The sequence below is a fragment of the Tauraco erythrolophus genome, chromosome 2, assembly GCF_009769465.1.
Source record: "Tauraco erythrolophus isolate bTauEry1 chromosome 2, bTauEry1.pri, whole genome shotgun sequence".
In the NCBI taxonomy this organism is placed as follows: Eukaryota; Metazoa; Chordata; class Aves; order Musophagiformes; family Musophagidae; genus Tauraco; species Tauraco erythrolophus.
Genome location: NC_141466.1, coordinates 104,956,141 through 105,017,088, shown reverse-complemented (window position 1 = coordinate 105,017,088; position 60,948 = coordinate 104,956,141). Strand labels below are relative to the sequence as shown.

The following is a 60,948-nucleotide window of genomic DNA, read 5'->3' as shown; positions in this document are numbered from 1 at the left end:
CACTAGAACACAAAGTGCTCTTCTCTGAGTACTTGGTATATAAGCCTTTCTATGAATCTTCTCATGCTGGTTTGATCCTGATTCTTAGGCATACTTATGGGACTGGACACCTCTTATCTAGTTTTCAGATGACAGCAGCTCTTCAAAAGAAGTTAACTGATGAGCTGCTCAGTCCTGGTTTCTGAGCACAGGCAGTAGCAGAACTGTGGGTGATGAAGCTCTGGCTTAATGCTTCTGGTTTGATTCTTGCTCTGATTTGAGGCATCTAGCATGAGACTTGGGTAGAATTCAGGTGTTCAAGCACAAGTTGTCATAAAAGGACTCAGTCACAAATATACTTTGAGTGAAACCTTAATTTTAAATCCTGGGAGGTATCTAATCCAAAGGTGCCTTAATTTTTATTCTGAAATTTCCATGGCACTCAATGCCTCTGGATAGGTGAAGAGCTATTCATTATTCTGGACATTGTTCTTTGTGTTGCTGTGTTTTCTTCATTTACCATTCAGTATGAAATATAGAAATATTTCTGTGGTTACCCTCTAGCTGGTGAACTAAAAATATAACACTTTGGTACCCTAGATCCCTCAACCATACATGTTCACACAAGGAGCAGGAAATTCTGCAGACACACCAACACACCAATACCAAATGGTAATCAGATGACTCCCTTGTTCAAAGGGAGTGTTATAGCTCCTTTTCATGTGTGATAGCTTGCACCCATAATAGCCTTAAGGACTAGGCTTAATTTCTCAAAATAGGTCCTATGCTATTAGGAGGATGCAGCAAAATTCTGCTATATGCTTCAGTAGAAAAGCTAGTGAACTTATATTTAAGTTATAGATTAAAGCCAAGCCATCTGAGTCTTTCTCATCAGAAGAGTGAACTCTTGAATAAAACATGACATCTCAGTTTAATGAGCTTTGTAGGTGATAGATATCTTACAGAAATATTTTCCGAACTTAATTAGAATTACAAAAAAATCAAGAGATGGTAACTTTTTACTTTCTCAACGTGTAAAGCCCGAACAAATAAAAGCAACACCAAAACAAAACCTCCTCTGGAGGGCTCCTGGAATAAAAGCAGGAAAAGATAATTTGACACTTGTTATTTCTGCAAGAAACTTCTTTGTTCAAAAAGATGTAGCACTTAGTAGAAAGTTATTACGATAATTTTTCTGCTCCCTTGTCCCCCAACATGCTTCCTAGGCTACCTTGAGATTTCTGCTGCACAGGAACACCCGTGACCCGGATGCTCCGTTAGTCATGTGTTAGTCATGTTGCAGTGCTGTGTTCTTGATAGTGTGGTGTAAAGCCAGCATCCAGCATGGTGTGTGTGGCATGTTACTGATAACTGATTGCTACTGCACTGCTGGCTTTGGTCAACTGATAATAAGTTACTTGAAGCAAGTACAATGGTGATCTAAGCAATGCTTGATGTTGCTGCAGGTACTGCTTCCCCCTTTACTAATGCATCTTCCTCTTTTTCACAAAGCACTTTGATCCTTGAGCAGTGCAGCAGATTGTTTTGGTTTTTAAAGGGCATATTAGCTACTGCCAGTTAAAGCTCCCCTGCTGTGGGCTGGGTAACTAACATTATACCCGATTTATTAAAAACAGCAAAACTGAGACAAAGAAATGAAGACTGTTACCTAAGTAGGCATAACAGTAGCTGTTCTATCTCCTTATCTACATCTTGAAGCAGAGACTGGCATTTGAACTTAGCTTATTCTAGATAGTATCATATATATTATTATATAAGTAATCCTGCTACTTGATGTGTTTTCATTCCCTTTCAAGTAAGAACTATTGTTCTGTTTTGTTGGGGTTTTTTTGGCTTTTTTTTTTTTTAAATTACCGTTTGTAGATTTTACTGAAACTTCAACTACTTGGGGAAAAAAGTTTTAACTGGGCGCAGCACTTGACTCCCTTAATTCAGTGTATTCATTCTGTTAGACTATTCAAATTTTCAAGCATTCTGACTAGAAGATCACCAAGATAAGACAAGTAGGTTAAAACTTAGTTATCATCAAAGTCAACTGGCACAGGAGCTAGATATAAGGCTGCTTGCGTTTTGGATCCTGAGCAATGGAGAGAGCAATGCATTCTTCTGTTCTCTTCCAGCAGTACCTGGAAAAATAAAAAGAGAGATAATCCAATGTGTATGGGAGGAAACCACACACTCAAACCAACAACTAAAACATTCATGCTACTGAAAAGTAGAGGAAAACAAACAGGTTTTCTTCTCGTTACACTTGTTCTCCTTCCATATAGGTATATCTTGTGATATTTCAGAGAATTACTGATATAAGCCAAATGTTGTGACATGGCAGGGAAGAATGTATATCTGCTTATGGATGAACCAAAGGGGCAGGCGTCTATTCTGATCATGGTGACATGAGTATTGGAATAGAATCACCTCAGAACAGATGTTTTTTTAATGAAATAAGTATCTACAAATTCAATAGTATTTTTCTTGTGGTCATCACTTTTACATTAGCTGTTTCTGTGCCCGTAGCAGAGATGGCCAGAGATTAATCAGTGTGCAACAGTGATGCAGTCAATAAAAGATGCCTGCTGTACGGATCTGATAAACATCTTAATGCAATATGAACAGTGCTGGCAAGTCTCTGCATGTGCATCATGCCATGATTTTGAAAACACACGCTCCTTGATTGGACTGCAAGACTGGGAATTAATTTAAGATGTTCTTTCACAGAAGTGATGAAAGCAATGGTGAAGGGAGGAGGTGGCGGCTAGGTGTTGGAATCGCAGGTGCAGAGAACAGTTCTGTGCACAGCTGGATCATTTCAGCTCCTTCAGCAAATGTTTTCAGTGCTGTACAAGAGGCACAAATATCAGCACTACTACTGATTAGATTTTTCCTGTAGGAAAGAAGGCCATTTTTATCATCTGCCTGTAATCTGCTGCATTGTGTTACCAATGAGTATACATAATCCTTCATCTTCTTCATGGTGGGCGCTTTATCAGCTTATGCCACACTTTCCCTTTCTGTTCTCTTTGGAAGCTATTTTCACTGTTTTTTCCTTTACATATATCATGTGTCATGATTATGAAACAGCCATATGCATCCTACTCCAGCAAGAGAGCTGTGTTCTTAGTCTGAACCCCAAATCTTGCCACATTTATGTTGATTAAACCTGATCTGAAGCTTAGAGGATCTGCTGTGACTGCAGATTGGTGTAGTCGTGCCATCTACTTTTATACATGGTGTTTTGTGTGCTGTTTTTCTTGGTAGTGCTTATCTTTTCTATTTTCCCCAGCTTTAATTGTAAGAGGTGAACTACAATGAATGTCTGACTTTGTTTCCTCCTGAAGACACTTTTGCCCTGAGGAATAATAATGGAGGTTACAGCAAATCCTGCATTCAAACGCTGTGTTTCTGCACCAGCTGATGCCCAGCCTGGTGTGGACAAAACACAATTTATGTTGCTGGAAGCTGGGAAATCGTGCATTGAACCACTGTTCAGCTCTACTCACGTAGACTGGGCACGGACAAGCAGGCTGTCACTAACAGACAGAGTCAGGGTTTTACCATCCACGGTAACAGTCGATGTGCCCTCCTGAAGGGAAAGAACAGATAACCAGCTTTTAATTTTCCATGTCCTGTCAGTAGCAGAAAGAAAATGCTTCAGGTAAGTATGCAGATCTTTCCCACTTCAAACCTGCTCTGTTTCGTGAGGCCTAGCTAAATATTCTGCAGATCTTCCCTGTCCGACACTATTAGCATCAATCAAAACATGCTTCATGGTTCATTGTTCTCCATCATAAAGCACCAACCTGTTGCCTGGCTCTTGGGGTGCACTTCTGCCAATCTAACCTAGCAGCCTGCAAGTGGGTACAGCTCTGGAAATTACAGAGATAGCCTCCTGGAGTACTTCAAGCTCCTCTTCTACTTCTCTGATTCCTAATATCTTTCTAAGTCTTGAAAAGCAGTTCACAAGTCAGCAGGGAGCTGCCAGAAATCACTAATAGGAATCCATCCAGACTGGAACGGACTCATCATTATCTTGTCAAGCAAGGAGCCAGGTTCTTGCCAGCAACAAGGTCTTGATTGCATAGGCTGCTGGAAGCTGCAGTGTAAACAAATGTCTTTCAAGATTATTCTGTCTTTAATTAGTATTTGATACTGTATTTAGTATTTGATTCCTATTCAACAGAACAGGAACTAATAGAAATATCTGCCTCCCAAGCTAGCCTGACTTGTGTAAATGAAAACTAGCTTTTCTGTTTTTCCCCTTGGGCTGCAAATGTTTCCTAGACACCAGCTGAATGAAGGGCATCTGAATCACCTACCACTGTGCTTTAGTATAAACAAGCTCCCAGTTAGAATTTTATGAGCTCATTCTACCTGATTCCAGTTTGACTTCAGTTTGAGGACCAATGCTTCAAGGCAGAAGTAAAGGGTGATGCTTTTTTAACACTTGGAGGTATTTTGATATATTTACAGGATATACCTTACGTAGGGTATATTAAAATCCCCACCAAGACCTGATGGAGGATGCCAGTATCTATCCTCAACATGCAAGATAAGGAAAACCAGAGACTATTTTTATGGTGGCAGTAGTTTACAGTTCTTTTTCATGGTAGTTTGAAGCTGAAGGGTGGTGCCTGTTGATGATCTTTTCTATGAGAAGGAAGCTAATAATTTTAATTTCTGTTTCTGGTGCTAGAAGGCTTTACTGCTGTTCAGTCTAAACTGAAACATGAACTCATCGGTTAACGAGTGTGAATTGCCACGTACCAGCTGCCATATCCAGATATCTAAAGTCTTTTTACTTTTCTCAGTTGTTCCTGGTCCATGAACTATAACCTTTAAAAAAAAAAAAAGGAAGAAAAGTAACAGATTCATCCCAGTGACCAAAGCATACAAATTCATCTTCCTACAGCATTTGAAACATTCTATTTTTACAGAAAAATATTCATAGAAGATGACGTTATTTTTACAGACATTAAAATTCACATTACGTTTGGTATTCTCATATTGATTCCTACTGATAAAAAGGGAACTGATCACACCTGCCACTCCTTATGCTCCTCTGCATCCTCACTTATCTATTCCTTCTGCCTCCTCCCACTCTCAGTTTTGCATCTATATCCTTCCTGCTTCTGTTCTTGGAACAGGCACTTCCTCCTCATGAACTCTGGGCCCTGTCAAGAGCCTGTTGAAGTAGAAAAGACTCTTCCATTAACATTAAAAAAAAAAAAAAACTACATACCAGACCTTATTTTTCTCATTATCTGCCCTTTCCATGTTCTTCCTGACAGTCCCACACTCTCTGTCACTTTGCTGTCAAATGTATTGGATTCTTCAGAGTGTGACTCCAAGTAACCCAGGGAAAGAATATGTTTTGTAAACTGTCATGCATACAGCAGGGATACCAAATGGTAACAGCTTCGTTTACGCCCGAACTAGACTGTGTGTGACTAAACTGGGAAGTGCAACCCTTCAGCGCAGCCCAGGCTTGCTGGTGCTGTCCAGTTTTCTGTTTCTCCTTTATGTAGGTTGAGGTGAAAGGGGAAAAAAAAGCGTATTTACACACTCAGATTAGACGTGGCACCAAGAATGCTGTTGAAACATAGAGAGAAGCTGAACACACTTGTGAGTAGTAGTCGCATCACACTGGTGTTTCTAATTTGGGAAATATGGAGTAGGGTAGGGAGGTGGAGAGGGTGAGCTGGTTTAACCCCAAAGGAAATGAATGGAAATAAGGTTCAGGTTGATTATGTAAATGGAAGCGTCTGAGCTAGGAAGCCCCTACCCTAAGCTAGTCAAATCAATGGACAAAGACAGGTGCCTCTGAAGGGCAGGGCAGGTTAAGACTGAGTCGTTCTGTAGGGGTACATGACTGCTAACTATGTATTTTTCCTAGGCCTGGGTTCAGTAGGCACCTATTATCTGTACCTTTAAAAATATCCCTCTTTCTTTCAGAGAAATTACACCCTCCTACCTCTGTTTCAAAGTTATCACCAAACATACTCAAGGATTTCTTCTGTTTTATTTCACCACGATGATCATTTAACCAGCCTTGGAAGGAAAATGGTTCCATAACAGAAGTGGAATTTAGTGGGAAAGGTGTTTCTTTCAGGAGTTCATCTGTAGGCAACACAGAGGGCTATTAGCGACATTTGCTTCCTTTGATCTTTGCAAACATTTTACTGTTATCTACAGCTTGAAGGGCACAATTTGCAGATATTACCTAGTCAAAAGCCAGTTTTAACAGCAAACAGTGCTATGGTCGTTATCAGGACTTCTTTCTTGAGGTTGTAAGATGCATGTATTTTTATGTATCTTTATAGAGTTGCTTCTTTGAAGCTGTTCTTAGAACTGTTGTGCATCCATGCTTGTTAAAAATGCATTCAAACAGTATGCAATAGGCAATTCTTGCTGGAATATTCTTCATTCTTTTTCAGACCAGCTTTTGCACTGGTAAAATCTGATGTATCATCTCTGAGCCTTTGAGTCGATATTCCGATATAAGTGGAATTAGGACCATAAAACCAGCTTACTCTACATCTTTCACATAGTTAGTACGGGCTTTTATGTTTCTTCTCCCTTATGTGTTTTTAAATACACTGACCACAGTGGAGCAAGCTAGTTGTCACAACCCTAAATTTAATAAAATGCCTTTTTTTGTGGTGTTCCTGGAGTTGTAGCTGGATTTAATTTCCAGTAATTCTCCTTCGTGACTGATTTGATTTAAAATAGCTGGAGGACTGAATGCAGTTTCAGTGTGGCTGATGAAATTCAAGATTTGTGCTGTGTGCTGCTAGTATATGAAATTAGCTTTAGTTATTTACCAGCTCGCAGTGGAGTGTAGAGACAGCACAATTGCCTTGGCGATCCTAAGTAGTTTGTTCTGAGACGTCATGGGGGAACACCCATAGACTCATTTCAAGTAATAATGCCAACTAGATGCAGGGAAAAACTACTAGATGGCTGTCTCCCAAATGCAGCCAAATACTAGTCTCAGTACTAGTAATAGAGTAGGTATTTTTAAAGCATTAGTGTATTCATTATGCAGTGTTCTTTTTGGTTCCTTCCTAAAGCTGTATTTCACTGCTCTGCAGTGTTTTGAACGTATCATTTCAGTTGTTCGTGGAAGGCCATTTTGCGCACAGTCTTTGAACAAGATGTCAGAAGGTCAGTGCATCTGAGGGATAGCAGTGTACTGAGTATGCTACTGCTGTTTAACAAATCATAATAAGCACTGAGTATCTACATCCATCTCCAGACAATCTGGATGGGGTGCTACACCTTTTATTGTAGAAACAGTTTTTTGCCATTCAAATTTGCTCTTCATGATATTAAATTAAATGGAATAAGTCAACATGTTTCTGCAAGTGATTTGTCTCAGCCATGTCTCTTTCAGGAAATACTGAAAGCAAACTGAAGAAATCTGCAGCAAAAGAAGGAATTTTTTGTTTGAAAGCTTTTTGCCTTCAAGCTTTTTTTGAAAAAGCATCCTACTTTTACATTATTTAACTCAAATACTTAGCACCTTTTATTGAAAAGCAAACTCCTCCAGAGAAATTAAGAAGCAGAAAAAGGAAAAAGAAAATCTTTACTTTAGATTTATTCTAATCTGAGCCTGGAAGCATTAACTAAATCTAGTCTTAACATTCTATGTTTTATTGCTTGATAACACTAAAAAGTAGTTTAAGGTTATTGGTGATTTATTTTCACACTGCAATAGGTCTGATTTTTTTTTTTCTTTTCCTTAATTTTTACAGGTTCATCAAACTTGCTTTGGAGGTGATTAGGAATACTTATACACTTTGTCCTTAAATTATGGATACGCTCTACTATAGCTGTATAGGAAACTTGTTTTCTGGCTAGGGTGAGATACAAGATAAAGGTCTAAAATATGATATATATTCACACACAGCAGAGGAGAAGAAAGACATTTTGTCAGAAGGTACTCAGTGCAATTAGTATTCCAATTGATTTTAAAATATTTTGTTTCATTAACAGTAGCAATCTTTACCTTCTACAGTAATATGAAGATGACAGGTCTTTTATCAGAATAAAACAGGTCACTCTTGAATTTAGAAAAGCCTTTTGTAATACAAGAAAGTTACCCATTGGTAAAGCTTTCTACTAAAATACATGTCCTAATGGAGGTAGATTTAAAAACCCACCAAACTACAAAACAAAAATTCTCCCAAAACTGATATATAGTACCTGGTAGGGTAAGAGACACATACTGAGAAGCCATAGTCTTCCTGGTTAGCTCAACGGGAGCTCCACAGGTTAAGAATTCCAGCATCAAGCTAACAAGTTCAGACTTCACTGTGGTGTTTTAGGCAAGCAGTACTATGAATGCTCCCCATGAGTTGCAAGGAATTTGGGGTACAAAAAAAACAAAGTACTTGTTTGCGTTCTGACCAAGAAGCAACATAAATCTAATAGTGAAAAGTAACTATAAACATTTTTGTAGTAACTATAAACTTGTTTGTAACTTAACTTCTGTCACTTACTCGCCGTAAACATAGTTTTGCTAGTCTTCATCTTTCTAGTGTTCTCTAACTCCAGCCATCTTGATCAACAAGGACAACACGCACAGGACAAAAGCAAGCGGTGACCTATGTTACATAGGGTCAATGTAAAGTGTAATACATACTACACATACTATGGAGCACTGTACTTTCTTGCTTGTGATGTACAGGTACTTTCTGACATTTTCATTTACTTCCAAGTAAAGGTGGACTTTTTTTTATTTAGATTTAAAGTTCTTCAGGACAAGAGCTGTCTTTTGACACTTGTTTTTTCAGTGGGCCCTGGTCCGTAATGGAATTTTAGCTTATTATTAATTTTGATGTTAATGACACTTGCCCAGGCCTTTGAAAACTGCGTCTGCATGAAATGAACCTTTAGTGTGATCCAGTACAATGATTTGATTATCTGTTAGTGCAGAACAAATAAGAGAGCGCTGTAAAGTACATGACATATGTCTGACATTGTAATAGCTGACTAGACTGAGTCCTCATTTAACCCTGATTCTTATCCTTTGCATGATGCTGAAAGCTGCAGGTGCCCCAGTGCTTGTGAACTTGAGCTAACGAGGTACAATGAGGAATAACCAATATTTTGTCATCCCACACATATCCTAGTTGAAGCCTGATGCTTTCAAAGGAACTGAGCATTTCTAATCAGGCTAATGGCTTATATTTAGATATTGTTGCATGTATTTCTGCTTAGCCTATACATTAGCTTTCAACAATATCTCAGGAAGTGTGACTTGGTGTGTTTCCAGAGTTCTTACATGCTAATAATACTGTGAGACAAGGAGACAACGTGTTTAATGATGGTAAAGGTAAAAATATGCTGGCAAAATGCAAGATGGCGGCAATTCTAAGCTAGTCAGCTAAAAGTCTTGTGTGTATCTCCAAGTAATATATCACTAAGTGGAACATCAAATCTAATATTTTCTAACGTGTTCAGGAGATCCACTTGAATAGTTCAATAGCCATTTTTGTAGATCATTACCATTAAATATTGATATCACAGCCATGTGTTCTTTACAGGTTTTATAGCTCTTTTCAGCTTTAAATTAAAACGTGATGATACCATGTTAGGCTGAAGAATATATCATGTTTACCAAATGGCTTTGTAAATATTTTAAGAAGGAAATTACAGATTTTAGAGGAAGTTGATTTCATTTAAACAAGAGACTGTACTGAGACTGAGAATATGGAGCTGTGCAAAAATGGAGAGAACAGCTTGAGAAAATGGCCATTGAATGTACAGGTAGTTACAGCCTTAACAGAGATCATCTAAGGAAGAGTTTGAACTTGCTGAGGGTACTGTACTTCTTACAGCAATAAAGAGGACTGCCACTGGCCCACCAGGTATACGTGGGTGTATTTGCTTACCTCGAACTCACATGTTACGTGGAATCTCTCCCTTCCCTACCCCAGTGAAGTGCCTAAGCTTTCCTGGCAAGAAATCAGACCATCTCGTTCTCCTGGAGTGTTTCTTGTGCCCTACTATCCCCAAGCTCTTCCCATAGCTCTTTTGCAAACCTTGTTTCTTTGAGATTTGTTGCAAAGGAGAAGAGCAATAAAGCACATGAAACACAATATACTGAAATAGCGTCAACTATCAAACTGGTTACATTGTTGGATTATGAAAAACTATATTTTTCAGTGACATGCCATCCTGCACTTCTAGGTAGCAAGTTCTAGATGGAACAATCTTCAAATCTTTAAATCACCTTATATGTTCTTACTAATTACGAAAGCCCCTCCTCCATCCTAAGTCACTGTGCTGCCTCAGAAGTAATCTGTCCCTGCATGCTGTGGCCCCATCTCCATGCAAGGACACGAGGAAGTCCCTTACAAATGATGTCTCTCTCTGTAAAAGCAGAAGACATCCTTACCCAAAGTGGAGCAGTTAGATCCTCTTTGTTTTGTAATCCTGTAACTGCGCATAAAATAGCCCAGACTAGGGATAAGGAGCTCACGAGTTATTTTGGAATTATGTATTTGTTCATTTCTGTCCACTTTCTAATCATCTTTGCAGTAACTTAAAGAATAATATATTGTAATGAATAGTTCTGATGTGACAGTTTTGCAGCATTTCACATTTAATTGCCCATGCCAGAAATAATATATACCCTGAGATGTTTTTCCCATATGTGCCTACCTAATTTCTATGAAAAGTCTGCTTTATTCTCAATGTTAACAGAAATGTCATGGAGACTAGTAGGAGTTTAATACCTCTGCAAAGGAAACCTGTGGACTGAGGGACGTAATTTCAGGCATCTAGGTTTGAAAAAACAAGTAGTTAGCTCATTCCATGTAAGAATCGAGTGAAAGCACTGACGATGACTGATGACTTTTGGGTAGTTGGTTCATTTCACTGTTGTTGAGCATAGATGCAGAAACAGTTTGAAAATACAGCACTCACTTGGTGTAATCATACATTTCCCTTTGTAACTGTGTTTGTTTTTGTAGCATGCTCTGAGAATTGGCATGATGCTAATTTATGACTTATCCCTGTAATTATTTGTAGGCACATTTTTCTTTGTGTCATTAAATCTATGCTGGAAACTAGGTAACTTTTTTTTTTCCTAACTGAAACAAAGATGTTTGAAGAAAGCTTTGAAAAATAGTTTTGTAATAAAGAAATACAGCTTCTTCAAAAGGAGATATCACCAGCCAGAAGGAAGGGAATAAACTGGAACAACAAAATTGCAAGATTTAGGCCATAATTCTGTTTAAAGGCTCTTCATGATATAGCTAGGTCATTGTAATTAAGAATGACAAACTGTATTGAGAAATACTGACTGCTGGTCAAATCCTAAGATCAAGAATCTTAATTTTTGTTTCTGAATCTGCCTTCTATATGACTGTGGGCATTTCATTAATCATCTCCTTCCATAGAAGAGCAATAGGATATTTCATTATAACAAGTGTTGAGATCTCAATGTGTTTGAGACAAGGATTTGTACAGCATGTGTGAGCTATTACTACTAAATACCCTTATAAACAGTAGTGAAAATGTCAGACTGACTCCATTAGTGAGTTTTCTGTTTCATATGTTGCTATCTAGGGAGTATTTAAGAACTTAAGGAAGAAAGAAGCTACCTTATTAGAGAAGACACACCTGCTGGAAAACAGCTCTGAGCTTTAGAGCTCTTAAAAATACTAGATTTTTTTTTTTCACTAAAGTCTGAATAGAAAGGAACACAACTCTTCATAGGGCATTTCTTCCAATTTCCCTGATAGGTTTATTATATACGTTATGTTGTTATGTATTAAAGGGCAGTAGTGGCTTGGTTCCCATGGTGAAGCATTACAAGAGCTCCTGGAGATTACAGTTTATGTTCTGCTTCTCTTTCAGGAGGCTCAGCTGAGAATATTGTGGGAGAAGCAGACTTCTTCCTGGAAACTTTTTTGGTTTTTATTTGGTGACTTTTGTCATTAGCAGTTCTGGGCTCTGGGAGCCTCATGAACTTCTTGGAGCACTCCTGGCTGCAGAGAACACGCAGCCTGCAGTCCTGGCTTTTGGATGATACATTGTAGTTTGTGATTAAAAGTTTTAGTGGAAGTTTTCATATGGCAAATTATAGCATCCATTCTCCTGATGTAGTTTTACTTCATTCATGTATTAAATGTCGCTGACTTAGGTTGGTTCATCTGAGCTCTTCATCTCCGTTACTGGCTATATACTCAATGGGGACCAGTGTGGTGTAGAAAGTTGTTAAATATGAAGGGAGGGGAAATGGATGAAGCCAGTGAGAGGTTGCATGGTTATACAGGATTGGAGGTGTGTATTAGATGATTCTATTGCCTTCTTCCACCTATGTACCCTTTGCAGTTCAGGTGGACTCCAAGAGAGATATGAACTTGACTTGGAAGTTAGAGGATTTAGGTACGATGGGATAAAGACAAACAGTGTATTTATGTGGGCGTCTTTGCCAGAATAGGGACAATGAGGATGATATGAAAAAGGAGTTGATTCAAGTTGTTGGTAGAAGTTACAGAGACAGCATCTCAGGGAATTGTGCAATTATGGTGGGTCTAGACAGTTTAAAAGGATTGACTCTATCGGTTTGAACACTGTGCTGCCCTGGAGACCTCCTGGTGCCTGTTTGCAAAATAAAGTCCCTAGAGGAACATTCCTTAATAGCTAAAGGCTCATATGCTGTTTCTTTTAATACAAGTACACAAAGCAGAAAGAAGTAACATATGATAGAAGAGAAGGAGCATTCTATCTAGATATGCTGGAAGTCCTTAAAAAATGAGAGAACAGAGAATCAAATATCCAGTTTTCTACACAGCTTCATAGCAAATAAAACTTATTTCCAAAATCATCATTCTTATTTAAAAAACCCCACAGTGACAGTACCTTTAGAATTATTTCAATGCACCTAAAACAGAAAGGCACAAATATTTATACAGTTATTTTAAGTTCAGAAGCATGGTCCTATATTCGCTCTAGTGTAAATGAAGACAGATTTTCTTCCTCTCCCTGTTTTTATTTTTCTGAGGTAGCTTTAATCAAATTGCTGTTGCCCACCAGCTAGTTATCTTCATTCTTTAGCTTTTTCTTATTTTCAGTTATTAAGACTCTTCTCTTTTGATCTGCTTGGTTTTATACACCAGTATAACAAGGCCAAATGCAAGGTCCTGCACATGGGTCAGGGCAATCCCAAGCACAAGTACAGGCTGGGCTGAGAATGGATTGAGAGCAGCCCTGAAGAAAAGGACTTGGGAGTGCTGGTGGATGAGAAGCTCAACATGAGCCGGCAATGTGCACTGGCAGCCCAGAAAGCCAACTGTATTCTGGCCTGTATCAAAAGAAGTGTGGCCAGCAGGTCGAGGGAAGTGATTCTGCCCCTCTACTCAGCTCTCGTGAGACCCCACCTGGAATACTGTGTTCAGCTCTGGAGTCCCCAGCATAAGAAGGACATGGAACTACTGGAGTGAGTCCAGAGGAGGGCCATGAAGATGATCCGAGGGCTGGAGCACCTCTGCTATGAAGACAGGCTGAGAGAGTTGGGGCTGTTCAGCCTGGAGAAGAGAAGGCTCCGGTGTGATCTTATAGCAGCTTTCCAGTACCTAAAGTGGGTCTACAGGAAAGCTGGCGAGGGACTTTTTACAAGGGCGTGTAGTGATAGGACATGGGGCAATGGATTTAAACTGAAAGAGGAGAGATTTCAATTAGATATAAGGAAGAAATTTTTTACATTGAGGGTGGTGAGGCACTGGACCAGGTTTCCCAGAGAAGTTGTGGATGTCCCATCCCTGGAAGCGTTCAAGGCTAGGTTGGATGAGGCTTTGGGCAACCTGGTGTAGTGGAGGGTTTCCCTGCCCACGGCAGGGGGCTTGGAACTAGACGATCTTTGAGGTCCCTTCCAACCCTAACCATTCTATGATTCTATGAAACAAGACTGAACAGCAAATATTGTCTACAGAGGTTGCACTGGATTAGCTACAGTGGACAACAATACAGAAGCTGATTTTTACAGTGCTGAGGTTACCTTACAACTTGTTTAATAGCACTACTGAAACCAGAAAACGTTTGTTTGCAGACCATGCCCTGGGCTGTATGGTATTCCTACTCCAACTGACTGAAGAAAGCACCCAATTTTTCATACTTGTTCAGATCCTTGGGTTTTGTCTGCTCTGAATCACAAGCATAGAACTGTGCTGTAGTCTAACAATAGTAACCAGATTTTAAGTCCAGACTGTAAATTAATCTAGATACACCTAGAATCCATGAAAGTTTTGCTAGTGAAGTCACTACAGGACTTTCTTTTTGTGTTGTATATCTATAGGTCCATTGACAATAAAGCTTTTATGGGAATTAGAATTTCATTGATAATTAGAAGTAGATTCTTTAATTTGGATAAACAAAACCCTGACGTTCTACCCGCACCATTAATGTTCTTAAAGATAATTTTTAAACAAGCCTGATATAGGAACATCTTGTCTTGCGCTTTTCCCCATCAAATTTCACATAAAAGAAGCCTGGATTATTTTAGTGAGCATAGCAGGGTAAACTTTTGAACCTCTGGATACTTTTGCTAACAATATTCAGCCGTCACTGTTTGTTGGAGCTGGGTTGGTCTGTCTGAACTGTCTCTTGTCCTCTTGACTATAAAATCGGGATGAAATAGAAACCTTGAGAGAATCTTGCTTCCAGTGTGGTTCAAATGAAAGCAGAGTTGTTTTGATAACTGATTCCTCATGTCAAAAATTCTGTAAAGTAAACCTAAACCAACCTATCTTGAGTGTTTCCAGGTTTAGACTACATCCTAAATATATTCACCCTTATTGATAAAAGGAGGGGGGAGTTTTCTCAGGCTTTACTTCTACACATGGTAACAAAAAGGCTGGTTATTCAACACAAAACAGTTTCAGGGAAGATGCTTCAAGTAAGGATTGTATGCAATAAATATTTCTGATTGTATTTCACCTTCACCTTAAGTCCCTCTTTTACAATGTATCTTTTTAATAGCTACTGCTGTCTCTTCATATATTCTGAGTACTCTGCTTTCAGTGGGACTTGTCCTACTGTTGGCTGAGCAAGAAAACATAAATAAATCAAGAAAAAGTCTGGACTTAGGTTGTTGGGTTTTTTTGTGTGTGGTGTGTTTTTTTTTTTAAAGCCGTTGGAGCTTGATTGATTCCACTTATAGCTTTCCTCCATGAGTGACCTGCAATCAAGGGTTTCTTTCGAGATGTTTTTCTTCAATTTTATTCCATTTTGTTCTAAAAAGGGGAGGCACTGGTTCAGGCTTATGTAGTGATGAACCTGAGAGTGCTTCAGCTGCCACTTTTAAAGTGGGGGGATTCTGGATTTTCAGAAGAGAAACTCAAAGAAAAGGCTGAAACCCAAACCCAGCCTTCTGCACAGGCCCGCTTAAATCATGTTAAAATGTGTCTTGAGTGCAACATCATGAGAAACTGGTGGTAGCTTGTTACATGTTACAAGTGTCATGCTGGTTGTTGAATTCTGCTTCTTACGGAAAAAAGAGAAACTGAGGGAATAAATCCAAGGCATTATTTCTCTATCAGTTGGGTATGCCTCCAGAAGGAACATATTACCAGCTTACTCACATCGCAGTCAAACTTTGATTTTATTTTTTTTTCTTAACATGAGTCTCACTGACAGTTACAGGAGCTGCTAGTTAAAACTTCTGTAACTAAAAATCTGAGATATTTTCCTCATGTATAAGACATCACTGAGACTTTGAGCTTCTTATTGTTCATGAGAACTGAAAATTGGAAAAATCGAGCTGTCCCCCAGGCTGAAAGCCTGCCATGTAACCTTGTTGACTGTTTTTTGCTTAAAGCAAAAGCTAAGCCGAGAGCATTTCAAATTTTTGTTGTCTTGACTTTGTTGCTAATCCAAGAGGAGAATCCATTCAGGGGAAAAAGATTTATTAAGCTCTGAGCAAAATAACTATGTTTACTTGCTTTATTTTTTTTATCTTGAAAAAATTTTTTTTTCAGCTTTAATGGAAGTCTCTCATGACTTTTGGCCTTTTTACAGCTTTTGAATAAATTACAAGGAAAGAGCTTCTGTACTGGATTTATCAATAACAATTTCTCAGAGTTCTGTGTTTAAAAAAAATGTGTCAAGGTGTATCGTAGCTTCTAATTGATTGTCAGGTTTGTGCTTTAGCTCTAATCTTCTGCAAAAATATTAACAATACAAATATTTAATGTTGGTGTGTGGGTTTTTTTCCTGCACTGATGTAATTAATTTGTTACTGACATACAAGCTCTTAGCTCAGACGGGTGAGAGATGCTTACTGGAAATCACTGTATTGAACAAGGATGGTATGTGTGAGATTTTTTTTATTACAGCAGCATCTAGAGGCTTCATCTGAAACTATATTTCCTCTGCCAGACACTGTATAAACAGTGAGAGATAATACCTGCCCTAGCTATACCCCTTGGGGAAAACAAACAAACAAACAAACAAACACCAAAACCAAACCAAAACACACACACAAAAACCCCAAAACACAAAAACAAAACCACAAAAAAAACCCCAAACAAAACAACAATAACAAAAAAAAAACACCACACCAAAACCCAGCAACACCCAAACATTTCACACGGGTGACATGCTCGAGTTAAAATAAGCTCAAATTACAATAAACACATTTTGATGGTGCACATAAAGAAAAGTAAGATCTTGGAGATAACAATATTTTGTTTATAAGAAGCACAGAGCCTTTTTCAGAGCAGTACATTTCCCAGTCAGTCAAAGAACCAATGCCAAAAGCTGGGTCAGCTGCAAAGTCTTTGAGGCAGGGTTTCTGACTGGCTTACCATTTCCTAATTGCAAGGGCTTGTAAGGTTGCTATCCCACACATAGGACTCTTCTGTGAACTTTTCAGTTTGGGGACAATTTAGTCAACTATTTTTAAGAAAGGTGATGTTCATGCAAAAAACATATTTCCATGATTTTAGAATTTGAACAAGAACTTTTTTCCGTTATTGATTGAGATGGCAGGCAGTGACATTTTTATGGTGACTATCAAGCTGAGAAATGGGATAGATGTGGAAGTAATGTTTCTCTAGAACTTTTGTCTCTGTTAGAGTAATTCATAAAAATCATCTTACTTAAGACATTCGGGAATGAATGTGGAGATTAAGGACAACTGGTTCCAAAAACTTCTTAGAGAGGGGGACTAAAATTTATCTTTAACTTGTGGCAAGTGCTATGGAATTTAAGTGATGGGTGTGTCTGAAGGATGACATCCAAGTTTGTCATGTAGTTGAAGGAGTATTATGGCTGTGCATGTGTGCACATAATTATCATGATTGGTGCAGGACGTCCTCCTGTCATTCATCTGCATAGATGAGACAATAGACTGATGTGAAACAACAAACTTAGTTGAGCAACAACATTGAACTGGTGGCTTTGCAACACCATTTGTCTAATTGTTACAAGAACTCTCCAGGTGGGAATCTCACGCTGTCCTACAGATCCCACAGGCAGCTCCTGCTATGCTTATGCTGCTTTGTACTTTTCCATGTCTTGATTAAGAACCTGGAAACGTCATGGAAACTCTCCAGGTAGTTCCTGCAGCAGAACTGACCAGGTTGCACCTAACTAAACCACTTGCAAATAGTCGACAGAAACTGTTCCTGCAGGTGCAGAAATGGTCACATACTGTAGTCTTTTATATGTAGTTAAAAGACAGATCGGTGGTATTTTGCACATAGTTTACATTAATCAATAGCAATGGATCATGCTTGTGTAGAGCCGTGGGCCAACAGGATTGTAAGATTTTAGCAAAACAAGTTTCCCACTGACGGTTCTGTAGCAAGTATCCTTGCAATAGAGACTTCAGTTGCCTTAGAGAAAGCAACTGTCGTGTTAGTATCTTTAGGAATCAGCTCTAATAAATTAATTTTCTCTAACAGTCACTCTCTCTGCCCTATGTCTCTGTCCAATAGACTCAAGAGTGGAGTTACAACTGGAGTATCTGTTGTAACTCCATAAAATAAAAAATAGGTCAAAACAGCATGGAAATACAGTGTTAAACAGATCAGACCCTACATGAACTAGAAATATCTGTCTTTCTCTAGGTGTCTTTATTTCCCAAGAGGAGATCACAGTATATAATTATAGATAAAGGAGTACACGTAGATATAGAGCGTGTAGATTCAACTCACAAAAATCTCATTCTGCAGTCAGAAACGAAATTTTGTTAGTATAAGGCTTGAAAGGCACACCAGGATAGAGATACTGAGATTTCACACAACAGGTACCTCATAGGTCATAATAATGGCATCACATGAACAACCAAGATGCTGTCGGTGATCATGTGTATGGATTTTATTTGTGGTTGGGGTAATGAAAGGGATTACTTCCCAAAGTAACTTTAATTTACATAATCACAAAGAAAACCAGAAACTTAGTCATTTTTTCTAGATAGAATCATTGCTGTTCAATCAGCTACCATAATTATTCTAATTTTGAAATTAATTTGCATTACCTGGATTTGGTTTTCCAGTTTGATATTGTCTTGAACTGAAAAACCTGGAATAATAAACATTTAAACATCAGTAAAAAGTCACGTTCATGTTCTGTAGATTAACAAAGACTAATACTAGCCATTAAACTCTGTGCTGAGAATACATGTGCCAGATCCTCAGCTACTATCACATGTGTTCAACAGGGCTATACCTATTTTATTGATAAAGAGTTTATCTGGAGGTCCTCCAAAATTCATGTCACTAAACAATTTCCTTGTTCACCTTTAGCAACTGTTTAACAAATTGGTTAGCTAACTGATGACATTCACACATTTCCTAGAAAGCAGCTCTCTACCAAATTTGCCATAGTCTTTATCATTCACGAATGATATTGATTAAAACTACTTAGATTAAAGCAAGAGTGAAAGAAGCCCCAAGGCAATTTAGTGTTTCACCTAGTTAACCTAGCACCAATTCAGTGTTAATTTTTCATTCAATTTTTTTTTTTTGCACTTAGTAGCAATGTGTTTTTACTTATTCAAAAATTACGTTCCAGATAGATGTGAAGACAACTTGATTTTTTTTTTTTTTTTTACTTTTTAAAATCTCAATGAGTTTGGGGTGTACAAGATAAGATTAAAAATTTATAGAGCAGCAATTAACTTTTAACAAATCTATGTAAAACACAGCATAAACAGAAAATTAACTATGTAATTCACAGACTGATGACGATCTTTTAGATAATTTTAACTGTTTTTTTAAAATCAGAAAAAAAAGCTTACTCTTGAATTATTGGTTTAAGTTGAGTGCCAAGATCTTCACAATGAAACCATTTTTCAAAGAGGACATTAGTTGATTCTCCAACATAGTATCTGACAAAGCAAAAACATTAGTCAATCTTTTTATTAACTAATTGATCAGGCAGTTTCAGTCTTTTCAAGAAAATAGCTGCTTGATGTGTGTAAGAGCGTGTTATTCTCAAGCCTGGTGTACTTTATTCTGAAGAATGGTTATTTAGGGAAGCTTTCCCTGACTAGCTGACTGGTGGGTGGGATGTTCAAACTTCTGTTGAGGGCCTTATTGTTTTGCTGATCAACCACAGATAGCTCACCAAATTCCTTTAGCAAACTTTTCAGATTTAATCCTAGAAACTGATTGGTGCTGCACTCCCTTGAGACCAATAGCTCTCACTTTGGTTGTAGTTACTGCAAAAATATCTGGCCCCAAATACCATTTCTAGTAACTGCTTCCATGTAGCTGTAAGATAAATAGTCATATTTAAGAGAGTTGGCTTGCTGCCTGTGCATGGAGTGATAGGAGTAGAAGGTGGTTTATGGACTTGTTTGCAAAAACATACATGGCTGTCAGCTGTGTAAATCTGGGAAATGTTGTTTAGCTCACCCTTCTGAAGAGGAACTTAGTGCCTCCCTTGCGTTATTTTATGTCTTAACAAATAAATCATGCTGAGATCAATAGGTTAAGGTTGCTATCTATGCAATGGCAAATACAGAATTTACTGCAGATTTCAAAAAGACTACATGGACTGGCAAGGGAGTAATGCTCCACTACAGTCACTCATATTGTGACTGATTGTAAATAGGTCCTATGTGTCCGTGTCCTGCTTTCGACTGGGACAGTTAGGTTTTTCTGTTTAGCAGCTAGAAGAGCTCTGTGTTCTGGAATTAGTATGGGATTTGTTATGAGAAGAATGTTGACAGCACAGTGATATATATAGTTGGTCCTGAAACATCAAGGACCTTTCAGCTTCCAATGTTTTGCCAGCATGCAGGAGCACAATAGGTTGAGGGAGAACATGGCTGGGACAAAGGGCCCACAACTCCCCTTATGATTTAAACTTCAATTTATGATTGAGGACCAAATGGGCCAATGGAGTATTCCATATTATGCAACACCATGCCCAGTATATAGATCAGGGTTGACCAGGAAGTTGGGAATTCTCTTCTGAGGGCTCTCTTGGACTCTTGGGAGTTCTCTCTCTCTCTTTCCAGGATTGTGGTGTCAGGACTTATCTGTTTCGGGGTCACTTGCTGGGATGATACAGGTGTTGGTCACCGGGTGGTGAGCAATTACATTGTGCATCACTTGTTTGTATATATTATTATCATATCTTTTTATACATGATTATTATTTTATAATTATTGTTTATTTTATAATATTATTATTAGACGGTTCTTATCTCAACCGATGAGTCTCTCTCCCTTTCCCCTTTAATTCTTTTCCCCATTCCCTGCGGGTGGGGAGGGTGAGCAAGTGGTTTCGTGGCATTTAGTTACTGGCCAGGTTAAACCACGACAGTCATTTGGGTTAAAGTCACTGGAATGAGTGTTTGAAGATGGAAACAAGGCTTATATGATTATACTGTACATGTATGTGTATTTGTGTATTCATGTCCACCTTATTTATCTATATAAATGTTTCTCAGAAATTTTACAAGACCTCCCTAGTTCCTCAGAACTGCAAAAACAGGGCACTTGGAAGAGAGTAACGTTGTTAATGCTCCCAATACAGAAAACACTGCTACGAGTGCAAATTTTGAACACAGAGAATCTACAGAGAAGAGAGATGTTACAAACACCTTGGTTGGGAAAAGCCTTTGCACCTTACTAGATGTTAAAGAATCTAACCGCATAACAAACAGCAAAGTTAATTGGTTCTGTACTTGTTTGCCACAGGATTAAGATTAGCTATTGCATTTTTCTTATAGTGCAAAGTATGTAATCATTACTTAAGCTGAAATACTGGGACAGGCTACTTATTCCTCGCTTGTACAATAATTGGCATGCCGGGGGCTCTGATTTATGACTAAGGCTTGAAGGCATGATAAATAATGGAACAGTAACGTAACATTAGACCTTGAGTCAGCATACTTCAAAGTTTATTATAACTTCCTCTTGTACAAACTTCACTGCAGGTGGCTGGGAGTGAAAAAAGTTTGAGAAGATTACAGGTTTTGTTTGTAAATCCCCATCTCTCCCAGGAGCACACAGAGAGGCAATGTAGGTTCAAAAGTATGACACGATGGTTCACTTCCAAAACTGCATGTGTTTTTGTTCATCATATTAAGTGTGAAAATAAGGGCACTAAAAACCTCTAAGTGATTTATTTTCAGGCACCTGATTAGATATTTTCAATTAAGAGTGTGCTTTGTTAATCCAATTTTTTTTTCCACCTGCAAACCATATGGTAGCTTTTAGCTTAATTTCTCCATAAAAGCATGACTGTGTCGGAGACTAAATCTCTAGATATACTTGGATTCCCTAATAAGGCATCCAGCATCTCTCTAACTCATGCCTTTCACAGACTTCCTGCACAAGATAGGTTGTTTAACTTTAGTTACCTAAAGCTACATCTGTTCCTTTATTACAAATAAACATTATTATCTGAATCACTGGCCAATTGTTTCTAGTACAACTATCTGTTTAATAATGTAAGTGCTCACAATCCACAGACCTGCAATGAAAGGAAAAAAGGAACAAGTGCATAGATGAACAATGTTTTAAATGAACTGGATTTGTCTTTAGCTTGGAATTCAATCAGGGTTGTTTTTTTTTTTAATGGTCCCTTTTTTAGTTTCTTATTTCTTTCTTTAGCCTTTTTGGTTTGAATGAAAAAGTGTATCTTTCTAGCTCTGCATATTCACAATCTTCCTGCTGTGACATCGCCCATGCAACAATCATAACTGCAGGCAAAAGGACAAAAACAGTTCATTACTGTTATTAGCACAGTTTAAAATCTTTATAAATAACATGAATAGTGGTGAACTCTCTTTGGTCAGTTGTACGTGGTTAATATCAAAACAGATTTTCTAACTTGGTTAATGTTACTGCTGTGACTTGCCTTATCAGACTTACGAATTCTGTATGACCACAGGACAAGGCTTAGTCCTGCTCCCACTAGAATACAAGGTAAACCTCTCACTTCTTCGAAGGTGTTTTTTTCATAAGACAATAAAAGCTAGGCAGAGGTGTGTACAGTGTAGAGGGGTTAGTGTTAAAAAAACTGACTTTTGTTTCCAGCTTCCCCCACGCTTGCCAAGAAAGCTACTCCTCATCTTTTTGCTTTCAGTGCTTACAAAGCAATTAATGTTCTGCTTGCCAGAATTGATTTAAAAATGTATATTTTTTTATTTGTGTTGTTACAGAGCTCTGAGATTTTAAAACTTAAGGTGATAGTAGTAGGCAATACATAAGTAGATAGCTATAACCACAACATGCATTTAAGACATTTCAACATGTTCCTTGTTTAACTAAATCAAATGCTAAATGAAATCTCTGTTTACTGTGTGTGTAGATAAACAGATGTGTGGATAAAATTAGTACAAAATTGCCAGGGTGAATATGCTAAATTATCAGGAAAGTAAAATACAATATTGTATTGACATGAGAAATTAATTTATATTATGAATCTAAACAGATTAGCCAAAAGTTCATACTTCACCTGAGCCCATCAATTTCTGTCTTTAATCTTTGCCTCTCAATCACAAGACCCACAGTGTTTGTGTATCTCTGAGGAGAATGAGGTATCCTAGCAGGTAGGAGGAACATCTGTTCAAAGAAATGGGAAAACATCAGTGTCAGGAAGGCCTCATTCTTTGTGTTGTCCTTCCCTTGCCCCCCAACCTGCAAAATGCCCTGCTCCTTGCCCCGCTTCTCTTTCTGCTCCTTGCTGATCCTGCGCTGCTCCTTTGGAGCTGCACCCGCTTTGGTACCAACAGCCCAGCAGATGCTGTTTCTTGCTTTCTCAGTGAATGATGACCGTTAACTCTGCAATCAGCACTGCTTTTAAGGTGGTCAGGTTCTCTCCTCCTGGTTTGATCATCCGCGCTAGACCCAACTATGAAAATCTAACCAGTTACTCATTTACAAATTTACAAATTTACTGCAATTTCTGAGTAGCAGAAATGGAAATAAAAACCACGTTTGTTGTGAGCTTGAGAAAATGTTTAATCAACCACATGTATAACTCCAACACAGCGAGAACCTGTGATTGCATGATGAGGAGAGTTATTCTCTCCAGAAATTATTAACAAATATGAGGGGATACACACTCATGCAAGTGACAAAGTGAATAGGCAACCTTTGGTTGGGAGAAGACTATTAACTGAAGTTTGAAAATAAACCTTTTTCTAGCAGCTATCTGACTATGTAGGAAGATGATAAGCCTGTGCTGTTCTTCAGCGCTACAGGTTTCTTAGCCAAGTTTGGGCAAGTCATTACAATTTCTCTGTCTGCAAAGCAGAGCTAATGATAGTGTCTCACCAGGACTAGTGTCTGTCTTCCCACTAAGGATATTGTGTGCTCCTTTTCATTAATGCTTCTGGTACATGCCAAGATCTCAGCTGGATGTACTTCTCCAGTGTGAAGTGTATTACCAGAATCTCACTGTCTATAGGTTTGAAAACGTAGACCTGTTTCTTGGTTGAAAATGTCATAATGCTTTTAATGACATCAAGCTGTTGGGTCTAATGTATGTCTCCCATTTTTGAAGGCTGTCTCCACTAGATCGAATAATCCTTTCAAAGACTGAGTGCAGTTCAAGCTTGCGACAATAATGATGAGTGGCAGCTGTAGCATGTCTAATAGCTTGTGGCAATGCCACGTAAAATACCTAGTCATGCTCTCATTAAGAGCACTGCAATCTTTGCTTTAGCAAGTCCACTACTATAATGAAAAACAACTGAATGCAGCTAGATACGTTTTACCCGTAAATTGCTCTTTTAAAACTGTTCTCGTATTGTGATGGTTGAGAAGGCTAGTCGTGAGGACTAAAGAAGGTTGAAAATAGCTGAATCTCTTAACTTTCTACGTTCTAGGCAGTTTACTTAATGGTGTGTTTGAGTGGGTGGGCAGTATGCACCTGACAATGTGTAAATAAGACTGATCCACTTGAATTCACATGGCAGATTCCATTCCATGCAGGGGAATAAGAACTCCTCTAAGTATACTCCTGACTATCTGAATGGGTATCTCAAATGCCCAGAGAGATTTTCATCTGTTATTGAAATCATTAAATGTTGAACACCTTGTATTGTGGCTTGCTGTTAATTACATGGAATTTGCTATACTGCATTCAAGATTGATTTATTTTTCTATCTTGATGACATCTCTTGCATGGCAGGGATAAACTGGTTTTTAAATACTTCATAAAATATTCATTTAACATACCTATGTACAACAACAACAGAAAAACAACCCTGTTTTACCTCCCCTTCTCGGATGACAATGTCTTTTTGTTTCCCATTTTCAATTATCTTCAAACACATATTTCCTTTAACCTGGTAAAAAAGCTGAAGGAATAGGAAAATAACATTAAGCCAACTACTCTAAAACATTCTGTACTTTATATTCTGCATATAAAGGAGATATGTACAAATACATTCAATCTGTAATTGCAAATATTTATGGATTTTTTTCTAAAAATAAGTAACAGACTTCCAACCTTTGTTGCTTTTGAAAATATTACTAAATATGTATTATTTCCATCATCTTACATACATTTGACGATCTATCTAAGAGGTCAGTAACTGCTTATAGAGCTATTCTGTGAACCTAGTGCAATTCCATTGCGCTGTCTTTACTCCTGGGAATTACACTCTGTAGGGCTGGGACGTTACGGTTCAGGCATCTGTTAATGACACTATATATAAAGCTCCATTTCAGATGTAGCAAGGTCTTCACTGTTATCTTCAGTCAAATTAAATGTCATTTTTCCAAATAAGCTCCAAATATGCATGCATGGGTTTTTTCAGTGTCTTTTTTCATTTTTTAATGGAGATTTCTCATGTGGGAATAATTGCTCATTTGGAAGCTGTTCTGCTTTATTTCTGTGGACACCCTCAAAGCCCAGCAACAGCTGCTCCTCTTCCTACTGTGTATGTAAAAGGATTACATTCGAAGCATGTATAAGGATAGAACCACTGAACCCATAATTCTGTCTTCAGTGACCTTTCCACAGCTCTGTGGGGTGCTACCTTTCCATTAGCTTTGTGGGGTCTCTGAGGTACTGAGACCTAGCCTCGTGTTTTCTGGCAGAGCTGTTTTTCCTCATTTCATATAATGCGGAGCAATAATATTTTAAAAAGTCAACTTCAATTTTCTGCCACTCGCTGCCAAGCCTCTATATGCTTTCCATATTCTGTTTGCCATATCTAGAAACCAAACAGATTAATTCATATAATTGCTAGTGTAGCTGAAATTGTCTGAAACCTGATTAAAAGTTAGAACTATAATGAAAATAATTTTATTTATAGTAATTCACCACAATTTTAGCAAAATGGAAAATAAATAGGGGAAAGAAGAAAACACCAAAGTATATAAAAGCCCTGAACTAAAACTTTTCCAACATTATAAAAGCTTAATCAATTTTTTGAATCAGGATTATTTCCAAAACAGTTCTGAAATATTAATACATGCCCCTGAGAATTCAAGAAACACCTTTACGAACATAAGAAAGCATAAATATGCTGCCAAAGAAATGAAACAGTAGAGAGAACTGAGGATGTACTGGAGAAGAGCTCATGCTGAGAGCTCTTACATGAGTGATAAGTTCGCCATGTGCCAGGGGCATCACCGTGGATAAATTAGAACATCTTGTCTAGATGGCCACCATGCCAGGCTACTTATCCTCCTTGCGCTCCATTTCCCCATGTTCTTTTCCTGTCATTTTCTTTGGTGTTACTGAATGACCACAAAAAATGCTATAGCAGCCCTCACTAGAGAGCACATCGGGCACAGCTGACTGCTCGTTGTACAGAATAAAGCAATTTGAGTGGAAGGAGGAGAGTGATCTCTCCTTCATTTCAAAAAAGACTCATCTAAGACCATAAGATCCTGATGGATTATCACACAGGCCATTGGTAACATGGCACTAGTAATGCTGAAATTGAAAGGTCTTTTCTCAAACGCTGAGCTTTGGAGCGTTATCTTCCCTATAACTACTGAAGGAGCTGTTACTAAGCACATGCACAGGACATGGAGATGAGGGAAAGGACAACAGAGGCAGAGTTTTATTCTGCTTGTGACCGTGAATCATACAGCTAAGCATACTTTTTGATAATAAAAGACTGGAGAGGAGAAAGGGGCCATCCAGTTCAGTAGTTAAGCATCAGTCATAAGGAAAAATTGTGAACGTTAAATTTGAAATTAAAAGAATTGTTTTGCAATGGGAAAGGAGGAATGAGGTGGGCTACACATTGTCAATAAAAGTGTTTTTCTGACTGAATTTAAATAATACCTTTCACTGTAAATTATGGTCTATTCTTCAAAACGTGTTTTTTTTTAAAAAAAGTCTGACTGCTTCAGTCATCCATAAATCATCTGATGTAACTGTGATTAGTACAAGTGGCAGTAATCATTGATTCTGCTGCTGTGCTTATATTACACCCTGAACTTTTATCACAAAAACTGTCATCTGCTCACTATCTCAATGAGTTACAGCCCATGCCCATTTCACAGGGCAGTTTGGCAATACAGTATTGTACTGTCCTTTTGCTGGAATGTTATTTTTTCTAAATGCTGACGGAGCTTTGTCTTCTGGGCAAATCTAACCTTTTCCTAAGTATCTCCTGGAAAAATCAAGGCCTGAGTAAGGAAGTACTGGAGTGTGTGTGGATGCACGCACACGTGTATGTATATGTAGGTATATACACAAACATGTATGAATATATAGATAGACAGTAAGCCAGTTGAGTTCATGCCACCTGAAAACATAAACTTTTCTAATTGGTCTGTTTTTACTGGGATAATTTGGTATCGATTCTCCACAGCCGTACTGAAAATTGAGGAAATGTGCAACATTTTCACTCTATTAGAATCTCATTAATGACAACGTCTCTTGTTACATGTAATATATATCTATCTCCTTGCAGAAAAGCCTAGATTTGTACATTGTTACTTCATAATGGGTCAAAATTGGATGCGGGTTTGTCTCTCAGTGAAAAACATGGCTTAAGGAAGAAACAAAGGCTGTTCACCAGGCTTTTTATCCCTGTTCTTACTAACCGTGCTTATTTTTTTGTATTATTTCTTGTCCTGGTTTTGGCTGGGATAGAGTTAATTTTCTTCCTAGTTGCTGGTACAGTGCTGTGTTTTGGATCTAAGATGAGAATAACATTGATGACACACTGATGTTTTAGTTGTTGCTGAGCAGTGCTTACACTAAGTCAAGGACTTTTTAGATTCTCATACTGTCTGGCCAGCGAGGAGGCTGGGGCTGCATGAGAAGTTGGGAGGGAACGGAGTCAGGACAGCTCACCCAAACTGGCCAAAGGGATATTTCATACCATATGATGTCATGCTAACCAGTATCCCTGGTGGCAGAGTTGGCTGGGGAGCGGTGGCTGCTGCTCGGGGACTGGCTGGGCATCAGTCAGCAGCTGGTGAGCAATTGCACTGTACATCACTTGTTTTGTATATTCTTTTATCATTCTTACTATTTTTATTTTCCCTTCCTTTTCTGTTCTATTAACTGTCTTTATCTCAACCCATGAGTTTTATCTTTTTTCCGATTCTCTCCCCCATCTCTCTGAGTGGTGGGGAGTGAGTGAACAGCTGTGTGATGTTTAGCTGCCTGCAGGTTAAACCATAACATTTTTATATCTCCTTCTTTTCTTTCTTTCATTTTTTCAGACTTCTGCCTTTTGTTTAGCTTTCCTGCCTGCTATGTGGCATCTTCTCATTACGATTACACTAAAAACACCTCCTCTTATTAATTTTCACTTTACCTCTGGAAGTTACGAGCTGCCTAGAAGTCATTCTTTGCCCTAATTATGATACTTTTTCATAGCATTACTCAATATGATCATTAAAACTGCACTTATACCTATGAAAACTAAATTGAAAGCCCTTTAAGATTGAGTTTGTTTGTTTATTTATTTATTTATTTATTATTCCTTATTCTGCTTCAAGCCTGATAGTATTTTGTTAAACTGCAGTGAAAGGTGGCCTGACCAGTGTTGAATCATTGTCAAGTCTATAAGGGGGTATTTCACTCAATTATGCAAACTCATGAAATAAATTCTGCAGGCATTTCTGGAGGCAATAGATGGAGATGCAGAAAGGTGGGAGTGCACTATTCCCTTCAGTGGAAGCATCACTGAAGCTGCTTGTCTTGATAGGAATTAATTTCAACAGGGTAGTAGAAAGAGTGGATACTGCCTTAAAAAGAGCAGTATCATCCCCACCATATTAACATAATGAGAATTGTATTGCTCCTTCATCCAGGTACGTGTATCCTAGCAGAGTAAAAAAGGAAGCATGTAGTAGAAGAACACAATATTTCTAATTGGTTTGCCTAGGCAAATTAAAACACAGGTCTATTTCATTTTATGTACAGCAATGTATGTAATTTAATTTAGATCCACCTTTGATATCAAACTCTGCCTCCCTGTAGAAGCTCAGAGCTCTGTGAGGGCTTCTGCAGTTGAGAGCTTATTCACAGACCTCTAAAGATACCTGCCATTTGCAGTGTACTCTAAGTACTGTCTCCTGCAAGTGGAATTTGGGATCGCTCAGCCACTTTTGGGATTAGGCTCTGACTTGGCATATCCTGTCTTGTATTGCTTGTTAGATTGCTAAATGCTAAATCAACTTGCAGATCAAATCTAATTCCGATGTGGGAGTAGAGCCTGGGTGTTCTCCAGACTTCAGTGGTGACTGATTTCTTTGAGCACAGAAAAACAATTTTCTCTGTCTCTCATCCTAAGGTATTTCAGCCATCAGAAGTTTGGGAGGAAAACAGATGAGGAAGGTAGAGAAAACTGTGTTGTGTTTTTTTTCTTTTTTTTCCTCTGCTCATTTACATGTCATCTGTGAAACCTGAATATTAGCCAATACTCATCCCAACAACTGTAAACAGCAAACGTATTTCTGAAGATGCAGTCTCCTTCTAATGCAAAAAGATCATCACTTTTGTTTCTTATTAAAATATTCAAAGATTTTTCCCTAGCTAAATGTGGGAGTTTTTAAATGTAAAGTAGCAAAAAAGTTTCTCTTGCTTTGCTGCAACTCATGTTCTCAGTTTTATTTGGGTGATAAGCATGGCAATACCATCTCCTGGAATGCTCACCTGGCCACTCCTTCCCCTCCTTCTTAAGCATCCAGTATCCCCATACAACGCAAAGGGAGAATTGAGCTGCTAGGGAAGAGTTTCTCAAAAGCATCCTGCCTGGAGAGCAGCACCCTAGAAGAAGGGGTCAGGCTTCATCTAAGCAGCCAATTTGTTGGAATCTGGAGCCAAGTCTTACTTGAGGGGTGTGTGTGAGGGGGAGAAAAAGAGAAATCGAAAATCAGGTTAGAAAGCTCAGATGAGCTGTGGCAGATGTGACCTCAAATCTGTATCATGTTTCAGAGCAAGACATTACTATGTCTCAATCAGACTGTGTAAATATGCTAGAAGAAGTGGAAGAGATTGGCCAAGATGATCAAAGGAGAGGGAATTTCTGTTGAGAGTCCTCTTTAGGACTGCAGGGTAAGGTCCCTGATCCGTGGGGCTGCATCAGTTCTTGGGTGGCTGTATCCATAGGAAACAACCTAGACACTGCGTGCAGAAACTTAGGGTAAAACACGTACAGCACAATGAGAAGCAGGGCTTTTAAAACCAAGGAGAATATTGTGCCAATGCAAATGTGTTGCAGGTGGTAGATGAAAGGCTGATTTGAATTTCTCTGCATGGAACTGCACTGTTTTATGTAGACTGAACATCAAATTATAAATTGTTAAGAAATCAAAGTCAGCTAGTTGAGATTCATTGTGTGTAAGTGGTGGGCTGAAGTGGGTAAAGAGACAGGAGCCTGACTACTTTTGTGATCCTAGATTTAGCCGTTAGTATATCTCACTTTCCCCTAAAGCAGCCCACGCGATGCAGTAAATAAAATCTGAAACTGGTTTTACTATAGCTATCTTTGTTATCATCATGGTTTTTCTCTCTCGTTAACTTCATCCAAAATGTACAGTCCCCTTCAGTTTTCACTTACCTTATTTCTTGAAAGTTACATGGGGTATTTATAAGTTGAGACTAGAGGGTTTTCCTCCCATCCCCACTTCAGGCTTTGTAATGCCGAAACTCACAAGTTCTACTGTATGATGAAAAGTTCAAGAGACAAAGGTACGTCCAGGACTGTTCCCTGGTACCTAGAATGCACCTGCTACTTTGTAGCCATGAGAGGTTAAGCATCGTGTCAGGGCTACCATAGAAGCTTTCAGTGGTCCCATCAAGTTGACTACACAAGAATTGTAGTCACTAGTCCACGTAATCTAAAGCTCCCTTGACAAGTGTGAGGATACATTGGGATAATGATTTGTACGAAAACCTGTAAAACTAGCTATATAGCATAAATGCTTTCTTTTTAGTGCCTATTAAAGCTTTGTCTGTACAGCTATATAGGTGCATTCTCACAGCAGTTGTTTTGCCATGGTTCAACAGAAGATGTGTTTCTTAAAGCAACTAAGTTTCACTTTGAGAATGAGTCTCATTTAGAGGCAGAGAATGTCTGAGTTGATGTTTGTTGACTCACTATTCTGAGGGAGAGAAGCAAGGGGGAACTTAACATTTGCAAACAGGAAGAAAAGAATGAATATGACATAGTAGTAAAGTCAAGCTAAAGAGGAAGTGAAGTAGTACAGAGAAAACTAAGAATGAAGAAAATGTTGAGTTAGATATTTAGGAAAAACCTGCTTGTTGAGAGGAGGAAAAAATTGCGTGAGACTAGCTGTCATTTTAGCATAAATGACTGTTCAGGAGATAATCCTAAAAGGCGTTGAAAAGAGTCCAAATCAAGCCTCCATTTTTTCTCATAATTAGCCAGTCATAGAATCATAGAATGATTAGGGTTGGAAGGGATCTCAAAGATCATCTAGTTCCAACCCCCCTGCCATGGGCAGGGACACCCTCCACTACACCAGGTTGCCCAAAGCCTCATCCAACCTGGCCTTGAACACTTCCAGGGATGGAAGTCACAGGGATGAGTCACAACTCATCCTCCCAATACACCTGCACGTTAACGGTGCCAGCAGAGAACAGCTCGGCAGCAGGAGGATGCTCCTAAACCCTCATCTCTGCGTGTGAACCCCTTGCTGCTGCAGATCACAGGCTGATCAGCGCAAGCTGTGCCACAGGACACGCTATAAGCTGTGTGATAACAGGTGTAAAATAATAAGTGAACAGATATAAACAATCCTAAATTTCATTTTCTAAACCAATACTTCTTTGCTGTCAGGATACTACTAGTAGAATAGCATCAGCTGAATTTGTGGAAAGGATTGTGGGTTTTCACATTCATGATTTGGCCTGTTAACAGTATGCCTATATAGTTCGTCTTTTGAATTATCACTCAGAACTATTAATGACCTTTTGCCTGCCAAAATAATGAGCTGAACATGGTTTTGAATGTTTTTTTCAATCCCGAGTCTTAATTAGGAATATGCCTTTTTACTAGAATACTCCCTGCCTCACAGTTCTTCTCTAATGAAAAACATGGATCTAAAGGCTTAATTAGATCACAGGAAGGTGCAAATGTGTCTGATAAAAAGCTATGGTAAAATGCAACGTATGACTACAGTTTACTTCCATAAAAGTGGACAAAACTAGTCCCCATGTTAAACTGGTACATAACCAATAACACTTCTGATGTGTATATTGCCAAGTTTCCTATCTGATAGAAATTTTATGTTTCCATTTTTGGCTGCTGAGTAATTGTGGGAAATTTTCTATGTAGATGAGGACGTATTGATACCTAAAAAATCTTGTATCCAGTTGAATTAGCAATAATTTACCATACAGTTATATACTGATGTAAATTATGCCTTTATAGATATGGCTAACTTTTTATACTGTTGGAAAGTCATATAATGGGTTTAGACTTATTAAAAGTAGGCCAAATTCTTTTCAAACACAGGAACATCTTGGAAAATAACAATGAGGTAAATTATATTAATCTAACTTTCATTTTAAAGGCAAGGAGAGGAGGAGATAAATTTTTAAAAAATTAAACAGCAGAGGAATAGGTCAGGGATCAAGGATAATCCAGGATGAACTAGGAGATGCAGGGAGAGACAGGATAATACAGAAAAGAAAAAAAAAAATCTAATATTGTAGAGCAAACTATTGTACCAGTTAAACTTCAGCTTGTTTTTTGTGTTCCTTTCTCAGTGTATGGCTCGAATGTATTCTTCAGAGCAAGAAAATAAATTAATTGGATAAAAACCAAAAGGTTAAATTATAGAAAAAATTATTTGAATCATTAACTTCCATATGTACCTTCACGGACTTCCATTTTATGCTTTGCCAAACCTTGATGTCGTTGACCTTGATAACAAAACTCACTCTTTAATCTAACATATAATACTCAACAACAAGCTATAACAGCAGCCTACAGATTAAATATTCCTCTCAGTGCTTTCTGAGCAGTCATACTGCAGATGTGATTGCTCCTTTCCCACAGACATAATCATGTTGATGAAACCACGTTTTGTTTTCCCCAGCTAAGTGTCTCCAGAATTTCCTTGTAAACATATGATGGATGCTAAATTCTTCTAGTGAGCAGCAATCACTTCAGACGCACCACCTCAAGACCCAGCTTGGCACCGTCCCAGAGTGTTGCCAGAGCTCCCCCTGCACCACTGATGAGACGGGACATAATTGAGTGTGTTGGGTAACCTGGTATGTGACCGGAGGTGCCTGTGCCCACAGCCACGGATGGGCTGGGGGGCCGTGGTCACCATCCAAAACAGGCAGGAGTCTGACAGTGATAAGGTAGCGACCGCTCTTTCAGAGCGGTACGGTTATAATGACTACAAACACCTGCATGGCACAATTATAACAGAAAATTAGTGAAGGCTGTTGTGAAATGGTTGGGTTGGTTTTGTGAGAAGTGATTCAATGATAAGTAAACACAAATTTTTCTTTCTTTTTAAAAGTATTTCTTGAACTTGACTCACTTCTGCCTTGAATTACGTAGATGCTTAGGCTTGGGTTTCCAAAGGTACTTAAAATTAGGTGGCCAAATTTTATTGGAATTACGTGAAATTAAATTACTCTGGGAAGCAAGGCAAATTGTCTCCCATCCTGAAATCCTTGCTGCCAGGCCTCTAGTGTCCCCTTTCCCTTAGGGTTCCTACAGAGCCAGTTGTGATACCTTTGTACTTGTATAAGCAGAGGAGTCCTCAGGCTGAGTGGACAATGCCATGAAAAAGGCAGTAAACAGAGTAGATGTAAATTGTTACAATTTTGATAGGTTTCTATTCTTTCTTCCTGTGTTCTGCATTTGGCACAATGGCTACTCACAACTCAAAGCAGGGGGATAGCTTTCTTTTGATACAGAAGATGTGCAGAGAAGGGGACTGATTTGAAAAATACTTAAAGCCTCTATTCTTTAACCTTTCAAACATGAATGAAAGCTGAAAATGCTGATATTTTTCACAAAGTCCAGAACAATACAATTTCAAGGCCATCAAAATGTTTAGTTTTTATTTTTGAATTTTAAAAACCTTTTGAATTATAGATCCATCTACTGCAACAATACAGCACTTTAAAAATATTGTTGACTTTCCAAAGCTTTGTTCCAAAATGTTGAAATGAGACATTTTGATGTGTCAGAACACTTTCTCTAGTTTCCTGTTGGAAATGAATCACAGCAAAATAGATCTGATCTCATGTGTTTGTTTTAAAGGAAATGCACAGATGGCGTACGGTTCTGGTGAATTATTCTGTTTAAGTCTTTGAATCGATCTAATAAATACAACATCCCTGAGTCTGGCATTGCTAATCTGTAGCTGTAGCATCACAAGTAGCTGCATTTCAATGATTATAGATCAATTAAACTAGCAAAATATAAACAGCCTATAGGTTACCTCTTCTCCTTCTTCAATATGATAGTCCTTCCTTTCGTTTGGCCCTCCAACAAACATCACATTTAGTTGATGGTGATGCCTAGAAAAGAAAGTGACATTTTAAAGTTATCTCTGCTCATTATGTTCTTCATTTCATATAAGTTTGTTTGTTTGTTTTTTTTTTTTAATTCTTTGAGGACAACGAAACAATGCTGAAGTGACAAGCAACATCCAGAATGAGAACTCGAAGACCTCGGATGCATCTCTCTGCTTTGCCACTGTCCTGCCAGGTGAACTGAGGTCAGCTACCTCGCTCCTGGTGTTTGAGTGCCTCCAGCTATGAAAAGGGGACAATGATGGTTACCAACTGTGGAAGGAGCTTTGGACTGCAAAGATAAAGAATGCTACATAAGAGACAGGAAGGACAAGAAAATGTCTTTTCGACCTGAGCTGATTAGATCAGGCTTCTGTAAAGGCAAAACACTTTTAAAGGTTAATAAATGTAACAACCTATTTTTTTTTTTTCCCCCACTGGTAAAATTACCAGAGATACTGATGGCAGGAATTATCAGCTGATTTCTCTTCTATTTGTACTGGTTTTGCTAAGGTGGGATAACATTACAATGGTTTCATTGTGGTTGTGGCTAATTCAGAAAAGGAGATTCAGGCTCATTATCTTAACTCTGCTCCTTTTAAGAGCCCCCATGAGCACTTCTCTCAGCTGGGACAAAGAATAGACATCACCTCGGTCCACTTACACTAATAAAGAGGTAAGGTAGCAGGTTTTAATTTGCTAAAAACCCCCTATAAATCAGGCCTGTTATCTTTGATTCAAACTTTGTTCTTAAGCTCATGTGAACTGAGGTGTGCTACCTCTGCTTTTCAGTGAGGAGATTCTGGGCAACACTTGGGCTAATAGGAGATCCTGGGAACACAGAACCAGCAGACCCAGGCTCCCCCACAACACCAGGAAAAACAATGTCCCTCTGTGTCAGCACCTAAGTCTTAATCGAGAGAAGCTATTCTGAATGGCTGAACGTGTATGTTTTATCTGCTACCCTTATCATGTTTCTTTGAAGAGTATTTAAATGATAATGAACAACACAGTAGAGACTAGTAAAGCAGAAATAACAAGTAAGTGACAAATTAGTCGGTCAAATAAAAGTCTAAAGAATTAAATTAGATTACAATTCTTGAATTGACTACTATTGTCACCATAGGAAGCTGTATACGTTATATCACTTGGCTTCATGCCTGTATCCTAAAACAAGGAACAAAAATCAGAACTGTTTGTACCATGAAGATTTAATATTAGTTTTCAAGAACACACTGTGATACTTCTGCATTAATGAACACTTCTACTAAAGAAGGGCAGGAAGATGAAAACAGTAACAGCACAGCTAATAATTAATGAAATAAACTACAATCAACCCTGGAGAATAAAATAAGAGAAAGGCAATCCATGGGTATCTTGTAGCCTACTGCTAAGATGAGTTATATTTTTTTAATAGAAACTCATACAGTTTTGCTATTAGTTCAATAACTAAAAGTGAAAATACTGCTCTAAAACTCATTGTTGCTTAACTTTTTGTTCGGCAAATCTACCATTAATTCTGTTGCCCTATATTTAGCTGGGTTTTAAATAATAAACAAGCAACTATGGGTTAGTCGTTCCTATCATTAACAATTATATAATGACACCAACAAAAAATTACAGCTATGAAATACAAGTAGGAACTACAATAGATTTGTTTCTCCATATTGGTAAATAAAGTTGTCTTATTAATATAGTTGCATTAGGTTAAGAAGAAAAATTGTAAGGAAGGAATCAGTTAAGACTGCCAAAATGCAGCTAGAGTATCATAAAGGTTTCAGGAGTGTGAAAATTACTTGATTGCACTATTTTTAGAATTAGGTGCTAATCAATGGCCTGTTAAGTTTTATATACTCTTATATTTCTCTTTTTAATCACATACAGAAAATAGTACCAGCAGGCAACCTTTTAAAAGCATCTCAAGACCATGAAGAATCAGACAGTCCATTACCACCTTATGGTAAGTATCATATTCTGAACTCGAAGAGCTTTAAAAGTGCCATAGCTACCCTGTAAAAATCAGCTATGTCAAGGGTTCTGATTTTGCACCAATTGCTCATTGTTGAGATTAAAAAGCATTTAAACTTGGAAGAACATAACTGAATAAAAGCTTGAAAGCCACAATAAATTTAGACACCAAAAGTCCTACTGATTTGCTGTAAGACCTAGATTTTCATTGTTAATTGTCTCTTGAAACATAGGATCATAAGTTCCTTAAATGCTGTGAGGTGGTTGCCTTCCAGTGATGTGGAAGGCAGTGAGAAGATTGCCTTACGCATCTCTACACAGCGCATAAAGGATCAAGCCTTTGAAAAAAATGTTGGAAATCTATTAGTCACTTCTTGGAAAATTGCCTAAAACCTTTTTTGAAAAATTCTGAAAACATGTAGGTAGCACCAGGAGCAGATGGTGACAGACTCAGGATCCATATAGTCAATGGCATTCCTCTCCACAGGGTGAAGCTATGTTGGAAAAATTGATTACTTTTTTTCTAATCTATGCAATTTTTATTACAAAAAATGTTCCTTGTTTTGCTATGGCTTGCAATGTTTATGGGGAAGATCTTGGATAGATGTCACGTTCCAGAGTTACTTCCGGATTACATAGAACTGCTGGTAGGTGGTACAGAACGCTGCAGTAATAACAAAAAGGTTCATCTTACTGATGAGGAAAGAATATGTAAAATATTAAAATTTCACCACCATCATTGGTAAGCTTTAGAAATGGATATGCTTTACAAAATGCTTCCTAAATCCATTTTGAAAATGAAAGAAATGAAAGCACTTGTAAGGAGAAGACTCTTTCCTCATTTTCTCCCACTGCAAAACTATTGTAATGATTCAAGTTTCATAATTTCTCAGTTAAACATATAACTGCAGTTTCAACAGACATCTCGGTGAGGATGTGCCCTTTACCTTATCTTTGTCTTGCAACCATTACTTTGAAAAGTAACCCTTGCACCGGTGAATGGAAATTAGTATCCCTGCTACAGTACTGCCCATTCAGCTTTTGATTAGAGGTAGCACTTCAGGGTAGCGCAAGAGACATATTCTTTGATGTTCTTTTAATGATTACAACTGTAAAGCAAGACTGAAAAAAAAAAAAGCAAGAAAAATAGAAAAATGCTTTTTCTTTTCTTTATAAAACCTGGGTTTATATCACTCTTTAGAGAGAATCTTTTCTTATGAAAGCCTTCTGTATATAGAGTTTTGGAAAAAATATATTGTCTTCAACTTCACTGACAAAAGAAATCCTTGTTAACATGACTAGAAGGTGCAACATGTTGGACTATTTACACTAGAATTTGTTCACGAGCTTTGACACTGGGAATATGCATGCTGTACAGCTGCGTAACGCCCACGCGCTTTTCTTATATTAGCTGTCTCATTCAGCATACTATTCATGGCTTTAAGCTGCCAGTCAGTGCTCTGAAACGCTGCCTCTTCAGCCTCCCTACCCTGCCTTGACAGCTCTGGAAATGCCCTGGAAACCTGCTTCTCCAGTGCCCCTGCCCCTCCTTTCTCCTGATCTTTCAGCGATATATCCCACCGGTTTTGATTGCTCCTGCAGCTTTGGCCCTTCTGCAACGTTGGAATGACTCTCAGCAGCTCTAGTAGCTGTTTCAGGTTGTAATTTGGTAGCACTAATCTGTTAGCTAAGCCTTATCATTTGTGGATGTGATTCCATCTTGTCTGATTTCTATGAGTTTATTGTCACAGGGCCTGACACAGGTTCCTTGAACTCAGTCTTGCCTACAAGAGACTTTGAGTCAAATGCCTTATATTCAAGTTGATATTTACAGCTTCTGCTGAGTTACTGCAAAACAGATTTCAGTCACTTTCTGTGCTTTGAAACAGCGCTCTGACTGACTGCAGTCTGAGAGGAACTAGTTCCTTACTAGCCTTTACAGCGCATGCATTCTAGCAACTTCCTCTTATAGCTAGGAATATTTACATATCTAAAGAACTGGGTAAAAACAGAAAAATCTTCGTTTACTTACATAAGCTTATTGCACACAGGTGGCAAAAAGGCAGTTTTGTTTTCCTCTATCCATTTTCTTACGTTTACAAGAAGCTCCATGGTCCACCAGCTATGAAACTTTTGACGGAGCTATTGGAGTTTGCAGAGTGCTCTTTCCATGAGCAAACTGCGTGCGACTCCATCCCCACAGCTCAGGCGATTGGCTGGTAGAAGAGGTGTCTTCAGGCTTCAGTGTCAAAGGGGACAGGTCCATCAGCCAAAGGTTACTTTGTAAAGAGTACTACTAGTGCTCCAGCAGCTTAGCTAATATTTGACTGGTGGTTTTAAAATGTATTTTTTCATCAGAAACTGATTCTGCCCACAGGAGGTTTCTTAATTCTCTATTGCATCAACTGGTGTGTGTATGCTACCTCTCTATAGAAACTGCCTTGTTACACAGACAAACAGGAAAACAGGCAAGACTTGGGCATCCACACTCTTCAAGTCTAATATAAAAACAGGTGTCAAAGCTAAATACAAGTTGAGAGCAGTTGCTCAAAGTTTAGTTACATATAATATACAAAAATATTTTTATATGTGTGTATATATAGGTATTTCAGGCTTGATAACAGAGCCCCATTCCCTTTTCACCACCTCCTCTCAACCTTCTCAGGCTGAATGTTTGGGGTGTGTGTTTGAAAATACTGCGATCTTCTTCTGCCAAATCACAAAAATAAAGATGTCTCTTGCATTTGTAAGACCAAAAGCAGCTGTCCATAAATTCTCATTTTAATTTGATCCACTCTTTGCCAGTGTTGTAGCAGGGCTTGTTGGAGAGCTGAATATGGTTCTGTGATGTCCTCTGGGAAAGTGCAGCATATTGTCATCAAATCATCAGGCAAATAAGAAACTGAGAACCACCAGGCATTCCAGATCTGCATTAGCCTTTATTCTCTCACTAGTTTCTGTTCAACATCTACATAGTTCCTACAGGATTGCTCACTCTGTTCCCTGCCACTCCCATTTTTTTAATAAGCAAATTTATAAACATTTATTTTCAGACTTGAAATACTTGAAATAGATGATAACCAAAAAGCCCCAAGACATGACAAAATTTTAGCACTTTTCAGTTGCTCTTGACATACCTTAGTCTTCTGATTATATTTACACTGTGCTCAATGGGTGAATGTGTGTGGGTATAAGGTTATAATACGATTTGCTTAAAAGCAAGTGGTACCTCCTCATGGCTTGCACATATGAGCAGTGCAGCTGCTGGACTGAGAGTCAGCATGCTGGAACAGTACCAATTTGGGAGTTCTTTATACCATTATAATTTTCTAATAGAAAAAAGGAATGGAGGGGGGGTTTGAACTAATACCATGCTCTCATTCCAGTACATGCAAGAATGACTCTGTTTTACCTTTATGTCTATCACTTCTTTGCAGTTTAGTTTAAACTAATTACGTAATTGATAAAAAAAAATCAATTTATTTTAGGATAAAAAGATCCAGATGTGGATTACAGTTCCACTATATTAGTACAACCACAATGGGACTGGCAATAATTTCCTCTAAAATAAGCCTAAAGTAATTATTATTTCACTCAATTATAAAAAGAACCCCACATTATTTATTTAGCACATGAAATTTCTACCATCAGAGTGGCTGTGGTGAGACACCAGTGCATAGCAAAGTCATTAGGCCTGGTTTTGGACCTACAGACAGGAACATTTCAGTGCTTTTTGTACCGTACGCCACTGGCACGCTATTTAGCTGTGAAGCAATAAGATCTTCTATTTAAAATGCACTTGCACTTAGAGGATTGTGACCCAGCCTGGCGGGACCAGGAGAACAGAAGACACTCTATTTTAATGACCTCAGTTTTGTAAAGATCTACTTCATCATTAGTAACATGTGTTGCAGAGCAGGACTCCGTTTTTTGGGCATGAAAACCAAGAGACTGTACAAAGCCACAGTAGGAAAAAACACATATCCTGAAATTGATAGAGCCAAGCCTTGTTCACCACAGTATTAATGTGCCAGTTTTAACTGCAGGTTTGTTGTCCACAACCCCTTCTCTAATCCCTACTCTCCACTTTTTTCCACTAGGCAGAATACAAGGTACTATTATCTGCAGAGAAAACTGTCTCCGTCGCAGGCTGATAAATTCATTTTGTGGCTAGAGTGAGGTATGAAAACCTAATAGCTCGACCTACTCAAGGAGGAAACAAATGAAGATCACTTACAAAATCCACCATTAGTATGAAGCTGAGGTTATTATCACAGGGTAGCATTTTCTGCAACCTTCTGAAATCAATAGGATTTGAAAAATGCAGTTAATGGCCTCTCCATGCGTCTAACAAGTATAAGGGAACGTTGCTTCTTGTTTTTTCTTTTTTTTTTTTCTTTTCTGAGGAAGGCTACAAAATGGTTTGCATGGCCTGGAAGTACTGGGACGTGAAACTCTATTTCTGTGAAGTGTATTGGAGAGGCAAAGAAAAGAGCCAGCCTTGAAATCTCTGTGAGACTCAAGTAAATACATACGCCTCGTGACTTGATTGGGGCTTGGAATTTTCTTGCTACTCTACTTTGCAATGACTCTTCACATCCATCAAGGCCTGTTCCAGCAACTCAGGTTTCTGCTCTCGCTTTCGTCTCAGATCCTTCCCTTTATGCAAAGGCAAGGACTCGATTTCTCAGCTTCTACTTCCAGAAGAGTGCAAGACTACTGAAGCACAAAACTGCTACACAAAAAATAATCCATCTTTTGCATTGAGGGTGCAAGAAAAAAGTGGTAGTGGAAAAAATGAGTTTAGGACAGCACCTACTCTATTTTTCTACTTTCCTTAACCACCAGACCTATCAGAGATTTAAATTAACTAGCTGGTGTCTGGCAAGCAGCATATTTTAACAAAATGCGTGTAAGCTAAATATTGTGTTTCTAGTTAAAAGAGATATTCAGGTTTGTTGGCCAGGATTTTTATCTCTACTAAACTGATATTTGGCCATTTTTCTGTTACTGTCTATGTTAATGTTTTTTCACCTAAAAAAAAAGATGATAAAGATATAGAATGGTTTAGAGCCTCTGGGAAGGGGAGAGGGAAACAAACCAGGAAGCCAGCAAGCATGGATGCTGCCTGCTCCGCTCTGCCCACTCTACTCTTGAAAGCAAACGGCATTCTGAAAATTGGCTCTGAAGCCTTGGGTTTTTTTTCATACTTAGTGCTAAGAAGCATTTTGAAAAATCTTCACCAGGGGAGGTTTGCATTCACCAGCAATTTGAGGACAAAATCCTTTTAGTATCATTTCAACTTTGCCTTTCTGTCCCTGTGCAATACAGAGACTGATTTATCTACATTGGCGTTAAAATAATGGGGCTACACTGAAGTGATACCTGGAGATTCTGCAAGCAACAGGAAGCAAGTAACTTTCTGTGGCATTAGGACACCTTTAACTTCTGCTTTTTCTCTTTTCCTTTTTTTAAAAAAAAATTTTGTGAAGAAATAGAAAAAGGAAGACATAGATATGACTAAATAATCCATTTCACCCAGTTGAACACACTTCCTATTTTTGGTCCATGCTGTGCTTTTTCTATTTGTTCTTTGAGAACAAATGCAAATGAAGTACTTTTTTAAAACTGAAAAAAATATTTTTATTAAAAAAACTATATAGTTGCTGAAAACAAATTTAAATCAGTAACAAACTTACTACGTGAACCCAAGTACAGTTATGTACCCACAAACTAATTCACATGGTCATATTTCACTGCTATATTTGCAAACATACTATCAAGGGCCTCATCCTCTGTGGGGACAAACAATAGAAGAGTTAAAAGATTCCACAAAACCTACTAGAATCTTCATCGTTATCACTGTTACTTTTATGGTAAGGCTGATTAAAATACAAGCAGCTGTGATTATCATCTATACAAACACCAAAATTAGACTCACTGGGTCTTCCCTCTTACCTGAGTTTAAGGTTAAATCTGCAATAAAGAGCTTGTCTGTACCTTCACAGCTTCAGCTTTGATTCTTCCTGTCATTTTTGTATTTGCCAAAAAGCACTTGTTTCGATGCAATTATGTTCACAGCAATCTTTGTGTGGTACAGAATATTTTATTTTCATGTGTAATGATGCACCGCTAAGGGTAATAAAGGCAGCTGCCATTTTCTGGTATGCCAACTAAACCTATGTGATGACGGAAAAATTGACAGGTCATTTCTTGGAGAAATTTTCTCTTTTTCTCCATGCCAGTTACCTTCATCAATGGTCAGATACAGCAATTGCATGTTACTTCACCTGTCAATGGTGTATACCACTGAAACATATTCTAAGTAACGCCCACCATGATAGTACCAACAGCAGAACAATTTTCTTGACAAGTCAGAAGCACCTCGTCTCCATTCAAAGCAGTCTCACAAGGTTTCAGCTCATTTACGGGTCAGAGGTGGGTGGAGGAGGTAATGAAGTCACACATAACTGCCACTTAATCTGCCAAAAGTAGTTGGGAGATCAGTGCTAGTTACTTAAAACTGGCTGAGCGCCTGTCACCTGCTGCTGAGCCACCAATATTTCATTTTTAGAGGCCATGGAAATCCAAGTGCTGCCTAGCACTCCCTGCAGCCATCCACTCTGTAATGAAATGCCCAGAGCTTGTTGCTTTGCCCACAATAAAGCAGCTGTAAAAAGGAGAATGCTTTCTAATACTTACGTCAGTAACACAACAGAGCCGTACAGGAAAGTAAATATGGTGACAACTCCCAACCATGGGTGGAAAAAAAGAGAGAGCATGTGTCTCTCTCAACTGCATTAACAGCATTTGAGCATTACTTGGGTTTAAATGTCTGCTGATGCCAATTATGTTTACTCTCTTCCTGCCACATAAAGATAAGACAGACCTGACTACAGAATAAATCCATGTTAGTGGAATACTTTAACAAGAAGCATGTGCATTAGGCTGTGCGTTTTCTTCTAATAACTGTTTCTAAGCAGGTAATACATCGTATATACACTGTGTTGTTTCTATGTGTAACTGACATTAGTCTTTTAGATCTATTCAGCGTTTTCTATCAAAGCACCTGATTCCATCCTTGAATTTTAGGAAGCAACAAGCCAAAACCTTCAGGTATTGAAACATGCAGTTTAGATGATGTCTGTAATGTTTTTATACTATGAATGCTCTGTACCTAACCACTAGTGCTACAGTAAAGTAAAATGAAGTCAGTCCAGAGGTAAAGTAAGCCCTTAATGAATTATCCATACGGGATAAACCCCAGTGTTTTTGGTTATTTCTATTCAGCATCATTCAAAAATAATTCAGTATGTTTCCTTTTAACCTGTACTACTCGTTTTGAAAGCACCAGGGCATCCCTCGTGCCACACAAAACTGGGGTGGAGTAGCAAGTGGACTGCAAAGCCCATGAGTGTACAGCTAGTGATACTACAGGGATAATAATTTAATTTCCTAGCAGTAACCACTTGCTTTTCTCTCTGGCTTGGACCCGAGCACAACCGGCGGCTGCACTATTGCCCCACCGACATCCCCACCATACCGTGAGGATGACCTTCGCCGACCTAGAGGCTGACGCCTTTTGCCTGCCTGCCTGCCTCCCTGCCTCGCCTCCGGAGTACGGAACTGCGGGGGCCGCTTCCGCCGGCAGCAGCGGCTGGGGGAGGGGGGAGCCAAGCTGCTGCCACCCCCGGAGCCCGTCCCCGCCGAAGGCGGTCGGAGGCTGCGCGACAGGCGCCGGGGCGCCGCGCGGGCCGCGCTCCCCGCCCCGTGCTGCGCGGCGGACAGGGCCCGGCCTTCCTGCCTCGCCGCCGCCGCCCTCCACGCCGCCCGTCTTCCCTACGGCCGCCCGCCCGGCGGGGCGGCGGGGGCGGGAGGGCTTTGTCCCGGGCATCAGCGGCCGCTCTCCTTCCTCCCGTGCTTGGGGGCGCCGCCCTCCCCGAGGGGCGCAGCGCCCACCAGCTCTCTTCTCCCCTCCCCGTGCCGCCGTGAACGGCTGTTAACGACGAGAGCGCGGCCCAGGCAGAGAACCGGCGCGGCTTCTGCTGCCCAGCGCGGAGCGCAGGCGGTGCCCGGTTGCCTTTTCCCCGCTGGAGCCGGGCGAGCCCTTGATAAACCGTTCGGGAGGAGTTGGTGTCAGGGCTCCAGTGGCGCAATCGGTTAGCGCGCGGTACTTATACAGCAGTACAAAGCCGAGCAATGCCGAGGTTGTGAGTTCGAGCCTCACCTGGAGCACAGAGTCTTTTTTGTGGGAGGGGAAAACGGGAATTTTTTTGAGACTCAGCAGCGCTCCGTAGGGAGAGAGGAAAAAAGTTGTTGGGGAAAATTATGCCGCCGTGGTGGCAGCGTGGGCCCGCGCGCGTGCACCGTGCCGCGCCCACAGGGCTCTCTCTGCCGCGCTGTCCTCTGGTGGGATTTGGGGAGGTGGGGAACACCAAACCGTGAGAAGCGGCTGGTGGTGTTGGTGACTCCAGTACACAAAGCTAGTGCTTGCGTGGGGCCGTTTATTGTCAAAGTTTGCATATATATGTTTGGTTATAGCGGCACGCGCTCATGTATCAGCATCAGCTTGGTGTGTTCAGAGCAGCTTGTCAGTGTGGAATAATGAAAACCTCGATAAAAGCTGCTCGTGTGAACTTGCAGGAAAGAAAGGTTATTTCGTAGCGTGTTGCTTAATGCAGAGCGCACGTAAACACTGACTGGCGCGGTCACTACAACTGAAGGGTGACAAAATCTCCCCCCTTACTTTGCCTCCTTTGGCAGTGACAGTCTTTGTAACTGCGCATTACCTTGGTAATGCTTTGCAAATGTGTGGGCTGTGGCTGGAAGGAAAATAATTCAAGTAATTTCAGATTTCTTTTCACGACTTGGGAGCCAGTAGGGCCATGGGAAAAGGGCAGCTTCCTGAAGGAGAAGGTTTGGGGGACTGCCTGAGTGTTTACACCCAGATCTTGTGAATCCACCTCTCTGTTAACATCTAGTGACCCTCAAGATCAGGCAGCCGGAGACGCCTTTATTGCCCAGATCAGCCCATTGGCGTCTGTACTGCAGGCGTTAACTCCCTGAAGTGCCACTTTAAGGTTTTTAATTACCACTTCTTCCCTATTCTGGTTACCGCTTTGTCCCCTCTGAATTTGGCGTTAACTTCACCGATTTCAATGACTGCGTGGTCATGCCTGAAGTGTGCGCCATATCAGTATATGGAAGTCTAAACCAACAAGAGAGATCTGTAATATATCAAAGGGTAAATAAAATTCATCCGTTGCTTGCAGCGAGTTTTGCGTCTTCTCCTTCATGCAGGAGTGCCATATCTCAGTGCTGAGGAGCGTAGAGAGTATGGAGGAATATTTGCAGAGGTAGTGGAAATACTAAAAAAATGAAAATGCTGCTTTTGTGTAACTGGGAAAACAAACAAACAAACAAACAACAACCAACTAGCAGAGGGAGAGGGACTCCATTCCCTGGACAGAGACATTTTTTCAGAAAAGGAGTGGGGACAGTGCTGCTTGCTCTCTCCTCCTCTGCATGCTTCCAGGCACGGGCAGTGGCTCCTGCGCTCCCTAGCCGAGGAGGAACTTGGGATCTTGCTTTGGTTTGCTGGGGGGGTGATTGTGCAGTTCTTGCTGAATACGAGGTGCACGACGCAGTTGTTGTTTGTTGCATTCACAGCTTTTTTGTGATTTGCCTCTGTGGTGCCGGAGAGCAGCCAGGGCATGGTGCATGACCTCCTTCATCCCCTCGGTCCTACCTTGGCTTTTACTCTCACTCCGGAATGACTGGGGAGGCAGGGGATGAGGGAAGACCAAAATCACCAGGTGAGGTGACTACTTGCTGTCGTTCCTGCAGGGTTTCTCCAGGGTGCTGGAGGAGCCTGTCCTCCCGCGGTGCTGAGCTGAGGCAGCCGTGGTGCTGGTGCTGTGGCCTCACCAGGTCTGAATGGTGAAGTGTCACTTACATTTGCAACTTTTTCCTGAAAGTTAGGTGTCTTATAGGCATATGAAAAGAAAGTATGTTTTTGTTTACACTAAGGTTTTTTTTTTGGTTGTTGGGATTTTTGGTCCTGAGTTGTTGATTAATGCTTTAATGCAAGTTGACAGTGGCTTTTATGTGTAGAAACATGTATATATGCATGCATATCAATATATGTATGTGTAAAGATATTTTTACAACGTTCTGGGAGAGCTCCCAATGTCTGTGTGTGCTCTCTTCTACATCTTTAATGTATGCAGATATGCAGATGACACATTTAGAAAACACCTGTGTGTGAGTGATGCGAAGTGCCAGCTGTACTAATGGGATCTAGAGAGAGGTAATCTCTCCTGCCTTTTCATCAAATGATAATGTGGTTCACCTGTGCCTTATTTTCCTTTTGAAAATCAACTGCCAGATCTTGTCCTCTTCTTTCTGAGCCACTGCCTGGCACTTGTTGCCGTTCTTGCAGGTGGTGGCTGGGAAGCCCTGGCCTCAGCCTTGGGGCTGCTGTCAGCTGCTGAGGGGCTTGGACAGGCCATAGGTGCTCCTGGAAGTGCCCTCGGGAGGAAAGGTTTCCCTATGGTGAGTCTCCCACACTGCCCAGTTTATCTAGGGGCCTGTCTCTTCTAGCCTATGCTGTGTTCTTCATTTCTCTTATTAATTTGCCTGGTGTGGATGGCATGCTTGCAGGCCTGTATCTTCCTAGCTCCTCTGAAATCCTTTCAGGGCCCCTTTTAAAAAGGTCCCTCTTAAAACTTGTGTTGCTCTTCCTTTAACATTGAATGTGGACTATGTGTACTCTGCAGGCTTGTTCTGGCTCCTTTGAGTTCCCACTGACCATGGAAAGAAAGAGGGTTTGCTTACAGATGCAAATAAACTTTACATGCTTGTTGCTGGAGGGAGAATTTACAAAGATCTAGCTATTGCTTGATTCTAGAGAATTAATAGTCATCAGGTCAGGGAGCAGGCTTTTTGCTTATCCTTGTATGTTCTTGCTCAAACAGGGTGTCCCACTGGAATGGGAGATGCAGGATCTAAAAGAAGGAAAGACAAGCTCGTGCAGGATAGCACTTCCTGATGTTTATTTCTAAAAGTGGCGACTTTTGTTTCTGACTATTACTACAGTTTTGGTGTTTAAGAGGTTCCTAAGTGTTTGCTTTACTTGAAGTTTATTGGAATGCATCAGTCAGAAACTTTCCGTAATATTGGGGCTTGCATATCCTAACAAATGCCTATAAAAGCCTACGATAAAGACTTGGGCCACCTAATTGTTTTGAAATCAAAGTAATAAATATTTTCAGTCTTAAATTTACAAATAGTAAACAGTATACAGCCAATGAGAGTCTGCTCTTCCTAACTTTTCCAAGAGATGGCACTGTGGTCCCACAAAGTGAAAAAGAAAAACCAAAGCAAAGCATTCCCAGACGTCCTAAAAATAGAAATCACTTGCCCAATGCTCCGTTGTGCATAGCAGAGAACAATAGGCAAGAATTCCAAGGGTTGCTTAGAAAACAAAGTCCTCTGGAGGTATAGATGCATTTAGTTTTGTTTTGGGTCTCCCACACCCCTGTGTGTGTAACATCTTGAGGACTTTTCTGAAATTAAAATCTATTGATTACTTGTGGTTGGAGTGTATCAGGTTTTTTTAAGTCTGTATGAATTCAGTACAGTGTCAAAGTGCCAGCATAGCAGGCCTGGCTTAGATTCTCTTGAACAAATTTTTTTTTAAGAATAGCTGGTGATAGGCGCTTTCGTGCAGTGCTGCTTGAAGTCCAACTGGCTGCTTCCTGCCCAGGGTGCCCATGCTGTGGAGGTATTAGGCTTGGAAGCAGCAGCTGGGAGAAGAGGAACAAATGTAGGGGCTTGCAAACTTTGGGGAAGGACTCTTCTAAACCAAATAGAAATAAGCTGCTGTTGTGAGGGGAAAAATAATGGGGGGTTGGGGGGGTGGGAGGGGAGTTAGATGGTCACATGGAAGCTTCCTTGGTGAGCAGAAGGCCTGAAAGGTGAAGGGGATAGTTGGACTCACACAGGCTGACAGAAGGACAAGTGAGAAGAACTTGTAAGATCGGTAGAAAAGCAAGTTCAGAAAGAGAAAGAATTTCTGCATTGCTCTCTGAAACCAGGGACGTGGATATTAGGTGAGAACAAGAACAAAAAAGAAGAGGGAGAGAACAGAGGGAGCAAGTAGAAGGACATACATAAGGAAACTAAAAAAAATTTTAAAACCCCAAACTTAAAAATTGGGTTGTCTCGCTATAGCTATATGAACGTGCTGCCTAGGGCAGTGAAAAACAAATAAGTAAGTGTTAGCCAGTCAAGCCAACCTAAGGTGGAGTTGCTGTAGAAAGCAATTTAGCCTGTATGTTTTCCTTGAGCAAAGAGTGATCTTGAGAGGCACATTTTTCTTCTCTGTGTGTTTTGAGTGAGAGACCCCTTGGACTCTCTAGGGATTGAAGCTGGTGTTGGGAGGGCTAGAGATCTCAGCTTTCTGGTTTGGAAAAGGAAGGAAATGGGAAATCAGTACTGGATTTTGTGCCCATTTAATTTTCTTGCTTATGCTGAGTTTGCTGTGTGTTAGGCTCTGCTTTTAAGGTGGAAAATACTTGTGGTTTCTTCAAATAGTTTTGGTGCAGCCTAAATATTTGAAACCTTGGAAAAGTCTCAAAACACAACAAAACAAACTAAACCATACTCAGAGAAAGAACAAGCTGAGGAAGCAGCTGAAATGGCAAGGGATAGGCAGACTCTAATTAAAAAATTTGGAGGGGACGCTCTCTTGAAGGAGGCAATTGAGTCTGTATTGCCTGCTGTAGTTGAGAAATCTTTGTACATGGGATAGCAGATTTATGGTAGTGCTAAGAAATGCTTCTAGAAATTCTGCTAGATGAAGTTATAGGTATGAAGGGAGGGGGGGATAAAGCAACAATTTTAAAATATTTATCTTTTGAAAAGACTATAGGAAATTCTTAAGAGGTAATTGTGCTGCAGGTCATGTGGCTATATGGTGTAACTTAGAGACTTAGATGGTTTTCTGTTTTGGTGAAGAATTGCTGTCAAATTAATCATAAACATGGACATCCAAAATTATTTGCAAGATCTCTGAGCCAGTTGACTTCACTGCTTGCGTTTATTTTCCATTTACCCTACCCATTGATTGGGGATGAGAGTTGGTTAACTATACATCTTAATTTTAAGCACTGTTTACATGCTGCTTAAAGGAAGAGTTAAAAGAAGGATATACATCTATCTTTAAGGAAAGTGACATCAGATTTGTACTAGCATGTATGAAGGACATTTAATATTAAAAAGCAGTTAATAATGGAAGTTTATGTAACTTAATGGAAGTTTACGTAACTTTGTCAGTGAGCTGCATCCTGGAAAATGGCTCTGTCACTTTTGCAAAAACCTGTACATTGTTGCAGCAAGCTGAAAGTGTCTTAGAAGTGAAAATATGCTCACCTCACTTCAAGTTTAGAGGATTTTTGTAGGAAACTGATGCTGGATTTGAGAGTGCTTTCAGCCAAGGTGAGTGGGGGGGGGGGGGGGGGTCTGCATCCAGGCGCTTATTCATAGATTTCTAGGTTAGAAAAGACCTTAGAGATCATCGAGTCCAACCATCCCTAATCCCCATTAAACCATATCGCTAAGTAGATCATCCACCCTATTCTTAAACACATCCAGGGATGGGGACTCAACCACCTCCCTGGGCAGCCTATTCCAGTGGCTGACAACCCTTTCAGAGAAGAAATACTTCCTAACATCCAACCTGAATCTCCCCTGACTAAGCTTATACCCATTTCCTCTTGTTCTATCACCCAACACTAATGTAAAGAGCCCTTCCCCTACCTCCCCACCATCTTTTCTCAAGTATTTGTAGGCTGTACAAATACCATAGGTCACTTAATACAGGGTTGGGGATTTACTCATTTGCATGCTCTGGACTGCTCTGCCTCTCTTTTCCACTCACCTTCCCCCTCACAGAGAGGCTCAGCTTCAATAGATAAAACCGTGCCAGTGTCAAGGCAACCCTTTAGGGAAAGCAGGAAGCACCCGTTCAGATGCTTCCCTCCTCACCTGCATTTCCCCATGCTCCTCACTGCCTCCTGAGGGGCTCAACTTGTGTCCTGCTTTGATCAAGTGCTCTAAAGGCTTCATACTGCAACATGAGGTCCACATCAGTCATGTTGTCTCAGTGCAGCTGCAAACACGTTCCTTTAAATCCCCGTGGAGTGGCAGGACGTGCTGCGCTTTCTGGGGCGACGCAGGAGGGGTTGCATGGACATGGATTGCTGTAGGGTGGTGGTAATGGCATGAGCCAATTCAATGGCCGAGTCCTTCATTGAATCCAGCCCTAACACCTCAAGAAGAAACAAGTCCACCTGAGACTTGCAAAGCCAGTTAAGCTTGGTGACTGTGTCCTATTGAAATCAATGCCAGTAAAAAATGTCTACATTCAGATCTACTGAGATCTGTAGGTGTTTGCATATGTATTTAAGTGCCTAATGGCTTTCAAGGTTTAACTCCTAATACTGAACTGTCTGCAAGGCCTATAGTAGCCTACATCTGTTTAAAATACTGCTGTGACTGATGGGTGTATCTGATGGTGTCTATCGTTCCCATTTAGCTATTCTGCACTGGCAGTGTAACCTAGCCCCCCCCAAAAATACTTCCTGGTATTTATTATGATAAAGGAAATGTTTAGTGTGACTGTCAGTATTTCTTAAGTTCTTAACATATAGTATCTTTGAAAATCCTTTTTTTTTTTTTCCCCTAGATTTGGACACTTCTGTTTCATTGGGGGTACTAGGAGTGCTATGGTGTGTCTTTGTGTTTGAGGGCAAATTTGTTAATAGAGAATTAAGGTACTTGCCTCATTGTCTTTAGGTTAACTGTAGCCCTTTGACAGGATTCTTACAACACTTGACCAGATTTTTCCTAGTTGTTTAGGGATGCCTGCCTGTTGTTGATGTTTGTCTACCTGCTTCTAAGCATCTGGATGCTGTAAAGTATATCTAGCGAACAGATCTTTTGTTGCAAACTTAATGTGTTTGAAGTATTCTTGAAGGAGTAGCCTCTGTCATCTAAATACCTCTGAAGGTAAAAGTCAAACTGTCAAGGAATCAAGATTGAGGTGACTGTTTTTTGAAATGTACTATTAACGTATAATACAAATGGGTGCATTTTCGCTGATGTCAGTGAACTTGCTTCATGTCCCATAAGAGGATAACGATTGACCCAAAGTAGTGGGAAGCTTATGCCTGGATGTGACAAAACTTGGAAATCCATGAGGCTTTAAAGTATGACCCACTGCAATATGCAGTATGTGTGATTTTTGGCATGATTCAGCAGTAAATACCAGTTGAAAACAGAAGCACAAATTATAGGGTAAATAATTCAGGCCAAAGAGAGGTCTCCTGCGTATGCATACATAGTAAAGGAAATGGAAGTAGAACCACAAAATACAATTGCTGGGAAGAAAAGCAGCAGTTTGGAACATTCCCTGCTAAAACTATGGAAACGATTCTCCTGGATGACACCTGAAATCAGAAGGGCATAATCATCTTTGTATGTATGGGTGTGCATTGACCAGTGAATCGTGTGAAGACTGCTGCGCTTGGCAGGCACAGTTTTGGAGGGGACTTTCTGTTCTGCGGCTGCTGGGTTGGAGGATATAATCAGCATAATGCTCCTTTGGTAGATGATCTATTAAATGTCTGTGACTTGACTTTTAAAAACTTTTGGCCTTTTTTTTGTCGTCATTGGGCTAGATGCATCACACACTGGAAGAAGAGAATGTCTTTATGCTGAGTTGTTTTTCTCATCTTTCGCTTTGCATTTTATTTAATATTTAAATAAATAGCTTTGGCTGATGACCCATGGCAGTGCTTGTCTCCTACTCTATGTGTAGAGAGCCATCTAAGCAGTGTTCTTGCATGTCATTTGATATGATAACTTTTTTCCCTTCAGGCAAAAAACAAAGCCAAGTTAGTCCCAAGAGATGTGTTTGGCTAGCTAGCACTGTGCCTGAGTGACCTGGCATCCGTTTGGCTTCATTTGGAATGAGGAAGACTTTCAGGAATCAAGTCCCTTCCACAAGTGAGGTGCAAATTAAGGCAAATAGCAGAATGAACCATCAGCTTAGTAACTTCTGTAGCTTGAGCATCTTCTAGTTGCTCTTGGAACTTAGATTGCCCTGGCTTAATGTGTACCAGGCTTTTCACAATAGGGAAGGATATTACTGGTGTGTGAGCCAGGAGTTGAGGAGAACAGCTAGCAGTGTTGATCAGGTGGGACTCATGGTGAACTGTTGCTTCAAGATTGCTTCCTGTGCAGTGTGATAATTGGGAAACTACAGTTCTTTGATGTCTTCAGTGAATGCTGGTTTGAAATACAAATCAGACTGTATTTAGTTTTTATATGGAATATTTCTATTTATTAAGTTGCTTATTTTCTCTAGAAGCTAATCTATGGGATAATGGGGTGAAAATTCCTGTATATTACTCCATTAAATGACTACTGGACGATATAAGAAAGTTGGGTTTAAGGGTCAATTTGGAAAGTAACTTAGACCAGAAGTTTCCAATAACAATTGTGGTTTGAATACAGTTGAAATAAGAACAACACATCTAAGTTCTTGCATTGGCTAATAATCTTAGAGTAGATGCGAGCAATACTTGTTAGAGACTAACAAGCCATATCCTGAAAGAAAATGATAGCTGATACAGACAAACTGGAGAAAAAACTGGTAGTGATTACAAGCTCTGAAAGTGCTGGTCCTAGCTGTCTCACGTAATAAATAATCCTGAAGGGGTATTAGCAGCATTAGTAGTAGCAGCATTTAGCCATCTGGATTGGCTTCTGTGGGAGGTTTAAAAAAAATACCACTGTTAGCGGAACTACATCCATCGATTGTAGGAGAGCTTGGCCCTGCATTTTAATGTTTCAGTTCCTTGTGTGCTGTACATCACACACGTGGATCTCATGTGATCATTTGATTTGATAGGGCAGATATTTTCTTTATGTTCACGGACCACCAGTGGACCACCGGTGCAGTGGTCCATGAAGTCCTGTCAGTGGTCAGTTCAAGTTACCATGCATCAGTCTAACCTTTCTGGTGGTCTGCAAGAAACCTTGAGGTCACTTCATACCTCTGAACCTTTGTCCTGTAGCATTGGGGACTGCAATTTCAATCTCATGTTGTCCGTTGCACTGTGGACAGAAAAAAAAAAATCTCAAACCAAAAAACCTGTTTCTGTCTCTTGTGCAATCAAATCTACTGTCTTTACTGTTTCCTTGGCTTGGAATTGTAAACATGAGTGTTGATCTGGCAAAAATGCTTATTGCTTGTTCTTTACTGAGTGGGTATTTATGAGCTACTCTGAGTAAATGAGTCTGTGCTGTAGCTTAGTGTCACTGTTGACTGCATTTTCCACATGTTCTGTTTGTCTTGTTTTACTGATAAACCATTTTCATCTTGTGTCTCTGTTAAACAAAGTAACATTCACAAATTACCAACTGAAGTGTAAATAGCAGCTTACTACATCTATTTTTTTGACTGACATTTTATTTTTTTTTCTGCCATTTGACTTTCTTCATCTGATAAGAAACTGAAACTAACTAATTTTAATCTCTGAGCAAAGGCTTTTTCGCCTTTTCTTCATGCTACTGTTAGAACTAAAGCTGCCTTGCAATACATAGTTGATATTATTTCTTGGTATGCAATTCATACCATAATCAAACTGACAGATATCAATGGAGCACTTACAAGTTTATGCTTGGAATTAAGTCCAGTAAAATGCTTCTGGAATCTCCTGATAATTTCCTTTTATCGATCTAAGTGATGCAGCATGAATCCGTCATAATTACTGTGAAGCTGCACCATATTAGATGATATGATTGAGGCTGAATTTTTCCAATGGATTTTTTGAAGAAATGAGGAGGCAGGCTGTGTAACATTCGTCATTTGGTGAGTTTGTTTGTCCTCCTGTATACAGAAGAGACCAATTCCTTCTCTTCAGTGTTCCCCATTAGATTGCTTACAGTCTCTTCCAAGTGATTCTCAAATACTATTCTAATACAGTAGTGGTATATTATAATTCTGTTCTTGTTTACTTCAGTGCAAGACATAGACAAATCAGGCTTGTACTGTTAAGCATCTGTATCTGGTAAAGCCGTGTGTGACTAAACTTGGTGCAGTGGTTCACATCCTTAATTTGTTTACACTGATAGAAATTGAGTCCATATTCACTCAGCTAATCAGAGTTATTTTAGGTTTATACTGGTGAAATGGGAACAGAAGTATCTAGTGTGTACTTTAAGTATTATACTAGGATAAACTCTTTAGTCTCATTTATCTGAGAAATGCCAATCAAACAGTAGAGGACAGGGCATGAATATCAGGCTGCTTCATGGGTAATGGTTGCTCAGGACAGACCATACAATATGAGAACTCTGTGTGCATGCCAGAAACTAATCTAGGTCACAGTGAAAATGGCATTGTGGTGCTTTCACATGAGTTTGGTTTCTTTCTTTATCGGCTTTTGCTAGGTGAACAGCTTTGATTTGGCCCACAGATGAAAAATGTTGTCTCTTGGCAAACTGGATGTGAGTTTTGGCAATTACAGCAGGCCATATCCATAGAATCATAGAATGGTTAGGGTTGGAAGGGACCTCAAAGATCATCTAGTTCCAACCCCCCTGCCATGGGCAGAGAAATCCTCCACTACACCAGGTTGCCCAAAGCCTCATCCAGCCTGGCCTTGAACACTTCCAGGGATGGGGCATCTACAACTTCTCTGGGCAATCTGTTCCAGTACCTCACCACCCTCAATGTAAAAAATTTCTTCCTCAGATCTAATCTAAATCTCCCCTCTTTCAGTTTAAATCCATTGCCCCTTGTCCTATCACTACACGCCCTTGTAAAAAGTCCCTCTCCAGCTTTCCTGTAGGCCCCCTTTAAGTACTGAAGGCTGCTATAAGATGTCCCTGAGCCTTCTCTTCTCCAGGCTGAACAGCCCCAACTCTCTCAGCCTGTCTTCATAGCAGAGGTGCTCCAGCCCTCAGATCATCTTTGTGGCCCTCCTCTGGAACCGCTCCAGTAGCTCCTTGTCCTTCTTATGTTGGGGACTCCAGAGCTGAACACAGTATTCCAGGTGGGGTCTCACGAGAGCTGAGGGGCAGAATCACTTCCCTCGACCTGCTGGCCACACTTCTTTTGATACAGCCCAGGATATGATTTCACTTAGAAGAGAGGACAGCTCATTATTTCATGACTAGATGTGGGGGGAAAAAAAGATCAATTGAAAACTTGCACTCCTAAGTTTTCCAACAAGGCTACCACCCTTGGGTGCAGCCCTGGTAACTGGAATGCCAGCCCAAGCTACTGGAGGGGGTGGTGTCCACTCTGATGTGCAGCTTTGTGCATAGCCAAAGGAACCTGCAAACTTGGATATCCTATTCCAGAGTTGTCACTATTTGGTCTTGTATCTGCATGCACAAATGCTTGATCCAGAAATATTTGTTAGTCTTCCTCAAATTGTTCGGATTAAATAGATCTAAATAGCTTTGAATGTTCAAAAGCCTGTAACTGAATCTTTGGGGATAGTTATTAGAGCATTAAGAGAACCAATTTTCAGCAGATGGCAGCATTGCACTCTCTAACTTCATTTTTCCGGCAGTGGTTTTGCAATTCTTTACTACTTAGGCTGGTAAGAGGCTGCCAGCTAAGTAGTAATCCAAAACCACTTCTAAAATGTTTTGAAATACAGGTCTTAGTAGATTATGATAATTGGGTATTGTTTCAGACTCGGGGCTTTCATATGGAAAATACCACTGTGCTGCATAAGAAAGTATTGTACTAAAAAGCAATGAGGGTACACCTAAATCTTTTATGTTAACTCTTTAAGTAATTGCTTTGAGACAGAGGAAGGCTGTTTGACACAAGTGTTGTTCTTTGTAAAAATATTAGCAAATTGCTTAAAGATGCAAGAGTTCAAACTGGAGCCATGTGTGTAGAGCTGTAAGTGACTTCCTGCATATTATGTCTTTAAGACTACAACACTCCCTCATTCCTTCTTTAGAGAAAAAACGTGCTGACTTTCTCAGTCCTTTTTGCGATACCTTTTAAACAACATGCAACCTGATCATTGGAGCCCATAACTAGGTAGATGTACAAGTGGACGTGCCCCCGTTAAAAGTTAGCAACTGTTAGTGTTCAAAGGTTCAGATGCAATAGTTAATTTTTGTCTGAGAACACTCAATTAAGAATATTGCATTGTATACAAAGCACACGCTTCACTGTACATTCAATCTGGTCAATTTATAGCAATTATGGCAAAATTGGAGAGATTCTTTCCCCCTGCCCCACCTTCCCCATTGATTCATGTGAGTACCAGTAAGACAGTGTTCCTGCTACTAAAGGAAAGGGCTGAATTCAGAGACCTCTTCAGAAAAAACCCTTCTAGTTCCAGATAGACATCTGCTTGTGATATACTACTATATACATAATCCTAAACTGCATAACATATTTCATTTTTTCTGAATTCTCTTTGGGAGAATAGAAGGCTCTTCTTAGGTTTGGCACAAGATGCACTTTGATACTGCGTTACAGCCAGCTAGCACTGATGTAAATGGCAACACAAAACACAAGGCAGTAATAAATGGAAACTAGGTCAACTATTGCAGCCATTCAGAAAGAGGCTAAAAAACATACTTCTCTTGCAGATTATGCCCCTGCAACTGTTGGATAGAAGCAAGTGTTTTGATATCACTTAAACTAGTGGTCTCTTTAGGAAGCTTTATGTACCTACTTCAGAATTTGGCTTCAGAGTGAATGAAGAAACCTTAGTCCTTTCCTCTCCTTTTTTACCTGCAGGACAAAATAATAGTATAAGTAAAACCAAAGTTTAGGCTGATTTATTTGGATTACACTCTGTTACAATCTTGTCTTCTGTCATGCAAGTGGACCACAATGAAAATTTTGAATTATTCTGGGTTTTTTTGCAGTCAAAGTAGAATATCACAGATGCCAGACTGTTTTGCCGAGGCAAGTGAATAGTTCTTCAGCTGTATGCTGTCAGAAGGTGACCATCTCAGAGTTCTGGAACAAATTAAGCATATGCAAATTTCACTTGAATGGGAGAATTTCAGGAATATCAGCAGCATGGGAATTGGTATTTTGAATTGAGAGGGCTCTTCATACTAGTCACATCCTTAGAATGTGATCTGCCCATCAGAGCAGTCTAAAGCACGCTCTTTTTTTTGTTTGTTTGTTCAAACCACATAAAGGTATTAATGAAAGAGTTGTGGGTTTTGTTACATAGTAGAAAGCTGTGGCAAGGGACTTACTTTTTGGCCTACGTGGACTTCCATTGCAACTTGAGCAGAGTAATAAGAATTAGAATTAATTTCCTGTCTTCATCAATGGTTAAATGGAGCTTGCATAAGTCTGTTTGAAACAAAAAGCAAAACAAAGGGGGGAAAAAAAAAAGCTTGGTTAATGTTGCAAGAGGAAGTACTTTGAAAAGATTAGCAAACTTATTTTCTTCTTTAAAGGTGCATTGATAGACTGGGATTCACTGCCCAGTGTGCATCTACTGTAAAAGGGGATTATGAATTATCTTTCATCTTGGTCACATTTTAAAGCTTTGGCATCAAGAGTTTGGATACCTTAGAGTCGTCCTTTACTTTCTGCTCTCTGCAGTTAAAGACATAGTGTTGTATTCTCATGCAAGGGAGCAATGTGTACTTTATAAAAAGCGGTCAGTATTGTTTTTCTTGTGTTGTAACATCCACCTCCCCCAAAGCAGGGGGAAGGAAGCTCTCAACTGTATGTGCTCTTCCAAAGATCTTGCAGAAAGCCAAATAAATGTCGGGAGTTTTTTTGTCTTGGAATTAAATCAGACAGTGTTTGCCATGTCTTTTTGGGTATTAAGTTTGTGAGATAAGTCACTCCTTCTAAAACAACATTCACAGATCGTTTCAGAGTGTTGCAGAAAATATTTTTTTAAAAAATAAGACATAAACACTTAAAAAACCCAACAACCACACACACATACCCCAAACAATAAAAAACGAACCAAGCAACCAAAAAAACCCCACCCAACCAACTACAGAAGTCAGGTCTCACTTTGTGAGACTTGTCCTTCAAGCTACGTGGACTTTCTTCCTTTGATGTGTTGGAATGAGCAGTTCTGGGGAGGGTAGCTACTTTGGGTGGCTTCTGCTGCTGGAATTTTGTCTGAAAGAATGTCTTCTGCTGTATATTACTCTGGTTTTGCAACAGCATTTTATATCAATAAAAGTTGCACCACAGTAACAATAAGGCTTGATGGTGTGTTAATCCCTGGTGTCACTTAGGTAACGCTATAGATTGTATCCTGTATTTGAGAGAAAATATTAAAGATGAAAATAATCTTCCTTATCACTGATATGCACTTATCTGTGCTTTTTCAGGATTGAATTGAATTTTTCAGGATTGAATTGACCAGAAGCAATTGACCACTTGCTTCTGGTCTGTTTGAATGACCATGTTTTTGTATTTGATTGAAGTACTGGATTTTGTGACTCTGTTTTCCAGAGGATATTATAAACTACTTAATCTGGTTTATCTTTGAGATACTGAGCAACACTTACCGTGAAAGAGTGGAATGTGTGGATATCTATCAGTTCCCCAAGTCCCTGTTGCAGCTGAAATGGTTGACGTAGTAATTTAAGGACGGATCCAGATGACTTTAGATGATACTCATCACACCGTGGTGGGAGTTCTGAGTGTGTAACCGAATGTGGAGCACTGGTAGCTCAGCATTTAGGGGTTGTGTACTCTCGTTATGGCAAGAGATGCCATCAGTTTCCTCTTTAGTACTTCTAATGAATTAATTTGTAGGTTTTTTTCATAGCAAATAAACCTGCAATTTTGAAGGCAATGAGTTTGATCTTTGTTTGCTAAATATCTTCATTCTTAGCCGATTATATGTCATAGTTGCCTACGTTTCCTGAATACAAAGTAAGTGTTCTTCATTTACACGTTCAAGAAAACAGAATAAAAGGTGTTTTTTTCATGTGTTACAGCTCTGTAATAGTTATTTGCATATTGTATACATTTTAGAAGGAATCTATTCAAATAGCTATGTAAACCATTCTGAAAGACTCCCTTGGGCTCTATTGTTTGCTTTTATAAGGCGGATAATTTAAGAATTGTTTCTTTTTAAAGGATTAACAGCTTTAAGAAAGTGCTTTCTAAAGAGTTGCTTTTGTTTTCAAAGTGGGACAAAGTCAGCTGGCAGACCGGCTTTCAAAGCATCTCAGTCCTGGTGTACTTTGGAACTTGCCTAAAGGAATGATTTCCTGACCTGTGTAGCCAACATTTCTTCTTCAGAATAAGCCTTTTAAAAGCCTCCTAGGAAGACTCTCTCCAGCATTTGGAAAAAAAGGGAGATCTTTATAGCTGCTAAAACCGTGAACAGGGCTGGTAGTTTTACATATGTTTAACATGCTAAAATTGGACAACTATATTCACAAAACTTAAAATGTGGTTTATCTTTCCAGAGAGAGTAAATCATAGTGTTCTTGGATTTTTTTGTTACATTGTGGTGTGTTGTGTGTTTGGCAGAAACTGTTTAAGGACACAAGGAGGAAAGACAAGATTTGCAGACAGAGTTTATGTCTCAGTAGTTGGATGGTACAGCTGGTAAAAGCAGCCAAGCTTTCAGGTACTCAAGGCCAGGTGCTTTCGTGTGCAGGAAGCGTTAGGCTTCAAAGCTAAATGTAAGGGGGAATGTGACTGATTAGACTCATCTCTGCAAGACAGGCCATCTTATACCTCTGGAGCAGAGATGACACTTGAGGCAGAGGGGTGGTGATGAGGAGGTAGCTCTCTTGGTGTGGGAAAGGGTTCTGATACAGGAAAACAACGTACAATTTCTCTTTGGGAATGCGGGAGAGGCTGTATGAGGGAAAGCCGAGGTGACGTGTCACACCTTTATCAAGTGGGATGTGTAGTATCCAGTACAGCTGTGACTTCCACTTTCCAGGGTTACTGTTCAGTGGAATAGCATGAAATCATGATGAAATACAATATATGAATCAATGTTATTTATATATTACTGAATGAGGAAATCGAAAGGATTTTTGAAACATCTGTACTCCACTCAAGTTTGGTGGAATCAAGGAAATGACTTAACCCTGTTTCATCTGCAGCAAGAAAACTGTGACAGTCATCACTGATGGAAGGGTCTGGTTGCGACTCTAGCGCTGTGTACAGAAACGATACCTGTTTTACTCTCAATGAGAGATGAAGTAAAGGAGTGTTTCATTTTTCAAATGGGAAAAGGGATAACCACATGGAGAGGATCAACTTTAAGTGTTAGCTTTCAACTACAGCAGTAGGTCAAGCTTGTTTCTGTCGTCCTCATCTGCAGAGGTTCTCTATGTGTTGGCTTTGCTAGCTCACTGCTGTAATATCCCACAATTATTTAACAGATTTATCTTACAGCATCCTTTCAAAATAAAGACGTAATATTCCTTTCTTGGCGATAGGCAGAAAAAAAGCAAAGGGATCTTTGTCTCTTTGGAGTCAGTTATTTACCGTATTAAACTT

The 60,948-nt window shown here is 39.6% G+C and overlaps 1 protein-coding gene and 1 non-coding gene across 2 annotated transcripts; one reads left to right on the top strand and one right to left on the bottom strand.

Annotated features, from left to right (window-relative positions):
- Positions 1-2,047: 2,047 nt before the first annotated feature.
- Positions 2,048-38,489, bottom strand: HAAO (3-hydroxyanthranilate 3,4-dioxygenase). The gene is made up of 10 exons (XM_086626212.1): positions 38,410-38,489; positions 34,337-34,415; positions 24,694-24,777; positions 22,929-23,035; positions 19,253-19,342; positions 18,491-18,534; positions 5,969-6,114; positions 4,762-4,830; positions 3,498-3,580; positions 2,048-2,126 (listed from the first exon to the last, which is right to left on the bottom strand). The coding sequence occupies exons 1-10, from the start codon at positions 38,487-38,489 to the stop codon at positions 2,048-2,050; spliced, it is 861 nt and encodes a 286-aa protein (XP_086482338.1).
- A 6,029-nt stretch (positions 38,490-44,518) lies between these two features.
- On the top strand, positions 44,519-44,612 carry TRNAI-UAU (transfer RNA isoleucine (anticodon UAU)). Its single transcript has 2 exons — positions 44,519-44,556; positions 44,577-44,612. It is a non-coding gene; the product is annotated as a tRNA-Ile (tRNA).
- The last annotated feature ends 16,336 nt before the right edge of the window (positions 44,613-60,948 follow it).

Bases quoted from the DNA above. Each gene is read 5' to 3' on its own strand.
- HAAO (XM_086626212.1), bottom strand. From the start codon at position 38,489: ATGGAGCTTCTTGTAAACGTAAGAAAATGGATAGAGGAAAACAAAACT. The intron at 34,416-38,409 runs GTAAGTAAACGA...TTTCTTTTCTAG, and splicing joins CCTGTGTGCAATAAGCTTAT to GCATCACCATCAACTAAATG. The intron at 3,581-4,761 runs GTACGTGGCAAT...CTTTCCCTTCAG, and splicing joins ATATCTGGATATGGCAGCTG to GAGGGCACATCGACTGTTAC.